A 72089-nucleotide genomic window follows, 5' to 3' on the forward strand; every position below is an offset into this window, starting at 1 on the left:
CATCTTTTTAAATCAGTTTCCATGCTAATGGCCTTGTCTTCTTCCTTGCTACAGATACACTCGGAATTTATCAATTGCTGTTTCTTCTACTAACTCAGTTTGCCTTACAAGCCAGCTGTCAAGCCCCTCCATACTTTTACAAGGGCATGTAGTAACAGGACAAGGTGGAACAGCTTCAAATTCAAAAAGGGCAGGTTTTTATTAGATGTTAGGAAGAAATTCTTCACTCTGAGACACTGGCACAAGTTTCCCAGAGAAGCTGCGGATGCCTCATCCCTGGAAGGTCAGGCTGGATGGGGCTTTTAGCATCCTGATCTAATGGAAAGTGCCCCTGTCCTTGGCAGGTTGGCTGGATCTAGATGACCTTTAAGGTCCCTCAGGATTTCTATCTACATGGTTGAGAAATTAAGGATTCTTGTTATATATACTCACTTTTCAAAAAAATATCCTGCCTTATGATATCACAAGAGAGATCCACTCCTTAAGCAATTGGCAATTTAAATTGTTCTCAAGAGTTTCTAGCTAGTGCTTGAAACAAAGAAGAAGGAATCCTCACAAAAAGGCTACAAGAGAAAACACAATATAAGAATGGAATATAAGAAATCCATAAAATTCAAATTTGAATAACAAAATGAACAACAGTGTAAAACGTCTTCAGGTTCAGCAATAGTTTTAACAACTAGGTATTTACTCTAAAGCTTTTAACAGTAGCACAATTTAAAAGAAGGAGAAAAAAATGAAGCAAAGATCATGTTTTCTGTGGGACTCCAACTTTTTATTTCCCAAGACAATTCTAAGATTGAGGTTACTATCAGTAGAATATAATATATATAATATATATATAATAATTATAAGGTGGCATCCATCATGCTCTATAAACAACTGTAATGGCCTTTCTTGTGTTTTTTTCAAGTAAATGAACTCAAGAGCAGGAGTTAAACTCTCTGTTGAGGTGACAATGATTTTCCACAGTTTTGTTAACAACAGCCCTTTACCTTACCCCTTTTGCCCTATTTGGAAATGCAATGTGAAGTCTTATTTCTTAGCTGTCAGCTTTCAGACAAACTTGAGCTTTGAAAAACTTCTAGAAGCATCTGAGTACCTAAAAAGGTGGGCAATCTAAAGGAAATAAACCCATCCTGTGACAAAACACTGAATTAGTAAATATGCACATTAAAGCAGAGGAAGAAGTCACATGGAACATAATTGATAAATAGTGGAATATTGACCATATTAGGAAAGGAAGGAAGTGTGTTCTGCTGGCTTGCTACAGTACATCGATATGGAAAGGAGATCAGAAGGCTTCTGCTTATCTCAGAATTATTAAGTACTTAATTGCTTTACAAGTGAAATTGGAATAGTTTTAGATAAAGGCACAATACATTCAGACGCAGAAAATTGTTATAATGTGAAGATAAATAGCAAGGCCTAATGAAGGAAAGTTAATCAGACTGCATAAATTAGGTTGGACAGATTATTTCTAGAAAATTATATTGTCACAAATGTGGCCTACCAATACATCAAAGAAGTGCTGAAGCTTTGTCTAAGCAAAAGCAGTTTGGACCAGGTGTCCCTCATTATTGGTTTCTAGCTTAGCTGAGGGTTAGACCTCAAGATCTCTGCTGACAGATGTTTGAGTAATTCTTTATTTGGTTGCTTTGCAAGAAAGGGCTTAAATGATTGCCTTTGCTGACAGGAATCTTAACATTAACTTGAATTTGCAGTGGTACCTGTTTCTCACAAGTCATCTGATGCAATTTTAGCTATGTAAGGAGCTTTGAATCTTCCTCAATTTCATCAGACGTTTCTGTGTGGCCCTAAGGTCTCAGGCAGACAAATTGTTAAAGCCTAGTACAAATTGTTAAAGCCTAGAAAGGGCCTCAGAAACCCAAAGAAAGAGGAAAAAAATCATGAAGTCTTTCATATTAAACAGACATCATGGTTTAGTGAGCTGAGTGGCCAGTTTAAGGTGTATATCTTTTTAATGGGACTCTAAATGTAAAATCATTACCTCCAAGTTAAAGTTGTTATTAAGTACCAAGTAATAAGTTATTTTACACTACTGACAGTATGAAATTCAATTCTCTTTGAAGGATACTGCACTCAGCTTAAAGTTGTGCTGCAATTATGTGATAGCTATGCTCGTTCCCTAGAATCCATCAATTTTTTCTGTGACTAATTTTCTTCAAGTCATATAAACATTAGGTATACAATAACCTTAAAGGACTCAAAAGGAGAAGCAGAAACCTTCTTCAACATCTTCATTTGAATGGGATTTTTAGGTGTGAAGTTCTTTTTAATATTATTCTTCCAATATTCTCCATTACAGATTACATTTCATATAGACCTTACATGCCAAAAAGAAACCAAGATTTGACCTACGAAAGGTAAAAAAGAAAGGGAAAAGGTAAAACTGTTTTGTTTGGATAAATCAGGAGGAACAAGTAAAGAAAGAGTAATATATGGATATAGAAGTCTAAAGTAATTTGAAAGAGGTTCTGATGATCATAGACATTCCTAAATTTGGATAATGTTCTTTCAGACATTTTTCTGAAATTTCTAGAACGACATTTTGTTAAGGGTCAGACAACAAAAAGTTGAAGAAAACTTAAAAGAGGCTGTTAGGACAATAATTTATACGTGTATTGCTCCTACTGTTATAAAGTAGAAATATCAAATCTGAACCTACTCATAAATGTTCTGGAAGGGGTGGTTATCTTGTGATATGATCATTTTGGCTGATAATATTCAGGCTGTTAACATCAGAATAGCTGAAAAAATACTTATTGAAAATACTGAGTGAAAAAATTTGCTGAAATAGTTCAATGCTGACAAACATTAAACAAGATATATAACAAGACAAATCTAACTTGGCAATGAGTTCTAAGTTGATCCTCCCTATGCAAAAGTGAGATACTGGATGTACAATATCTCACTGCACAGAGGCAAAACAGCCCCTTTGGAAAACATCAGAGACATTACATTTTGCTTTAAAGAGTCTAGGTTTGAAACAGAAAACAGAAGAATGTATTTGTATGATTTATACAGAATCTCAAGCTAACGTCTACCTATCCAAGTAACATTGGAAATACTCAGGTTCCTTTCCTACTGACCTGTTTCTGTTCTGCAAACATTGTTTTCATACTTGAAGTTTACTGCTTATGTATTTTGTCTCTACTGTCTCCCTCCAGTCAAGCAAATTGTACAAATGTAGTCACAATTTTACTAGTATGCTTATCTACAGCTTCCATGGAATATTTCCCAAATTTACCTTTTCTAGACCATGACCTCTCTCATGGTTCACATTCTGCAAGAGCCTGCACAATGTCCCCTGTGGTCATTTTTGAAAAATTATCCTAACTGATACAGAATCTCTACCAACAGAACAGAATGAGGTAACAAGAACAGCACTTTTGCCATGGTACTTGACTGAACCTGTTTATTCCCCCCTTTTTCCTAGATTCACTGGAACATAAAACTCAGCACAACAATAGCTGCCTCTTTCTGAAATCCAAGGCATAAAAGAAAGTATTACCAAGTACTCACAAATACTCACAGATTGACCTGAGACAGTAATAAACACAATTAACAATTTCTTCTGTACTGAAGGAGAGAAAAACTGCTTAAGGGCAGTGCTATTGAAAAAAAGATAATGCAAGGTCTTGGAGTAACAGCCATGTTAAAAGCCATACTACAATAATACAGCCAAAACGGTATTTCTGACATTTCTTAAAGCTCCTACTTTGGGAATTTTTTTTTTTAAATTTCACATAATCACAAAATTAATGCTATTTATACTAGAGTATGGGCAGTGATGATCCTTTTATTTTTCAACAAAAAAAAATATATGAAGATAAAGCCATAAAGGAGAATCAGCCTTAGTACTGGTAGTAGAAGCAATGAGCTCACTCTTCTCTCTTTTCCCTGATATGTAATCCACACATTAAATTGAAGAAGCAGTTTCTGAAACAGAAAAGCATAGCTTCAATTTGTAAAGAAGGAAAACATTAGTAGGCCAGATATAAGGAAGGGAAGCAAAAGGGGAGTAAAACACCCTTTCAGCTACAAAACCAGTTTCTAACTGAGCATGTAGTAAGGCCTAAATAACAGATATGCTAATAAAAATAGCAACAGAGCTGGAATCATGTGCAATAATGCATTCCTCATTGACACCAAGAAAATCCTGCCCAGCAAGGGAGTAGATGCACATTTAAAGATGAAAGAAATGTAACCCAGCAATTTCCATAGAGATTTTAAGACCATATTCTTGGGTACCTTTTCTTAGACACTGGAAAATACTAAATTAAAGGGATTATATCTGCAACATAGACTCAATGTTACAAATAAATGCCTACATGACCAATAAAAATAATTGCTCATGAATATTAATTGAATTTCTCTTATATAAAACACATCATTTTGAAAGTCTCTCGATTGGAGGCAGCTTTATAATTTTAAAGATTAAAAGCTTCAAGTTTTTAAATAAAGCTTTACAATTTAACATCTTTATTTGAAGTTCATATTTCTAAGTAATTGAGAAATTTTACGTGGGAAAAAGAGGCTGATTGTCAGCTTATTGGGAAGTTTAGTGTTTAATCTTTTCCCAAACACAAGGACCTTGTTGCACCATTGCATCATTATTCAAAGTTGTTCTTATCTTCTCCATGACTTACAGAACTGCAGCTAATCCATTTCCTGGTAAGACAACATTGGCTACTGTTATCTAGAAAAAGCAGCAAATGTCAATCTTCTATGAAAATAATGTAGCTTAAAGACTAAACTGTTTATATTATAGTAGACAATTCTGTCTATGTTTTCTAGTAAAATACTGCAAAATAGAAAACATATATTCTACTTTATATTCTTTATTTAGAGTGTCTTTGGTAAGAGTCAACTTTCAATTTTGTGCAATGACTAGCACTGGAGCAATAAAAAAGAATGACCTTTTACCAAATTGTCTGGCTTAATGTTCAGATTTAAAAATATTTGACCCTTGGGAATGGTCCTTTCATGGGCCAAGATGATGATCTTTGTGGGTCCCTTCCAACCCAGTATATTCTGTGATTACTTTTGCCTGAATTACAGGCTTACTTTACATGAAAACAGGATATTATTTCTTAAACCAATTCAAATATTACTTCCATTTTTAACAAGAAAGCATTGAGCACATTTAAAAATAGAAATCTTGAGTTCAGGTTATCCTTACTTGATTTTACCATTTCTGTTAAAAACTAGCATTAATTATGTTTTGAACATTTTCTTGATAATTATAAACATATTTGTCCCTTCAGTTCCCATAGGTAGACAGAAAAACACACATACAACAGCATGAGACAATTCAACTGCATAACATGAACACCATTTAACTTCAGATCCCACATCCAGTTAATGATGTATGTGCTGCTGTCCAAGATGTTAAGACTGGAGTCACCAAACTAGCCCGGTTATCAGCAAGGGCGCAGTTACTGCAACAGAGATGGGCATGTTCTGACTCACAGACTTCCTGGGTCCTGCAGCCTGTGCTGACCTCAACATTAGCCCCAACAACAAGTCAGGACCTGAGCTCCTCAAGTTACTGATAACTTAGGAATGCTCGCAGTGGCTACGGTTAACAATTTTATTTACATGGACTTAGAGTGATGACCTGAGCTACCTTATGCTTCTGAGTACAGCTGTGGTTTAAGTGCTCACATTAAACCTCACTCAGGTAAGCAGAAAAAAACCCCACCAATCATTCTCCATTCCCCTCCCCCTCAAACATTAAATGCATAAGCATAACAGAAATAAATACTGTTAGAATGCCTGATGGAATCGAATGATGATTAAAGTGCAAGACACTGTAAATGAGGAGCCAAATGTGTAATCAAGACAGCTTAACTTAGGTGGACATTTTAAAGTTAGCTGTGTGCTAAAGTGTGAGGTCAGTCACCACAGGTCTGGAAGATCTATTACCTAAAGCTCAAAAACCCTCTCTGACACCTGTGCCATTTCAGATAACTCGTCAAATTAAGTTTTCACCTCTTATTTTACAGGTCTGTGATTTGTACAAGGTTCAAGATTTTGTCACGTTCCATCTCCTTTAATTGATTAAAGGTTTGTGAAACCATTTGCTGAAGCAATATTGCTGTCTATCCTGGTTCCAGCCAGGACAGGGTTAATTTTTTGCAGTAGCAGGGAGAGGGTGTGATTAGGACATGGAAGCCAGTCTGTATCAGCAGGGACACTTGTCCAGCGAGAAGGGGCTCCTTCTGAGCCCACTGAGCATTTTGCATGGAATCACTCTCTCTGTTGACACCTTTGGCTGTTAATCCTGTTGCTATTACTGTATTTCTTATCCTTGTTTATAGTAATTTTTTCTTGTCTCAATCCATGATCCTTGTCTTTTTTGCCTCCAATTCTCAACTCCATCCCACCCAGCAGGAGAGGGGAGGGCAAAATGGGGAAGAGCGAGCAGTAGTATGGTTTTGGAGAGTCTCAATGGGGGCACTTAATTGAGGAATACCATTCCTAAACCAGGACAGCCTTAATTGGTGCCCAATGTAGAGCATAAAGAGTTGAGATAACAAAAGATCTGCCCAGAGGAGGTTGGAAACAATTTTGATGTAAGCATTTGTGTATTAGGAATGGAGCCACTGGTCACAAGGTTGCTTGGTCTGTTCATATGGGTACAGTACCTAACCCTGTCTTATGCATATGACCACCATACTACAGTGTATCTTTTCTACTCAGTTGAGCTTTTTAAATTTCAAATGGTTCTCAAGCTTCCCTTGTAGCTCCATTTTAATGCCCTTCAGAGGAATTTCCTGTGGCCCTTACTTTAATAACCAGGGAAGTCCTCAATTTTCTGGGTTTTGGTATTTCAAGGCCTCACCTCTATGAGGACTTCAGTGTGCTCTTTACTCAAGACCACTTCTCCCCTTAAGCAAGAAGGGATTCACGATAATCTATCTTTATTTATTGCTAAGGTGAAAATATACCTGTACAGCAAAGCCCACAAACCTTACCAGAACACTTACAGATCATCGCTGCTGCTATTAGATCAGTATTAGCACATATTTATGTCAATCTTTAAAATGAGAACAAAACCACCAGAAAACTCACTTAAAATCCAAACACTTATCAAAGACATTCCTGTAACAAAAACACTTTCAAGGCTGAAGTCTTTAAAACAACAGTGAAATAACATTAATCTCAGTGCCTTCTCAATCACTAGAATAACTGCCTTTTGTTATTTCCAAGCTAAAGTAACATAACAATTGTATCTCTTCCCTCTGTATATTTTATATTTAACAATTTATGATCAGTGAATCAATACAGTATTATGCAAGTCCAAGTCAGTTTCAAACAGAGATTTACATTTTGAGTATGACATTCAACCACAAAATACTTAGAGCAATAGATTGTTTGCTGGTATATATTCATGAAAAGGACTATATATAATATAGAGAATATAGAAATGTTCCAACAGTGATACTAGAAAAAACCTACAGAAAATTTGAGTTACTGATCTTGGATTGTTTTTACGTCTGAGCTTAAAACAGAACTTGATAAAATATTCAGGCTAGTAATCTTCCACCATATCAGCACCTATTTTTCTGTAGTTCACACAAAAGCACAACTACTTTAACTGAAATTATCACAGCTGTCAACCACTTTTATAACTACAAGAAGCTGGACCCTAAGTTACCACTAATACATAAGCCCAAATAAGTTCATGAACTTATCCTTGGTTCAATAGGTTCCAATGGGATGGTTTCAATTACAAGAAAAAAACAGACTACATTTTTTTCCATTAGCTTTTCTCCTAAGTAATTCTTAAAGCAGGCATAAACAATGAACCAAATCATATCACACTCAATAGAAAAACAAGGGGAATCTCTTAATTTTGCAGTTGGAGCAAGCAGACAAATTACTATCAGTGTCTTATGCAACAATACAGGGACAAAGACTATGCAATGCCAGACCATCAGTCAGTCAGGAAAAGTGCAGTGCATCCTACTTGATCACCTATGGAGCAAATGAACACACACTGCTAAAAATAATGAAGAGTCCTCCTGCATATTGAAAACTTGCTTATATGGATAGCAAAAAAATGCTTCAAAGTCCATGAACTATATTGCCTAGTTGATCACTACAGTTAAACTACAGTTGTAAGGAGAGTATGTTTCATATTTTCATAATACAGTGATTGCCTATGTGAAATATTTCATTTGTGTTACACATTCATACAGATTTATTCCACAATACAACAAATTATAAAGAATATTCCCCAAAGGACTGGGTTTGCATTTGCCTGTCTATCTTATGGTCATTTTACACAGCAAAGAGTTGAGCTTTTCAGGCATTTTTGAATATATGAAAATATACGCAAATCCAAAAAAACTGGCCAAGGGAAAGAAAAAATAGAAAAAATAAAAGCACATGTAATAAAGAGAGGTGTTTCATCTCCTGAAAACTGACCCAATTCCAAATTATGGATTTAGATTTCCTTTAATCCTATTTTCCATGTTTTTGGCAGACACACATTTGCCCTTTCATTCAATCAATTAAAAAATAAACAAGTTTTCATGAATATGTACATTGACATGACTTTGCACAGGACCTTCTTCACTTCTACCTCTCTGCAGACTCAGAGAAAGATTCTTTCAGCAGTAAAACACCAACTTGACCAATTCTCTCTCCTGTTTGTGTGCACAGTTACTTGTTGACAGCATAGCAGGCTGCTCCAACTGAAAGTTCAGGCACAAACATTTGGATGCAATGTCATAAACTGATCACAGAGCTGATGTGAATGAGAAAATATAATTAAAAAAAAAAACAACCAAGACCACCCAAAAAATACAACCAGTACCCCTTGTTATTTATTTTGAAAAGAGTATATTTAAGTCACATCATTACAAAACATAGTTGATAACACAGACAGATGGGAATGATCAGCGCTGGGAGGAAATCCCTTAAGCTGCCAAAAACTTCAGCTTTGTGAAACTATTCTCAGCATTCATGGAAAGTATTCAAGGCTCTCTAACTCTTAATCCCAGTTCATATTTCAACATGCACTCAATGCAGCGCAGCAACATCAGGTAAGAGAACAGACATGCAAGTGTGAAAGTTTATGAAGACCTTGCAGTATGTTGTAGAAACAGGATTGCACCTTTGATTAAAATACCCTGAGGCATAGTATTTTTTGACATTGCTTACACTAAAAATTTATCATTATAAACCTAACATTGGCAAAATTATGTTTCTGTTGATTTTGAGTCTATCATCAAGTGATTTTGCTTTACAGCATAAGTTTTTTTTTACAATAATTGCAAAGGAAAAGGGGAGAGAAAAACCAAGACACAATGCTGTATTAGAACATCAATGCTCCACACTACGGCTAATTGCTGTGAACCTGTTAACTACAGCAGTTTGCTCCTAGAGAGTAAAAAGCCTCACCCACTTCCAAATCATGCATCTGCTCTAGACTGTCTAAAGAGAATTAATTTTGCAACGACTGATACAGCATTTTTCTCTCAGACAAGGTCACATTGCCTAAACAGAGATATTAACTTTACTACTCCTAAGTAAATAAGCCATAGGGCGCTTAGGGGAAGGAATATCATAATTTTGGTACTTCTTTTCCCCATTTGGGACAGTCAAGTGAAAAGTGTTTTAACCACTATCCCTGTATTGACTGCTCATCGGGCATAGGTGACAGAGTGCATTGTCCCCAGTATCCTACAAAGACCACAACACAGATCTCTATCACACAGAAATCTGCCTACAGACCACAGAACCAAAATACTACCATTAAACCATTTTAGCAGATATAATACATTTCCTGAGGAAGCATAATTTGCTGTCTGAGGATTATAAGTTAATTAAGGTATTTTCACCACACAGAGTTAAAAAAGATCCTAAAAAAATCTGAACAGAAACTGTATGTGGCATAAAGTGTTTGAAAAGGTAACTGTAAATAATTAGTAAATAAATAATTTTAAGGCAGAATATATTAAAATTGCAACTGTTTGAAATGATGCCTAACTTCCAATGTCAAAACAAGTAGCTGATAGAAAAAAGCTGTTTCAGGCCTTGTTCACTAGTGACTAGTAAAGAATTTTAAGCATCTGCAATAGAGAGTAACAAAATTCCAAAATTTTTAGCTTCTAACATATTTAATTAACCTTTAGAAGACAATAATGCACTTCTCAAACTTCAGTTTGTCCATATCCTTGATTTTAGCTTTTCATTACTATATAAACTGCTGGAAGAAGGAAATTATTGAACTTGGGATTTTCAATTTTATAGCAGTAGAGATTATATTGAATTGCACACACAGAGAAAGAGCTTTTTCTTACACTCGCTGCAATCCCCAGATGCATTCAATGATAAAGTTTCTGTAACTTGAATCAAGTATACTGACTACCACTTCTCATTTTTGCCATGATATCAACAAAAAAGTCATTCCTCTTTCCTGCCATAAACATTTTCAAATATCACAAAGAATAAATATCTTACTGAACATAAAAGCCTCTCTGACTCCAAGGCAAAGCGGAAAAATAAGAGAGATAATTCAAAATACTTGACCATAGCAACTTAAAGCAGACAGAAATATTAATTTTTACTTCTTTGATGACTTTATAGATTTCCACAAGATGGTGCTGTAGTCCTATTTTAAGACATTGCTCTAACATTTAGGAAAAAAACCTCATTTCATTTCATTGTTAGAACAATGAACAGTGATTTGCAAGGCCTATTTTCAGTTAAGGGGCAAAACACATCCCTACTGTGTAATTTTCCAACCTTGTAGGTTCTTTTATTTTTAAATAACTGAAAAAGTAAGTCCAATCACAAAAGTAAAAAGAAAATAGAACTAGTTTATATAACATAAAAGATCGCCATAAGGTCTTCTGTTTCTGTGTAAAATAAAGCCCATTTATATTCCATATGGTTATAGAAAAAAAAACCCATAATTATTGTTAAAACACAGAAATCACTTTTTACAGTATGTCAAAACAGCTGCTTTTGCCTTCAGCTGTAAACTCTCCACCAAAAATTCCAACTGGTTTGTAATATCAAACCCCAAAATCTTTTAGAGTGAAGTATTAAAACACAAAGGAACCTTGATATAATAGGCTACCAATTTACAAAGAGTAATAAACAAATAAATAAATCTAATCGAGTCTCACACATCTTTGGTTTGATCATATGTTTATGGAAATCTTACATCCACTTATGTCTCCAAACAGAAATCTTAATATGGCTTCAAATAATGAAAATGTTGTGTTTCTTTGTATACTGACTGGTCTCCATCTGTGCTGCTGGTCTTAAAATGTGTTGGGTAAGAGCACTAAAACACTCAACACATCTCTTGCAGTCAAAGTCTGTGGACTTACTTGCACATTTTAGTGTTTAGGATCAAACTGACCCTCACTTTGTCAGTGTTAATGGAAGCCATAAAGTGTTGGTGCTCTCTAGCTCAGCATGAAAACTTATATTTAAAACTGAAAAAAAAACCCAAAAAAACCAGCAAAAAGGTATTTTTGAAACTGCATATGTAAGTTTTTTATTAAGACTTATTCAACAGTACAGATGGTAAGATGGTATGTAAGAATGCCTCTTGGGTGTAATATGCAAGTTCCAGCTGGAATGTTTCCAACAGGATGTAAGCCATGGTCCTCAAGCCCGCACTTTAGAAAACATATTACTTAGCACACTGCTAACAAATGTCAACACAAGAATACACTCCTGTAATGACTTCAATTTACAAAAGCACAAGGAGGAGGGAAAAAGCTATTTGAACAGTCTTTAAACGTGGGCATGGGGAGGGAAATCAATACACAGATGCATGAATAAAATATTTATTCAAAGCAATAGATGCACTGGTGATCATTACAAATTCGATATATTAAAAATTTAATGCTGTACAAACATACAGATTATTTCTGGTATCCATAAGTCTGCAGAGACCAGGTCTGAAGATCTGTGCTTTCAGGTATTCCCAGTGATGGGTTTGGTGTTTTGAACAAGTTGAAGGTTTCTTCAATTCTGAAAATAAATGTTGTTTACATACACTTAACAAAATAAGGTACAAAATAACTGACTTGCTTTTAACTTCCTAATTGTCCAAAATACTAATAAGCAGCATGCCCCTTTAAGTTTTCCCTTATCCTGCCCTTTTCCTCTGCAATTGGTTTCTATTTTAAATGCCTACCATATATCAATAAACCTTAAGTACACAAAGAAAGAAGTAACCCACATAATAAAATTAAAATCACATAAAAGGTTAGAGCTTTTTATAGGCCACGCACTTAGAAAAGAGAAATCTCTTTCCAGAGAAACACTGTAAAGCAACATATTTCTCCTCAAGTACAATAAAAATATAATAAAAAATTGTATTATAGATCTCAGAATTAATATCAAATATATCTTAATATAGTTATTATAATGCTTAGGCTGAAATTGGTTTTACTTTTCCTTAAATAATAAAAAACAGTTAAGATAACATAGGTATTTTTCAGGAAGAAAAGTTGCAAGTACCAAGTAATTTCAATCAGGAAATAAGTAATATTCCGATTTCTTATCAACCAAATTCTAAACATGCTTTAATCTCTAGTTAATACTATTAAGAGTGCTTTCTATTGCTTTTTAGAAACAAAAGCAGTGACTCATCCCACAAATCCAAAACTGTAAGTGGATTTACTATCCAGTAGAGCCATAAGGAAATGCCACACCTGATGTAGAGACCTTTGAGGTTTGGAACACATATGTACATTCTCTGTGTGCCTTAGTCCAGTACGACTCCCTCCTGGGAAATAAATTCCTGCTGCCCCTTCCTATTACTTACATTTTACTTATCTTTTCCATTCTTTGTCTTATTGTCTCCTACAATTTAAAAGCAATAAAGTTAGTGAACTCTTCAAAGATGACATTCTTCAGATAGACTTTCAACTTAAAATTCAGAGAAAATGCAACTTTAAGCACTGTTTACATATGAAAAGTATTTTTATGAGACAGACCTAGATGTAGTTTTGCATAGTTTCAGTGTTTTTCTATCAGTATATACAACTAATACCTATGCTTACTTGTTCTCTTGACCTCAAAGGAAATCAACTGAGCATTCACCAGTTATACTTACCTTTGAAATGTCTGTCAGATCATGAGAATTAATGGTCATGTCTTTGGGAGACTGGTCTGTGGATAACAGTGAACTGCATCCAGACGACTGAGGATGACTCTCTGGCATCTCCTCATTCCTCTCTGTATCTATAGAGAAATGCTCAGTTTTATGTCACCTTTGCCTTTTTGCTCTCTTTTGCAAGGTCAGCTATCAAATAACTTGATTTACAGTAGGTAATAACAGAAGAGAATGCATTGTTTAGAGAGGGAAAAGCAAAAGCTACAGGAGTCCAAAATAGGTTTCTCATTTTTTTGAAACAAGTGCAGTATTACACTATGTATAATGTATATAATATACAAAAAGCAAATTCCAAAGATTACTATGAAGATTTTTCTCCTGAGTAGAGGAAAACCAAAGCTTGTGAACATCTGATTACAGTGCCAAACATTTAACAGTAATTTCATACAGTTTACATTACTTTTATTGTAAACTGCCTGTTCAAACATGTCATTAATTTGTGCTAAGTAAACTGTCTTATAACTAGCAGAATTTTTTTTTCCACATTTGGAAGGCTGTGATATTCTTTGCAATTTTAGATTGCTATTGTCAGGGAAAAGAACATAGTATCTTGAAAAAAAAAAAGTGTTCCCATATCCATTTTTTAGTGATGTCACCATCAATACATCATGCCTTTGGAATGCACTTAGCTATGCTATTTTGTATCTAAAACTCATTTTAAACTGTTTTTAAATACCTAAATTAAAAATTGTTTATTTGGTACTGCTGTGATTTCTGAAGAGTGCTACAACTGAAAAGAGCCTGAAAGGATTCCAAGTAGTATACTCTCAGATAAAAGAGTAAAGACTGTCCCCATAACTTTTAAGCCTAAAATTTCCTGCATTTTAGAACAGCAGGAATAACAAATTCAGAAGAATTTGGGGAGTCTGAAAACATGAAAATTCTCTTTCAAAAACCATCTGCCTGTTTACTTACTATAAAGTCCTCAAGTGTCAGTAACATAGCACTAAACTTACCAAAGGAAGTAAACATGTTGCAAGCTTTCTTTGTCCTGTAAAATGAAGGTCCCATTTCTGAGACTCAATAAAAACAAGCTCTGACATAACCAAGAACTGCCTTCCTAATTTCCATGGAAACTGGATTACTGAGACTCCCTTTTAATTACAATTCAAGAGCCCAACACTGGACAAAAAAGCCTAATGTGTGAGAATGGAAAATAGAATATCCTCCTTACCACTGGTGGTAGGAGTAACAGCTGCCACAAGGGAAAGAGGCCAAATCAAGGAAGAGAACAGAGGGAGCTAAGGGAGCTAACAGAGCTGCAGAGCTGAGGGCTAAAGAGCTACCACTGAGGAAGGCAGAAGAATTACTCATGGCCTGGGGAGTGCTTTTAACTTCTTTCCCACTCAAGTCTGCTTCGTTTACTTCTTGTATGTTATCAAAATTAAACAGAAGTTGGAAATGGAAGAAAAAGATTTTGTCTTTCTCTTCAGAACAAGAAAGTTTATCAAAAATTCCAGTTGGATAGCTGCTAACTGCTGCAGAGATGAAATACAGGAAACATTTAGTAGTGAGCTGAAGACCAACAAAGACTATTATTTGTCTGTGCCCCATTAAAAACAAGAAAACAGCAACCTAAAGATATTGGTGGCAGCAAAAATAACTCCACTTCAAGAACAGTGCATTTTAAAAATTGCTTTAAAGTCCAGATGACAGCATTGTTTTTCACAGCTTAAGTAACAGAATCTTAATTAAATTTGCATATTTGATATTTTTAGTAGCTGTTTCTAACCATTACTTACTATGCTATAGCAACCGAATCATCTAAAGAATAAATTAGAAACATGAAATGATGAGGAGGTTAACTTCTAATCTGCAGTATGGTTTAAAATTCAGAGATCACAATTACAGTTACCTACTTAAAGTATTACAGTCAAGACCAGCAAGAAGTGTTTAGCTTATTTACGCTAATTAAAAGAAAAATCATTAATACTCACCAAGAGGTACTGGAATGGTACTAGATGTACTTTCTTGATTTATATTGCTGGACTCTTTTGATAAGTCTTCCTGAAATACAAGTTTACTGCATTTTAGCCATACATCCTGTTTAAATCATCTGACTGAACAAAAGGATATTTAAGTACTAGGTATCTATGTATGTATTTGCTCACTACACGATTCAGATATGCTGGCACTGCACAAATATCTTCACAGGACTAAAAAAAAATCAACATCTCCATACATGCACTTCATTAAAAAACTAGTCTATTTAATGGGTCTTTTTTTTTTTAACATCAATATTGCTGCTCATAAAGAGGTCAAAATCAGGCCAAAATACAGTGCATATAACTTAATTATGAGTAGAATGGACAATCAGAATGGTCTTAGCCTGTACTAATCATTTCATCTCAACAACGGTTGCCATTAGCTTAAAGTAAGTGTGGCTTCTACTGCTGGTTGATATTCAAAAATACAGTCCTCAGTCCTAAAAAAAATAGCCTATAGGCTAATTGAAATTCATTCCACCTAGTGCTTAGAACTCAGAAGGCTATTTTAAGCTATTTCCCAGGCTCCTAAAAGAGAGAGGGCTCTTTTAAGAAACATTCTCAGTTTAACTCAATCTAACTTTTAAAAAGTTAGAAGGAAACAATAGTAAACTTTCTAATTTCAAAGTAAAAAATGCAACTCTCAAACAATATCTAGACTTTTTTTCTACCAATGAATTATTATGATTTGACATCTCCGCCTTTATATACCGGAGTAACAGCATCAGCTAACAGGGGAATACTAAACCCAAATAAATGAATGAAGGAGGAATTGTATGGGAAAACGCTGAAAAAAACTGTAATAATGTCTTAAAAAATACAAAAATAGATTCTGCACAGACTATGTCTGTTCAATTCCTTTCATTGAAATGGATTTGGTAGTTTTCAGACTTTCCCAGAGCTAAATGCACAGCTGCTGCTACTTTGGCAACAGCAGAAGACAGAACTTAAGAGTGCTCCTGCTGTGTTGGTTAGATGCCAAAAGGTCCCTGAAAAGTACAAGAGTAAGAGAGGAGTAATTCTGAATTGCTTCTGAATGTGTGAAGCACGACTTGGATGTAATTTTATTAAACAAAAAAGCTGCAATTCTGTCCCAAAGGATTATTTCCTAGCAGTTTTCAAATGTCTATTGGAAAACAGTTTTGAAGACTATGTATAAATATATATATATATATATATCTCCTTATATATTTGTATATACAATGCCACACAGAAACTATAACTGAACTTGTATCTACAGGTGAATTCTTTCAGTAACATACAGTACAGAAATATAATTATCTCACTGGAAATTTATGAGTGATATTTTTGAGAGTATTTTCCAAATACTATTCTAACCACACAAACAACTGCAATAAACATGTTACTGAAGCAGTAACAAACCAAATTTACAAAAACAAAAGAACAGGTCTACTCTGAAACATGAGCTTTCCCACGTGCTACAGTAATTTCTTGAAAAGAATACATTTGAAACAGGAGAAAAATGTCTATGGCTGTTCACCTGAAGGCCTCTTGAGACTACTGCCAGAAAAAAAAACATTGTCTTTGGTGGTATTATTTGGACATATGTCTACTGATCCATAAGAATCTGATTTCAGATGGTAAATCACTTGAGCTCCTACTGATCAAAAACTTTTTAAGTGATTGAGAATATCCATCCTCACTAATTGAGCTACAGCCTTTAGAAATAACCTAGTGAGCAGTCTGAACACCTGTCCATTTCAAGACTTTGCATAACCACCACACTTCCAAGGCACAGAGTAAAACATGTATAATATAAAAGTATTAGCAACATTTTCAAATTTGTGGGGTCAGCAACATCCGCAGAATTTCTGGTCATGAATAAATTCAACAGTTTTACACTGCAAAAAAAATGCAAACCCACAAGGGTTTTCAACTTCTGGAAAGCATCTGAAAGTTTCTGAAGGATACACAAGATATATGAGAGAATAAAATTTTTGGATCATATGATTAATTTCAAAGTGATGCTATGGTTCACTGCAACTCAAAATATTTACATGTGTACATGTATCAAATTACATAATGTGCACAAGGACCTTTCAACAGCATGAAAAATAACCCAGTCGTAATGCAACAAGAGGCTTTATTGGGTATGCCAAATGGAGCCACATCACAACTGCAGTGCTTTTACACATTCAAAAATGCAATGAACATCACTGACAAGAAATAAGAAGTGGGGCAGAGAGTGGGAAAAAAAACCCCATTGATAGGCTAGAAATGTCAAGGACCAATAAATTAAACACAGAACTAAAATAAGAATTAACTTTCTGATTAACCCTGTATTTTCTATTGTGCATGCCATCCATTTTTGTCACTATCATTTGCAGAGAATGAAGAGTCCATGTTCAAAAACTTCCTTCTAAACCTTCAGTAGTAAATAAAATGACACTGAATCATTACTAGTGAGAAAAGATGGAGAGCTTTGGTTCATGAAGTATCAGAGAATAGAACTGAACAGTTAAGAAAAAATACCATCAACTTCATAAACAGCACTTGCATTCAGATTGTGCCTTTAAAACCTTTAAAGTGAAAAAAACAGATCAGGAGGCAGGGAGGGCAGAAACAGACCAACAAGACTGTGTTTGGATGATTTTTATTATAGAATTAAAAGAGAAATTAACACACCTTTTGGGATTGTAACAACAGTTCTGTTTCGAGAAGCAAAACTCGATTCAGTAAGTTATTCCAGTCCTTCTCATCTATGATCACCTTTCCCTGCAGTTTCTCTTCTAAAACTTGTAGCTTATCTTCTATCCAATCTAGCTTCTGAAGCTTTTCCTGGAAATCTGCAAGCTGATTCTTTAAACACTCAATTTGTGAATTTTCTTCTATGACCTGAAAATATCGATAAGAATATGTCCTCTAATTGCAAAACAAAAACAATTCATCATTTGATCAAACGAATTAAGTGCAATGTTCAAGTTTGGTAATCACATCCTGCTACATCAGAAAATTCTTTTTCTTCCAGAATCACCAAAATATGCCTACTCGGGGAACTCAGCTTTTAAAATAAGCTGTTGACAGAACTGTCTTGGAAGAGACAGTGCAATTTAAGTGACTTTTCCTTTTTCCAGATTTTTTAATATATTTATAAAGTATCAGCTGCATGCACCTGAAGTACAACTATAATGTAAAAACCTTTATCCGTTTAGAAAAATTCTGTAAAAAAAAGAGAGCATCTTAAAATAGAAGTTCTTACTTGTTCACATTTAACTTCCACAGTATCATGATCTAGGCATAATTCTTCTTCGTTCCCTCCCTGTGCTGGAAGGGGTAGTGGACGAAGGTCACCACTGACTTCATTTCCTGAGTGCCGTTCCACTAGAGGCTTCTTTTAAGTGTGTTTAAAAACAAACAAACAAACAAAACCAACAGTTACAAGAATATTTCAATTCATTAGCTAAGTAATAACATATAAGACCTATTACTTCAATATTTATTTAAATCTAACTCTCTTATCCCAACTGGTTACAAAATACAGAAAGTAATAGCAGGCAGTTTAATTTCCAAAAAATCATAAAGACTTGAAGGAACTCAAAACAAACAAAAAATGCATAAACAAACATGCACACACTTTACCATATATACTGTGCACCTTGTTTCCTTTCCATAAACACTAATGAAGACATGAATGTCTTCCCTTAATGTAAAGGCTGTTAGATTTCTAAGTTTGGACTGGAAAATATACTATTATATACAGCGAAATTCGTGTGTAGAGACAATTCCAACATCAAAACCACAATTAAAACTTTAAGAAGAAAAAAGGCTTAACTAGGAAGATTAGAATTCTTCCTTTTTCTTGAAAACTGTCAGCAAATAGCCCTATGAGCTATATATTACTTTCCTTTGAAGGCTTCCCTTAGAGAAAACAAAGAGAAATCAATTATTTCTAGGTGGATTAAATCCTATGATACTATCACAAAATAAAATACTTAATGATTAAGAATGCACAATTACTAGTTCTGTGTAGCATCTTAATATGTACAGATTCCTCAGTATTTTAGTTAAACTGAAACTCTCCTCTACTAGGGAATTCTTAAAACACACGTACCTATCCCCATTCAGTGCTACTTTAAACAACCAGAAGAGACAGAGGAACCATTCCAAATACTTCTTTGTGAAAGAAAGCATTTCCTTGATAAAAGCAGGACTTTCCTTCTAAGTAGAAATCACCAACTATTAACAGGCAGTCATGGTGCTCCTGGTGATAAAAGTTTTCTACAATTTTATTCTGCACCCTTTTAGCAGAAAATAGCAGGAAAGCTGCCTTCTTCACATGGCATAATGTATAATCATTTTTGCTCAATGCAAAATAATTTTACCTTTGTAAAAGCAAAGCCAAGAGGAATGCTACATTATGAAAACTTGCTCAACAGATTCAGACCACCAGTATTTGAAAAGCTGTGTTGAAAACGTGTTAGGCCAAGCAGATTTCACTTTCAAACATGATATAGCTTCTTTGCCCTACTGTATCTTTTTCCATTGCTCTCCCTTACACTTGATACAATTCAAATACAGCACAAAAACAGCACTAGGTCATTACGACCAAAACTTTGAGATCAACTACTCAGTAAAAGAGAGAGGCAGCATCCTCTGTATTTCAGCTATTATTTCAGCCAACCATACTTCGGGGAAAAACAAACACCAGCCCATCTCAAAACTGGTTTGATTAAGTATTAAAACCAAAATGAAAGCAAAAAATTTCAGCAAGAGCCTGACTTGCTACAAATGAGATTAACCTTTAGATATAAAACAAAAAAATTATTTTCATACCTGTTTGGAATTCAGAGCACTGCCACTTGGATCAGCAAGACCTTTACCACAATTTGACCATACTTCAAATTTAAAAGGTCTGATTTTTTTCCTCGTTTGGGATTTAACCTCCAAAGTGAACAGAAGAAAATAACATATGAAAATTTTCAGGATTCCACACCCCACTTTCTAACACCATCACTGAAAGTCAGGAATATTTAATGGCGCGCACACACAAACACATTTAATACAATAGTACAATTTTGTACTGTAGCACAATAATGTCTAAAAAAAAAATAAATATGACCCAAATTTACAGAGAATGCAGATCCAGAAGTGAATGCCATACTTTTAAACTCACAAATGCCTATGCTAGGTTGCATCAATAGATGGTTAGAAATAGAAAAGACAACTTGCACCAGAGTTGAAAGTAAAACAAATACAAAAAAATGTAGTTACTGTGGTTAAATGTAGTCTTCAAAACTGTCAAATTATGTATACAGAAGACTTGCTAAAAACTCAAAAGAAACAAAATCCTGTAAAATATAAAGACTGGAAATACCTTTCATTAAAGCAGAGACAAATACACAACACACACTGATAAAAAATAATGCCATTACAAGTATCGTTGATGAAAATAATCAGACTTGAGAAACAAACACAAGAGTCATGTTTAAATTGTTACAGAAATTCAACATATGAGATGATTTTGCTTTGCCCTTAAATTTATCTGAAAAGTTTACTGATTCACATGTTGACTATATCAAGAAGTATAAAAGCAAAGCTATCACCTATTGTAAAGACAACAATCAGATTTATCTTCATTCGAATTTTTTTTATACTACAAAGTATTGGCAGCTTCATGTCTTGAATGAAAGTATTCAAGCATCTTAAAATGGAACGTCATACTGACTTTCCATTATTTGATCCATGAGCAATGCTGCTTCTTCAAACAGAAGCTGAAGACCAGTTTATCTGCAGCATCAAACAGGTCAAAAGAAACTTATAATAAAAGTAACCATTTGATCAGTACCTTACTAGAGTTACTCAACTCCTTATGTTTCTTCACCACACAGTTGATAATGTCACAAACAATTTGCATTTTTCTTTCTGCAAAGCCAAACTGAAGAAACTGCTCTTTTGTTAAAATTGGTTTATACTGAAATTGATCTCGAAGAAACTGCAACAAAATAAGAGTTTACTTCACTTTCAAAATCACCTCACAATTTGCTGTAGAAATGGCATGCTCAAATTCTTATTTTACTACCATCTTTTCTTTCATTCGGCACTTCAGCAGTTAAGCCTTTTCTCATTTGATTATTTATATATATATACAAAAACATATATAGCTGTTTCTTTTAACTAGGCTTTAAACATATCTCCTCTTCCAGAAAGGAAGGCCTTAAGCATATCTCCTCTTTCATTCACACCACTCCTGTAAATTTCAACTCATAGTCTTAAGATTCAAGAAATAAAGTACTATAGAAATTAATACTCAAACTAAGAGCTTTTAAAGTGAATGCACAATAAAAAGATGTATTAATCTCAGCAAATGCATCAGAGGGCCACGTAAGGCTCCCACAGAACCCTGTAAAGCAGTCTCTCAGATGGAAAACTAGTCTGAATAAGCCACTATTTCTTAATTCAGCAATCCACCTTTCAAAAAACGTAAGTATAGTTCAAAGTTAATTTCAATCAGTTACAAATTTAATTCCAATTTATAAAAGGTTAAGTATTCAACTTTATACATTAAAATGGCAGAGAGTTTCAAAATAGCTGCATTTTTTAATTGTGCTTACAATTTTTTTAGTTTCTTATGATTTTTTTGGTGGTTAAGATTTTTGCCAAGGTCACTTATACAAATCCTATTGCTGAATAAACATTTCTGTGTTCTTCCAAACTAACATCTAACAATATTACTGTTTCTGCAAAGGTCTCAAAATTGAGATTTGGCTACCACCACCCATCCTTATTTTCATTAAAATCTAAAAATTTGTACACAGTGACTTACTACCCATCTTAAATCCCAACAGAACTAAAATTCATGTATATTGCAAAAAACTTTCACTTTCTAGTAAAGCTCATAGTAAATGTTTAATTTTTGTGAGGTTGTACTCAAACCCACGTTTCTTTTGCAAAGAACATGAAGAGATACCTTATAAACAGCTTCGATAAAACGCAAGTCACTCTTGGCTGTCAGTTCCACATCACACTTTACCAAAAGCTCGGCTATGCAAGTTGAAAAAGATGTAAAACAATAGCTGATGATAGGCAAAAATGCAGCTGGATCACCCTTTACTAACCTATTAAGAAACAAAAGTATTTTACACAGCAGAAGGTAACAAAAGCCTTTCATTATATGAATTCAAATATTCAACTTGAAAGGAATAAACAAAGTCAGCACATTATATCCAAATATCTTTCATTTTAAGGGTTTTTTGTCCAGGCATCTCTCATTCAGCAGTCTTTCCTGTTATCTGCAAAATGCTGAAAAAAAAGTTTTTGTGATCTTTATATAATTTAAACATTGTCAAGCCTAAAGCCCACCAGCATTTCTAGCTCAACAATCAGACCTCTTTTTTTTTGTTTCTAGTCTTCACAGGACAAAATTTCCTGAAGGAAGTTTCGCAAGCACTTCCAAAGAAACCAGAAAGGTGAGATTAACCAAAACAAAGACAAGAACGGCAGAAGAGGAGCAAGACAGTAATACAGCTCAGGATTGTTCTCAGGATTGCTCAGAAGAGCAGAAGTGCATACTTTTATATTCCAGTTCACATAGACCACATCCCAACTTCCCAGAGTTATGTTCTGCTTACTTATCACCAGATGCAATGCTAATACTGATTAAACTATCTTGTTTACACACCTTGCTCTCATCATGTATTAGCATAAGTTTTCACACTGCCACTTACACTGTATAATCCACATCTCTTGGATAACTTAACAAGCGAAGTCCTTGTTCGATTTTTCTTAAACTTCCATTTAGGTCTCCTGTTGCCATTATTCCAAATGCTATTCTTCTTTCAGATTATGAAATAAAAGGAAAAAAATACGTCTGTTCAAAAAAATTACGTACACAAAAATTACAAAATGCAATAATCACTTAAATTCAACTTTCTGCTAGAACGTGGGAGATATTTACCTGCCACTATCTTCACTAAATTTCTCTTCTTGCTACAAAACAAGCATTTTGAAGCCTACCAATCCAAGCAGTGAAGAGGCACAGTCACACAGACTATAAATGAAGCAATGCTCTCAAGAGACAGGTAAAGCTTGCATTTACAGTGAGCTGAGTTTGTTGTGGTGGTGCTTCTTGTGCTTCTATGGTGTTTAATCAGCAGTCCTCAAGACTAAGCTCTTCCCATGTGTTCTGCCCTTGTTAAAATAATTTTCTTCCTATTTAATCATCAGGTTCCTTTAATTTAATTACTAGGTTCTGGGTTACCAGTTGCACTAAACAGAAGTACACAACACTTGCTGTTAAAAGCTTGGAAGAATTTAAACAATTATTTGGCAACTGAGGTAGCTATTCTTCCTGCATTATGTTACAATGCAATCCATTCTCTGGTTTTTCCAATTTAACTTGCTATTAAGACAAATCTCAAAGAATCTGACATAAAACTGAAGTGCAAAATACTCACAGAAGACACTCTCACAGGATTTTGTCTAATCATACAGGCTGTTTCTTTTTACACCAGGCCTCTAGATGTAAAAACTGGTAACTACTGTTACTACAAAATAGCTTAAGAGATCATAGAAGTAGATAAAAGAGATCAGTCAAGTTGGTAGCAAATCTTGGGAAGGCAAACCCAGTAAAATGAGGTACACAGCTTTTGTCTGTAGAAATTTGTAATAAAACTTCAGAGCGTTGGCTGTAAAAATCGAGTATACTGAAGTTTCAAGACATGATAATATAGAACTTTGAGCAAGTGGCTCAAAGAACAACTCTCAAAACTAATGTAAAAAACTAAAAACAATGTAAAAAACTAAAAAAAAAAAACCAAACCACACCAACAAAACAAGAACCAAAACTAAAAAAACTACCTCATGCAAGTTACCAAGTATGTTAAAACTGTAAACGTTGTCTTTGAAATGCCCAGCAACTACACTTCTGATTTCTTCTGAATCTAGACTCTCCTGTTGCACAGGGCAGGGAGCTGGGGGAAATGGCACCATTACGCAGAGATTCAAAAGCGTCACCGACAAGTTCGGGACCTGGCCGGCGTGCCAGCTGCGACACCCTTCACGCAGAGGCCACCTGCACACGAGCGAACTGCACAAGGGACTGCGCGTCCTAAGCTGGTTGCCCTGGGCACCAGCGGAAAAAAAGCCTGTCCCAGCCAGAACACGGCAAGGGGGGCTGCGGTCCCGGAACCAGCGCGCTGCGGGAAACTCGCAAGAGTGGGACCGGGGCCGGCCCCCACCCGCCTTTCCTCGCCCCTACCACAGGCGGAGACCGCGCCCTCCCCAGGGCTCGCCGTCTCCGAGGGGAGGGAGAGCCCTGGGCTGGGAGCGGCCCGGCGAGGACAGACCCCGCGCCGAGAGCGATGCTGACGCTCACCCGCGCGGCGGGAGAGCCGCCGTTCCTTCGGGAGCGCTCCCGGAGGCGGCGGGCGCACACGGAATCTGCGGCCGCACACCGAATCTGCCGCCGCCAGAGCCGACGGGCACTTCCGCTTCCCGCGCGTCCCTCCCGCGCACGTCACTTCCAGCAACAACAGCAGACGTCAGAGCTGCCCGGGCCGGAGTCGGGGCGGCGGCGGCGGGCTCGGCCTCCCTGCCGAGGCTCCTTCCCTGGGCCTGTCCGCCCGTCCCCGCCGCCAGGCCCGCGCAGCCCCTCCCGCCCGGCGCGGCTCTCGCACGGAGGCGGGCCGGGCTCGTCGCGGCGGCGGTTGGAGCGGAGCTGGAACAGGTAGGGCCCGCGGGTGCCGCGACGCCGACGGACGGACGGGCGGTACGGCCAATCGGCCACCGGGGCTCCGGGGGGCGGCACCCGCCGGGCCGCGATCGCCGGTGCCCCGAGAGCGGGGCGGCCGTTCCCGGGCCGGGTCCCGGTGCCGCTCTGCGCGGGGAGGAGCGGCTCGGGGGGCGGCACGGCTGCCGAGCTTCTCGGGACCCGGTGCGGCCTTAGGCAGCTTCGGCCCTCGGCTCGCTGGGGCGGCTCCGGGCCTGCGGGACGGGCTGTGCTTCCGCCCGCCGGCCTGGTTGCCCGAAGTCGGGATTGAAGGGCTTTCACGTTGCAGTGCAGCTGCTGTGAACGAAGCTTCGGCTTCAATAGCCTTGTTTCGAAGGAATCAACGTTTTCCTGTTGGGATAATCGTGACTGCAAAGTTGCAGCTGTAGGACTCAGTTACCATGAAGTGGAGAGTGTTTACATCTAGAGTGCATGTTGGTTTTTATTTAATGAAGTAGAATCTAGTACAAATGCAGCATTAATCTCGATTACTTTTAGCGTCCTATCACGCTTGTCAACAGTGCAAAATAATTTATTATGCAGTAGCAAAGTAACATGAGGAAGACACGATTAGAATTTAAATCAGGCTTTGATAGATAGCAGACAGAGCTAGAGAAGATCAGCGATTTATAAACAAGCTTCGTGTTATTTTTACTGTGGTAGTTAATACAGGCAAGCTATCAAGAGGTTTCAATTACGAGATAAAATTATGTTATTAGAAGTTTGAAAACGTGCCTTTGAGTGGCATACTGAATCTAAAAATTGAAAGTATATGTTCAAAATAACTTTAAAGTATAGTTTTTGACGCCATTACTTAAAAGGCTTTATAACAATGGGTTTGCTCATCTTTTATTATGATGGGCTCTGAGAGCATTCATCCTGGATTACTGCAAAGCTGAAAGTAATTACGTGATTGGGAAAATTATGTGTTCTAACAAATGGCATATAAGCTGCTGAATATACATATAGAAGAGCTTGTGGATTTTCAGCAGCTGGTTCTAGACCGGTTTAAATTCTGTATCATTTTGTTTCTTCTGTGAAATTAATTCAGTTTACCTTAAAATAGCAAATATATTTTTAATTTTTTTTTACATTACCAAAAGGCTTTTTATACTATTTATGCAATGATATCCTCTGTATGAGTATGTGAGTACCTTACTATCAAGGCTTTGTTATGCTACTTGGTAAGAAAGCTTGAAAAGATATTTATTCTCTTATTTCCGAGCACTCAAAATTCTTACTGCGTTATCACTGAAGTCATTGAACTTTGTTTCAGTGTCAGTCACTGTGCTACCCAATACATTTTTGTTTCTCCCTATGTTTTATAGTACTTCACTGACTCTAAATAAGGGTTTTTAATTAAATTTTGAAGAAAGTGTGAAGATTCTAAATGTTCTGAAACCTAAGGTTTCTTAACTTGCATGGGATGTAGATAATATTTGGTACTCTTTGAAGAAGCTTATTGTTAATTTTGTATCTCTTCAAGCATGGGTACTTTTGAAAAAAATCTTCTAGCTTTTTTTAATGGGTTTTGTTCTCAGTATTTTTTCAGTTTCCTCATGAAGACTGGTTACCTGGTCAACATAACTTTGACAGAACTCACTTTCTACCTATTCAGATTAGTCCTGCAATTTTACTTATGTGCTGAGTCTGTCTTATAAATGTTTACAAATAGCTGTTAACATCTAATTTGCATTTTATGTCCAGCAGACTTGCAGATGGGTCAGGGACTTTGGAGAATTGCTAGAAACCAGCAATTGCAGCAGCAAGGATACAGTGGACAAGGTTATCTTACCAGAGAGCATGGTAGAAGGATACCTGCTAACAATGTTTCCAATACAAGCCATCGCAAGCAAGCCCAAGGAGGCATTGATATTTACCACCTGCTGAAGACAAGGAAATCTAAAGAACAAGAAGGATTCATTAACCTGGAAATGTTGCCACCAGAGCTTAGTTTTACCATTTTGTCATACCTGAATGCAACTGATCTCTGTCTAGCATCATGTGTCTGGCAGGATCTTGCTAATGATGAGCTTCTCTGGCAAGGGTAAGCACAAAAAAAGAAGTGTCACCTGGACATAGTAAAAAGTATTAGATTTTAAATTTGTCTCAGCAAGTGCTTTTTGTCTTTCTAACCTTAGCAAAGGTTTCCTAATTTAAATGAGATTGATATAAAGGAAACATATAGTTCAAAAATGTGTTATTCTGGATTTCTAATTAGTATGAGAGTACTACATACACAAGTGTGCTTGGCACAAGTATACAAGTGTATTATTATACACTTGGTGTTTGAGATAGCATGGGGTAAAAAGAGGGACTTGCCTTCATTTTATTAGCTCAAAGCACATTTCAGGTGTTTCTTTCATTACTCCTCTGAACTTCAAACACTTGTCTGGTTTAAACAAGCAAACTTATTCAGCCAAACTTCAGAATGAAGAGGAGTGAGAACTCATCTACTACACTTGTAGCAGCTTAGCTGTATATTCATTGGAAGATGGTCATGGAGGGAGGAAAGAAAAGGTCGTTTTTTCTCAAGTAAAATTTCTTCAGCCTAACACTTGAAACAGATATATGTATAACATCTGCAGAACTTGTATGTTTGAGAAATAAATAAAGGAACATTCTTTCAGATAAAATAGTTTAATATCAAAATATAATTAACATATTCTTTGGTATTTTATATTTTACAGCACTAGGATACACTCTTGAAATCATACTTATCTTTAGTGTAGATGGTTACAAGCAGAACTTGCAACTCTTTTCATAACATTTTCTTCTCCCTTAACAGACAGTACTACTACTGTAGCAGTTAGGTTGTTGTTCAGGTTGTTTATTTTCCTTATATTATGCTCTACATCTCCTCCTCCCCTTATCTATATCCTTGTACTGCTGCGTTTGAATTAAGCAGCTTCCCTTCCTATCATTCTTTTGAACCTAGCAAAAGGTTAATGCAGGATAACTTCTTAGTCACAGTTGTCCTGCTATTGGGGACTGTTACACTGGCAGGAAACACGAATGCTGGTGAAGGATACCAGTAAGCTTCTAAGTTTATCAATATACATTGTGCTGTGCTCAGTTCTCGGTATTCAACCCAACCTAAATACAAATTCTAGACTTCCCTAGAAATTCAGAATTACCTAGACCAAATCTTGAAGATACTAGAGTTTCTTAATTGCATGCAGTATATATTCTTAACATGTGGGGTGGAAATATGTATTTTCCTTGAAGTTCATTCTGGGAAACAAGTCACTCATTTTTCGTGAAATCTTTCCAAATAATACATTTCATACCACATTTTTTGGTAATGAAAACATGTCCTGGTTTAGCAATAAATAAAAATCTTAATTTGCATAATCTCTGTAAAAATCTTTACTATTCCACATGTATAAGGGCGTGTTTAAGCTTTGGCAAGTACTGTCGTTGCAGTTCCAAACTCAGTCCAAATAAGACCCAGGTTCCAGAACTGAAAGCAAAAATCTTTGCCATGTCTCCAATGACTGCCTGCTGGGTCCTAACATTGTTCCTAATTAGTTACAGGGCAAGTGTGGTTGAAGCAGAACTACCAGCTCCATAAGGAATCTAGATTGTGCAGAAAGGCAATAGCAGATGGTATCATACAAGAAACTGAGATGAGGGACAGAAACTGATGAAACTGAGATGTGGAGTCAGGGTGGAATAAAAGGGAAAGAAGCTGAAAAGTTACTGAAGATAGAGAAGGATGGGGCTGGATCTAGTCATTAGGACTGGCCAATTAGGACAAAAGGAAGAAGAGCTGGGTGAAGGAGGACAGATGGAGAAAGTGCTGAATTAATGGCATAATTTTATGCAGATATGGTGTCCAATTCACTGCACAACTGGGGCACAAGAAAAGAAACAAAATGCTTTAATCTGTCATAGTACTGCAGGAGAACAACTTGTCACTGTTCTCCTGTGGTCAGGTTCTAGGAGTGCCAGAGGTCTCTGCTCTGTGATTGTCATGATGCCATCTACTGGGTTATATTTTGAAGTTGCACTCAAGTACACCAAAACTTCTTAATCATATAATTGAAGATTGCAGAAAAACATGCAAAAGACTTAATAACTGTTACAGCAACCTACTTCTAACTTTTCCTATGGTTTGAGTATTTAACTTTGCAGTGTTGATTACATTTTGCTTCTGTAAAATCCATGAAATTCAGAAAGGAATTTTTATAATAGATTAATTCTATTTTCATAGGTTGTGCAAATCCACTTGGGGTCACTGTTCTATATACAATAAGAATCCACCTCTAGGATTTTCTTTTAGAAAATTGTATATGCAGCTAGATGAGGGCAGTCTCACCTTTAATGCCAACCCTGATGAGGTAAGTGAACTATTGCTGACAGTAATAAGCAGTTACAATAATTGCGATTGTTTTTATATGGCTATAATTATAAAAAACCAAAGTTTTACTAGGTGATTTTTTTACTGTAGGGATGGTTAATACTGGGCTACAGCTGTATTCTGGTCTTTTTTTGAATATTGTACCTGTGTACACCATTTACGTGACTTACCTGTTAAGTGCTCTGTACACTTCTGTGGATGCCAGAAATTCATAAACACGTATTAACTTAGGAACAAGGCAGATATCCTAACTGAAAAGACAGTGGTGAATTGTCAGAGCATAGCAATGAGCTTACATAAATAAGCACGTTAAAATGCAGAGTATGAGTTTAGTTCCACTTTAGGCAAAGCAGGATGAGATATAAAGTCTGGTTACTTCTATGACAATCACATTTTCTTGTAGGGGATTTTTACCTATTTCCACTATCAAGGAGCAAATCTTGAAATACGAAAAAGATCTACTGCTGTACTATCCTGAAGATCAGATTTATTTAATTTCTGTGGGTGTTGTGCATAATCTTTCCTTATAGAACAACATAAATTTATCTTAAAAAAAATATCACTTGTCAAACTGAAAGGTTTCCATTTATAAGTTCATGTAACTAACTGAAAAAGTCAGTTTCTGCTTTCAGTCGGTCACCTTTCAAAAAGGAAAACAATTTGAGTAGACAGCTCTTGCCTGGGAGATAGACAGTTAATGCCCAAGTGACAGTCTTTTGTGTATAAAACGAGACTCCTGCTTCATGTTTCCTAGGAAAAGAGTGTACACAGTACTGAACAAAAATGCTGTTAACTTCCTGCATGTAGTTACACATACACATGGAAGTGGTAATTGAATAAATCCTAAGTAGAAAAAGGAATGAGATATGAAAAGAAACACTTCTAGAAGCAAATGTAACTCAGCTAATATGATATAGAAAGTTTGAACTTGTGACCATGGGGTAAAATAAATAAAGCAGTTCTATGAATCATTGCAATAATGTGATTTCATATAAGTTCTTGCTTTATCTCATATTCTGTTTGATTAAGAGACCATTACTTTTATCAGTCACAAATAGAGTATTTTGTAATTTCTCTGGTAGAACTCTGCCTTGAACTCTGATACACAGCATCGAGACATCAGCACCTGGCCACTTGAGTGATTAGTATTGTTTTTCTGGAGAATTTTCACAAATATAGTAATAAATGTAAAAGTTTTCAAACTAGATGCAATATTTAGGTAACTTACATGTTTTCAGTAATATATCAAGTATATTGCTAGCAGCATTGTCCGTCTAAATTTTTCTTTGTATTTCAATTTTTTTTAACATAATTTTTCACTTAACTATCTCAGTTTATAATGTGCACTTATGTTTCAATCTTATTTAAAGTAATCTTGGTATGTTTAAAGCGTTTGGAGCCTTCAGAACAGGCAATTAATAGAAGATTCATTATTTTTTTAAAGGAAATAAGGATCTGCAAATTAGAGCTAACTTACGGCATACCTAAGTTAGATATTAACTTTATTAAGTGACTCTTGCTTCTTCATTATGGTTATATTTTACAATAGAAGTACAAACACTCTGCTTCAATGAGAGATGAGAACCTCAGGGTATCTCCTAAGGGCTCTGTTCCTCTCTCCCTGTGGAGCACCATAGCCTGGTAGGAATCATTCAGGGCCTGAGTTTCAGGAGAATTCACAAATACTATTGCTTTTACTGTTTACAACTGTGATATTGGCAGAATCATTATTATTATTATAAGGACACTGTGACTGGAACATATGATATGACATTCCACTATTAAAAATTGTGTCTCAGAATTTCCTGCCAAAGTTTGCTTTACATTTGATAACAGACTTGATCAAATTACTATAAAAATAAGAATACTTACAGCCACAGGAGCAAGATTCTCCAAAGGACACCGCCCATGTCATGAAAATGGGTAACCAGGCTCCACAGCAACAGCTCCAGAGCTAGCGGTGGCTCACGGGGTAGGGAAGAGCATCTACACACTTTGTGGTAGGATTCTCTGGTTAGCCATTGTTGTGTGCATGGTGTTGTGATATCTGCTGTAATTTAATGTGTTGATTGTGTGCATGAGCTTGCATAATTCATAGCAGGTGCTCACATTCTGCTGAATGGATGTGCCTAAACACATAACATTTAATCTGAAAAAAAAAAAATCCCCAGTGCATGTTTGGGTTGGGTTTTTTGGGGTTTTGTTTGTTTGTTTGTTTTTGGGTTTGTTTTTTGGGGTTTTGGTTTTTTGTTGTTTTTTTTTTTCATATGGCACCACCATTGTAGCCAAGATTTTGGAAACTGGTTTTTGTTATTTCTTTGGAAAGAGGTTTAGTGTTAGTATTAGCACTCGAATATAAATATGATGTTGTTTAATCTGCCTGCCTGGTTTCTGCCATATTTTATTTTAAAGGGTGTATGGTGTATGTGAAATGTTTCTCATGCAGTGCTCATTTCATCTTGCTTATGACTCAGAATTTGTCAGCAACCAGAAGTTACTTCCCATTGTTTTGTATCCAGTTTCTAACTCCCTACAAAATATTTTGTCAAGTTTATTACATGGATCAATGCTATTTAGCTAAAATTGAAACTGAAAGTACAAACAAGAATCTTTTGGTCAGGAAAGATTATCTGGTTTTTTTTGTTTCATCCTTAATGATTCTAACTGATCTATTTAATAGCATTTATTTTTATGGACCTTCTGGAATCTGTACTGTGCCAAAACTCTGTCTTCAGTGAGGTCAGGATTTCCTTTATGTAGCGTAATAATAAAGTACATTAAGACAGTACTTATACTAAGCCTGTCTTTCCACTCTTCTGATTGTCTCATTCTGCAAGCTGCCCTTAGTTTTTGACAGGGAGGCCAGATTTTTCTGACCTTTTCCTGGTTATAAATTGTTAGTCACTTGTATAAAGCTACATTACCTGACTTTTTAATTATAGATAGTCTGTAGATGATGGAATGTTTACTGTATTTCTAAGCAAAGTTTTTTGACACTTACCCTATTTCATAGTGATCTACTAAGCAAGCCAGTTTTGAGATGCATTGATTTTTTGGTTTGAAGAATATTATGTGTATGTTGTAAAGAAACTCTTATGTGATTTATCAAAATAGCTGGAAAGGAACACTGAGCTGAAACCTCTTGATAATTCTGAATTAAAATTAGAATGGTTTAATCTTGTAAATTATTAGTTATGGATTCTGTGTAACATGAAAAATATTTCCGCGCTCTCTTTGCAATTTCTGCCATCATAAGTTTGTATTGCTGAGACTGTACTTTAAAGACAATGATACACTGCTTGAAATGTATGTTACATACTGTGTCCACGTTTGTCACCAAATGACTTGATTCGTAACTTAGTAAAACAATCATAAAAATTTGCATTACACAAGATCTCATCAGTACTCTGCATTGTTCCGGAAGATGCACCATTAGATATACTGTGTACTTCCTAAGAAAAATGGAAACAATAATATCTGTCTACTTATTATTTACTAAGAATGTTAGTGGTACCTAGAATCACCAGCAGAAATTGAGACTCTACTATACTAGATACTGATTCTAAAATTTCTGTGCCATTAGTTTAGTGTATGTCTGGTTTGTTTTGTACCCATATCTAAACAAAGATGTCAAAGGTCACTGCTAGTTTTGACGCTGACTGCTGTACTGAAGTGGTCTCTTAGCAAAGAAGATAGTCAATGCAGAAATAGAATCAATGCTGAAAAGGAGAAGTTTTCCGTTTTAGAGATCCTGTATGGATGTAAACAAACCCAAAGACTATTGGAGACAGGTAGAAAACAAGCAAGGAGTGTCAGTGCTGTAATAGAATAGACTAGCAAAACAAGCATTGCGTGCCAGGAAAAAAAAACAACTGTAAAAAATAACATACTGAAATGCAACAAATGGCTTTTATTGTTACTATTAGTCTATATTTAAAATTGTTGTTTGCATGTATAATTTATTCAGCACTTCCATACATTAATATTTTATCCAGAGCTGTCTGAAATTCAGAGATAACATGCTGTCCACAGAGGCAGGGTTTAAGGCATCTTTCTAATTCTCCAGTGCTAAGAACATTATAGTGCTCTGAACCAGAATTTTAAAACTACTGTATGTGCTCGTTCAGCAATGTTTCCCAAGTGTTAAAAAGGCCTCTTCAGAGCTGGTGGATCATGGCACAGAGCAGCTTACCTGACTGCAGTCAATTGTTTCCTAAGAGAATCACCAGCTGACTGATAAATAATCTTAGCTTAGGTTTTAATAGTGTGTAGGGCTACTTATTTCAGCTAGTATATATGCCACAAGTGGCCATTTTAGCTACCAAAAGTGATTTATTTAAAGCAAGGGTTCTGAGAGGTTTTCAAGGTAGTATTTATAGTGTTATGAAAAACAGATTCAGTGACGTGCTGTAAATCTTGTAAATAAATTTCATTTGCTGTGAGACAAAATTTAAGAACTTAAAAGAGAACTCAGGCTTCTACTGTTGCACAGTATTTTTGATAGCTTAGGGTGAGATAAAAAGCAACTAAAAACAATGGCATGTGGTGAAGTATCCTTTATTTATACCCTGTTTACTAGTGAAGGAGTTGAGGAAAATGCATTCACAGGCAAAGATATTGTCAAGCATTATGTGTGGTGGGGGAAAAAGGAATTAGAGGATAATAATGCGAAGACTTTGTAGCTTATCAGATGGAGATCCTACGTTGAGTTGCAAGCTAGGGCATGAGAAAGAAACTGCAGCATTTACTGTCACAGAGAAACAAACCCACTGTCTATCTTAAAAAAGGTATTGTTTTCCTCCTGCCTCCTCTATGTCATGCTAGGAATTTTCTGGATATGTTGTAGAAGTGTTTGTTAATTGCAGCAAAAAAGCTACTCAAGACTTCCTCACCAGGCTTCAGTTTGTATTACCTTAAGCTAATACTTCTTACTGGAGCAAACATAAATCTCATTAACTTGGGATATATGTAAAGGAGATATTCTGCTGCTTATCTTACATAAATTGCCAAAAGCCTTGTTGTTATCTCCCATTTTTAATTTCTTATTTAGCTCTGGTTCAAGAAAGTACTTAGCATTATGTTGTCCATCCATATTATAGACAAATATGATCTAATTTGGACTAAAATGCAAGCTGATAGAGCAATACATGTTTCATTGCATCCTAAATACAGATTTTTCTTAAAATTGGGGTGTAACACTGCTAGATTTTTTGTTTTACCTATCTGACAACCTTTATATTTTAATTTATTTTTATAAATCATTATTTTAACAAAACAAATGTATCTTGATTAACTGCTATGTTCTATAAATAAATAAGCAAAACTATGGGCTGGTAAAATTAGCTAGTTAATACTACATGTGTTTCTTGGCTTTCAGCTTGTGCTCTTACATTCTAACTATTTTCCTGCTTGATGCAACTAAGACTTTGTTTTGCTAAGCCGCTTTACAAAATGTTCCAAACCTGCACTCAGTTCTTAATTTCTTTTTCACACAGAATTCAAGAGCACTGGGAAGTTTAGTTTATACACTGAATGACAGGTTGCCCCTACATCTTCTTAGCTGTAATGTAAACACAAAGGGTAGACTTACAAAATATTGTGAAGTTTGATATCAGAAGATTTATGAAAATATATTTCAGGAGTATTTTAAAGGTGGTTTAGGTTGTGGCCTTGGTACATTATTCTATGCAGAAATGCACTGTCCTACTCATTTTACATTTCAACCTTATGCTATAGTCAAGATCTATTGTACTTAACTATTGCAACACTTTGCAACAAATGCTGAGAACTGCTCCCAGCCCCTGCCAAATTGAATCAGAAGAACTTGCTTAGTTATTCTCAGGTTTAGATTTTTGCTAAACTTAGTTGAAAATTGTGAACATTTTTAAAATCCATTAGTTGGGTTTTGGTTTCTGAGATTGTAAGGAAAATACTTTTATGCTTTGGGATTTTTCAATGACCAGAGAGAATCCAGAATATCACTGAAATACTTTAAATTTGTCATGTTTATTCTATAAAAAATGTGTGCTTGGTCAAAGTGTAAAGTTCTAGAAATCATAATATGAGTATAAACTATATGCAATTCTGTATTTTTAAACTATTTTTTTGTAAGGCTTAGTGTTCTTTTTTATGTGTATGCATATTTATATATGTTGATACTTACCTATGCTTTGAAATCAGCGTGCTTGTGTTTATTTGCATTATTACACATTTAAACAAATGCATTTAATGCATCTATTTGAATGTGATACATTGTATACATGTGAGAACATTACTGTTTTAGTGAAAGATATTGAAGACTAAACACATTATGGCTAAGATTTTCTTATTTGCAAAAGTTATGAAATTACCAGTCATGGTCCTTGCAACATTTTAAATACTATTACAAAACTATAAAAAGCAAAATACTGATATACACTGTAAAGAAATTATTAAAGAACTGCCATGCTCATTATGAGGTTTATAATTTAAAATTTTCTACTATGACTGTATGAAAAAATCTCAACCATAACACTAAATTGTTTCTTTGCATTTGATTTATAATTTTAGAGTGTATTCTGCATGTTGAAATGTGATTTAGAGGAGAAGGAATCATTCTGAAAAACAAACCAGTTAATTTGTAGGATTGCATTCCTACATTGTAAAGTCCAATACTTCTTCCTAAATAAATTATGAAGATTAAACATATTTATACATATGTGTATTTTACCTCAGGGAGTCAACTACTTTATGTCCAAAGGCATACTAGATGATTCACCAAAAGAAATAGCTAAGTTTATCTTTTGCACAAGAACACTGAATTGGAAGAAGCTGAGAATCTACCTTGATGAAAGGTAATTAAAATTTCTCTTAATTTTCTATTAATTTTCAGTGTACAGCCTCATTTAACAATATTTTGAATGTAGAGATGCCACTTCAAGGATGGAAAAAGGCAAGAAAATGCAGCTGGGTAATGAATGGTTCTGCTGAATCTGAACAGTTACTCAGTTTGAGTATTTATGTGACTGTAGCACTTGATAAGAATCCTCAAAAATACCACCTATAAATAATAAATCTCACATCCTCACAAAATCTTACCTAGATACCTTGCTGCTTTTTCTTGACTTGACGAGTTTTTTTCCCATTCTTATGGATGTTATTCAGAAAAAGTAGTTACTACTTTACTAAGAGATGATAGCTTCTTAACTGATGTTGAATCATCTAACCATTACTTGTTTGTCTGATATTTCTTGATTGGAAGTTGCACACAACTCCTGAGAAAAAAGAGACCATCCTCTTGGAGACATGAGGAGCTGCAGAAGGGAGCACTCTCCCTGCTGTGGCATGCTCTTTTGTCTCCACAGTGCTTGCTCTTGCTGTCAGGTTGGGGTAGGGCAGTATCATCAAGGAGAATAGTAACTGCACCTGAATGGGAAGAACAGAGCGACAACTGCACTTCTAGCAGGAATCCTCTCCTGCTTCTCATCCTCTTCAGCCCATGCTACTAAAGGAATAAAAGGAGTCTGTAGTGTTATCACCACTGGCAGTCCTGTGCTGTAAAACTTCAGATTTATCGATTTTTTTGACAATAATAAAAATACAAAGCCATTTAGTGGATGACATTGCAAGTTAATGTTAGCGACTCCTACTGCCATTTATCCTCCCTTCATAAAGAGTATATTCAGATAGTAAAAATAAAAACTAGTTTTCTAAAAGTCGAAACTCACAAGGTAAACATGAGGTTAAACATAGGAAAATGTTCTTAGGTTCACTTCAAATTTGCTTCCAAATTTTTTTCAACTGTCTTTTGCACAACTGGTAATGTAGGTGTGGCCTGAATCTTTTATATGTGTCTGTGTTCAGTGCAAAACACTTGAGAACATCACACCCTGATGGACTTCCATGAGCAAATTTTGCCTAGCTGAAGCCAGGTTTTAACAAGACACTCCTTTAACAGTTTCTACTTAGACATCAAAACGTGTGACACACATGAATCTATTCCTTTTACTGTCTTTTTTAATGATTTTGTCACAGTTTAAAGGAAGCAAAGCCTCTATATAGACCTTGATTGAATATAAATATAAACTTTGAGTTCTGATTCATGTATGTTTTTATAGTATTTGGTGACAAATAGGCAAAGAACATGTGTTTATGTTATCTTTGTGCTGTTAGTGATAATTTTGCTTTTAGCAAAAGCAAGAGCTCATGCTATTCTAAAGCTTTAATTTTTATTTTTAAAATATGCACATTTTCATATTTAAACAGTTAAAAGAAACTTTTCTAATAATGTGGGTTTTTATTCTGCCAGGAGAGATGTTTTGGATGACCTTGTGACGCTGCACAACTTCAGAAATCAGTTCTTGCCAAATGCACTGAGAGAGTTCTTCAGACACATTCATGCTCCTGAGGAGCGTGGGGAGTACCTTGAAACTCTCATAACAAAGTTCTCTCACAGATTCTGTGCTTGTAATCCTGATTTGATGAGAGAGCTTGGCCTTAGCCCTGGTAAGCAAAAAATGAGCAGTGGATCAGTGTTCATACTTACGGATGATGCTACTGTTTCCAATAGCTTTAAAATCAGCACCTAAATAAGTATTTCTGAAAGTACAAAATGGTTCAGTATAGAGTCTTCATTCCACTTGGGTTGGAAAAAAAAGAAACAAAACCCAAATGTACAGATTCTTTTTTAGCTGATTAGTTGGGTTTATTTCCATGTTACCTTTCCTTCATTTTTGTCTGTACTTTGAGCTTTGTTCTTTTCTGAAGTTTGCCTTGCAGAGTCTTACACAGTTAACATTTTGCCTTGTGGATAGTCTCACAGAAATGAAAGGGAATGTTGGGCCGCATTCAAATTAGCAAGCATTTCTAAATGGTTGAGGGAGGCAGTTTTCAGCACTGGAACTGCTTACATATTTAAAAGATAAGATGTTGGCTTTAGTTTACACAAACTTCAAGAATCTGTTAAATGAAAATGTATAAAGCCCTTAGTGGCTTTTGGATTGTGTAGGAATATTAAGAGATTTGTAAATTCTCATTTGGCACTGTGCTGACATTATTACTTTGAAAGTTGCTATATTAAATTTTATTTCACTGGGATACTCTTCTGAGTAGTTGTATGTATATATATAAAATTATGAATTTATATATATACATACATATAGATGTTAAGATGATAAAGACCATAAGGTTCTTAGACAGGGAAAAATACTTTTAATGATGACAGTTTCTTTTTTATTTATTCTCTCTTGTCTAGATGCAGTGTATGTACTGTGTTACTCTTTGATTCTACTTTCGATTGATCTAACAAGCCCTCACGTGAAGAACAAAATGTCAAAGAGGGAATTCATCCGAAATACGCGACGAGCTGCACAGAACATTAGTGAAGATTTTGTAGGGCACCTTTATGACAACATCTACCTTATTGGCCACGTGGCTGCCTAAAAGCACAATTTGCTAGCACTTAAAATTTGTAATTTTCAAAAACTACATCAATTCAAGATATTAATTATTTTGTAGAGATGGGGGTTATTTTAGTGCTGGTCATTCTAACCTCTGTATGCAATCAAAGTTTGTGTGTGTAAGTGTGTGTATGTGTAAACTACCTTTTCTATCTATTTACTGTGGGAACAGAAGGATTTTTTTCTTTTTTTTTTTAGTTTTGCACAAAACAATGCCATTAGTCTGACAGCCATTTATGAATGTTAAACTGACATTACAGTCTAAGCTGAAAAAGTGGTGAATTTGTGCATTAGATCTGCTTGAAACTTTAATAAGTTCATTCTTTTTAGAATACCATGTAATGTGTATATATTTAACTAAAGAGATTTATAATCATAATTATTTTATTGTAAAGTATTTTAACTAAAATTTCTCCTTTTATCTCTTAAATTAGTGTTTGACTTTCGTTTGCATTTTTTTACAATGTTGACTACCTCAGATACTTAAGTTAGAGGAACATTGGTCTGAATACTACAATAAAGTTTATTCTAGGATATGATAGAACACTTGTAAAATATCTAAGCCGGTATTTTATACTATATTTATTAACTTGAATTAGCATGTTGCCAATCTGCTATTCACTCAATTTTAAATATTACAGGCTCTATTTTAGATGAACTCTGATGCCATACAGGGGTAGCCAGGGGAATCATGCAGTGTACAGAGAAGTTTATGTTATTTACATATATAACCTATTTTGCAGATACTGGTTTTTGGGAAACAGGGCAACTACAATCATCTGTTCAGTGCAGTAAGCAAGAAAAACATCTGAACAGGGAAAGTGGTAGGAGTGAGTAAAGTGTTGCTGCTTTCAACTGGTTCCCTCAGTCTAGAAGTGTCAATGATGGAAATGCCTTGGCAAATGTATACCAGATGACTCGTTGCTAAAGCTGTTAAAAACTGACACTGCAAGATTAGAGCAGTGACTGTGCAGGATTGGAGAGCTTTTCAGAGTTAGATACTGAATTACGTTCTAAGTCAGTCATGTAGCGAGATTTTAAACAGCGCTAAATTTATGGAAATACTTCAAAAATTACTTGTTTAGGTTGTGTCTTGACGTTTTCTGAAGTGTGGAGAATATTAGCAGTGGAACTGCTGTGCATGTGCAGGAGTTGAATAAGGATTTGTCTAGTTTTTGTTCAGACAAAAACTCACAGAGCAGTGCTTTTCTTAAGTTGACATAACATGTAGTTGAAGTAAGAGCTGTTCCTGATTGTTTGTTTACATAATATTCAGCTATCAGTAGCATCTAGATACATCATGGTAACAAGTATATTTATTATTTTTCCCTGCCACACCATGAGGTGAGGTTGGAAGGTATTCATAATCTGTAAAACAGAACTAATCTGAGTTTTTATGTAGAAAGCCTATTGCAGAGCCAAGAATTTAATTCAGGAATGACCCCTCACAGCCGTGCACTTTGCCTATGCTGCTACTTTCTGTTTGGCTCCTAGGGAGTGTTACGTTTGTTTTAGATGTGAGAAGGACAGTCCATACAAGGGCAACATAAATCATGGGAAGATAAAGATGTAGCTATTACTTCTATTTCAAGTGTTCATAACTCTGCTCCACAAACCAAAATGCATGCAGAAAAGGTACTTTTTTATTACATTACCTTTAATCACGTGTAAATACCATTGCATTTATGTAGCATACACAGCCAAAGCCAGGAGCCAACAGTATTGCAGCCAGGTTTACAGTATCACCTGCCTTGCTCAGGATAACTACTCTTCACCCAGTGTTGTTTCATGTATTGCAGAAAGTCCAAGGATGCGTTCTGCAGTGGTCAATTAATCTCAAACACAAATTAAGAGTTTATGGTACAGTGGGGAGCTTTGTTTAAGGCACATGTATTTGCTCCTGTATTACAGACAAAAAAAAATGGAAAACTTCTAGCATAATTTGTAAAACTAACAATAAAGGAACAAGTGTCTCTGGGCTCTTTTAAGGGGTCTGAAGTGGAGATATAGAATATAGTTTTCTAAGAAACACTCCTCAAAGGTTACACACTTTAAAAGAAGAATTCAGTGAATTTTGAAATTAGAACTCTTCTTGTTAGAAAATATTTTCTCAAACCACAAATGCAGAGCAAGGCTTAATTTTCTTCTGACTTTTGCATAGGTTGACATTAGTGATACTGGTGTTGATTTTGCACTAGTAAGAGAGTATGAATTGTCAGTCTTAATTTCTCTTCATTTCCAGTTACCCTGATACAGAACAAAGCCTTCAGGCAGCCAGAACATGTTTTTTCTGGATTAGATGAGTACATCTATTAGCAAGATTTAGAAAACTTGGGCCAGTGTAGCAGCCAAGAAGATAAATTAGAACCAGGATGATACAATTCAAGTTTCCATAAGACAAGGCCAGGGGAAAAGAAACCAAAACCTTAATGACAAGCAGATAGATAACAGCATCTGATCTTCACAACAGGATTTTGAACAGAGGATGAGTACCCAACTCATGCTGTACATTATGTTACTAACACAGAGTGGAACAGAAAACAGCAAACACAGCATGCAAAGTGTGAATTCCTTCAGAGGCAAAACATGAAACAACTAATTAATACAGACATTGCTTCTGTCCTTTTTCCAGTTTGAGTTTAGCTCTAAAGTGGCTGAGAGGTAATTTTTTGCATTTCAGCAATCTAGACTTTACATGAAGTTAAAAAATTTTCTGTCTTAGAAAAATAGTCTTAATCAGGTGTAATAGTACTTATAAAAAATGACAAAAATTGTCTTGGTTGTCCTCCAAAACTCTTTACAAAACAAAGTTTAGGGCGGTGTTTTCTTCAATGCACTTGGTGTCTCCACGCACATTTTAAAATGATCATGCTTCATTGATCCAGGTGTCACTAAATGATGTGGAAATAGCTACTTGATCAAGCACTTCAGAAGACTTAGGTAGAGGATCTCAAGCTGAATTACATGAGCATTACCATACTTATAACTGCAAAGTGATTCCCAAGCTATTGTGATTCTACCACTGCATGTCCTTTGAACTTTGGCCGTGTGGTGTTGCCTTAACTCTTAACTGTATGCACTGTACACAGCACTGAAGGAAGAAGTGAGCCTGCAGCCCATCCCCCTGCAAACACTCACTGTTCTGTCCTAAAAGACACTGGAATTGTTCTGAATGGCCATTTCTGAAAGTTTGGTAACTTCAGTATACAGTGATGATGACAAGAAAACTTTTCTGTTCGTGTCAGGAAAATTAGTGTACCTGTGTCCATGTAAAGTGTCACACAAATGCAGCTCATGTTTGCTTTTATTCAAGTCTGAGGCTCTGATTGCATTTATTGAAGAAATAGGGCATATATTGGATATTCACATGGCTCAGCTATAGACAGCATCTGATATTACTTGTTTTCTCAAATTATTTCTATCTAGAATACTTTCCATTCAAACTCTAAATAACATATTTATAAGGTTTTGACTTTTTAAAATAAATCAAAGCTGCTGCAACATACAGAAGCCCAAACAAATACAAGTTTGAGATACGTTTGTTGATTTTGAAGCAAGTGAGAAATTTGCATTCAGGAAAAAAAATCCAATTTTTCTCTTTAACCTTTCCCTTCCACCCCCCACATTGGAAAAAGAAAAAATGTAAAGTTTCAAAATACAGCTTTAAGAAAATAAAATTACTAGCTGGACAAATAAATGTTTCTATTTCTTCTGTATTCTGCAGTTTTTTAATGTTCTTGACATAAACAAGTTTAACAACAGTAATTGCTCTTTTTTGAAGTGGTAATATTTTTGTTCTCTTTGTAAGGATATCATTGTGCAATCTGATATTGTTGATAGCTCTATTTTTAGAAAACAAGTATTATTTTAAGCACTTAAACAAAATTGAGGTATACCTACTTGATCATGTTAAACTGTCAAAATTATAATAAGTATTTGGGAAAGTCAGATGTACTTGCCCTCTATTGAATTAGGAATTTTTTTCCTTTTCAAATATTTCATGGACATACTAAAACTAATAAATGTTAAGGCTGATGACTTTTTCTCTGCCACTGTAAAATCTCCCACTCTAAGCTCAAAAGCTCCATTAAAATGGGCAACAAACAGATATAAAGTATTTCCTGTGTCTCACATTGGCACATTATGGTTTCATTTTGCCTTAAAGAGAAATACAAACTTTAATAATCTGCATGTAATAGTGATTTTAGTAAGAAAAAATTTTATGTGATAATCTAAAATTATTTATGAGATGTTTAAAGTTCAGACTTGCCATGTATAATTAAATCATAGTCAAATAGCTAGAAGTAGTTACAGAAGCGTCTGTAGAAAACCTAAAAGAGATCACATTGCTTCTTCGTCACCTCGGTGTTTTTGGTGATAATGTTAGTAAATTTGCAGTTTTCCTTTCTTATTTATATAAATATGCTTAGAGAAAATGTTTAAATGGAATACTTCCACTTCCTATGTGAAATTTACTTGCATTAAAAACAAACTTTCTGCACTTAAAATATTAGAAAAGCAAAAGATCTTCAATTCATTGAAAGAAAAAAAGAGGCTGCTAATTTTAAGTTGTGTGGTTCACTCATAGACCCTAGTAGAGAAAACAAACAAAAAGCACTTTTCAGATTCCTAGCAATCAAAAAAATGCATTTTTTAAGCTTATAAACAGTGTAAGTGTACCTAACAGAAATCAAACACGTTTTTGTGAAAGCAATACAGTCAGGATACCAGTTATTTTCAGAGAGAGTATTCATTTGTAAAAGTTAGCTTTCTTCTTGGCAGTGTTGGAGTGGAATGTTGGATTTAATTTAAAATGATTAATGGGATTTTGTCAGACTCCCTGCCTTTACCACCACTGCAGTTTGTCAGCACAACAACCTGGGAAACTCGGACGCCACTCTGTCGCCCAAAACTGCTTTCCAGGAAAAAATAAACCCGAGTAACTAGTGCCAGGTACATGTCGATGGTATTGTCTTTCAGCTGTTGAAAGTTTAACTCTGAGCTGGGACATTTACACATTCTGAGGAAGTGAACCTCATTTGTTATTTCAGTACTATGTTTTTGACAGTGGATACCAGTGTAAACTTTAATTTTTAGAGCAAGGATAGCCATTTTTTTAACCTTATGGAAAATCCTATAATCCATGCAGAACAGAAATACTCTAAAAGGGAAAAAAATATGTACCAAAGCTCATTTGGCTAAGTATTTCTGGAGAAAGACCATCTATTCAATCTGTATACTGCAGTCTGTTAGGAGGAACTCATCCTTTGAGCACTATGCATGCCAGTAGCTTGCTGAGTGGCAAAGAATGTTTTGTTGCACTTGAGGCAGATGCATCAATGTATATCCCAAGAGCCAAAATCTGACAAGCTTGCAATACTTCTCATATATGACCATAACATAAGCAAATGAGTAATTCTTGTGAAATGTAAGATTGATACTGAAAATTATTTACGATTTTTCTTCTTTGCTTTCCTTATGGAAGTTTATCCTGTTGGTCTACAGTTTGAGCATTGTATTTTCTCACATATGAAATACTCAAAAAGATAATTTCAGTTTCAAAAACAGCCTTCCCCTTCTGAGAAAACATGTCTGCCTGTGCTACTCAAGTCCTCCCGCAGCCACATAATGCTGTATCAAAAAAACTGACCTTGCATTAACTCCTATAGACCCCTTTATACACCAGTTATATCCATTAACTCGGCAGGCAAAAACATCCTGCAGGCTTCGCAGAGATTTAGGTGATGAAAAAAGTTTGTACTGCTCTGCTGCACCAGGCAGAACATACTCTTTTACGGGGCATGATGGCACATGTATTCTTTGAATTACTTTTTTCTTAGGTATTTTATATGTGTTAAAAAAAGTATTTTCACAACTGCAGTTTCCCTGTCTTCATATCCAGAATTCAGGCTAATTTTCATAATTACATGTAACACAACTGAACTGAAGTATATTTTTATAACTGGAGAACTTCTTGAGTTTACTTGCCTTTTGCAGCGTTAATCACCTGCATGACAAAACAAACGAGGAAATCACAGAACTTCTTTACAAGTGCTAAAGGAGTGCATCTCTCAGCGTGCTTCTTAGTAACAATCAAGATGCTGTATTTTTTCACGTTAAATGTAACTTCTTGTTTCTATATTCCACTTAGCAATTTATATCAATAAAGGTATTTATTACTGTTCCACACTGTCTGAAGTCTGACAGTACAATTTCTGATTTGTACTAGCAAAAGCTGACTTTTTTGGGTTTTTTCCCATGGAATAGTAGAAAAAATTAACACAAGTACTCAACATTCATCTATCACTGCAAAAATGCAATAAGAAATGCTTGAATCTTTTTTGCCTATAAATAAGGTTTAGATATGCAAATAAAATACAGGAGTCACATGATTAGTAATCAGCTTTTGTTAAAGTCTTTTTCTACTTTTTAAAATTAAAATATGATTTCCCTTTCTTTGTGTTAAGTCTTCACAATGTGCATGCATAGTGCTGTATAATGTATACTAAAAGTAACAGCACTTAAAAGGGCTGATTTGAAGGTCTAAATGGAACATAGACATTCTGCCTTCCTATGTAAGATAGATTTTATTTAAAATTATAAAGACTCTGAAATGTATCAAAAATTCTTTTAAATTAGTGATACTTAATAATATTAAGTTAAATTATAATTCATAAATCGATATTTATAGCCTGAGTCTAAAGACTCAGATTAGTAAAACAGAAAAAAGCAAAGGAAATTTTCTGTGATAAGATTTCATTAAAGCTAAAATTTTGTTGGTTTTAGTGCAGACCAAGATAGAATTTTTGAAGAGGTGAGATTGGTGGTCTCTATAAGAGAATACCTGGTCCCAGACAATCTCATCCTCCCTCTTCTCTGCAGTAACATAAAAAGCTTTTCTGCCCTGCCAACACATCTATGCCTCTCCACATCTGACCACAGGGAAGCAGAGCAGTCTTTCTTTGCAAACTACACCTCTTCCCCTCAAATTAGTAAATAGTGTGTAATCTTGTTATTTTCAAAATATCAGTTGTTCTCTGTAGTTTCTTCACAATGGTTAAATAACAGAAACGAGAAATTAGCAGTTAAGATGTACTCTTAGTGAGTATCAATATTGTTTAAGTACAGAGAGCTCTGTTATACAAAAGCAACAGAAAAAGAAACCCATGTTGCAAAATGTAGTTTTATGTCAATAACTTCAGTCCATTCCAAAATCATCTGCCAATTAATTTCATGAATGCTAATTAATGATCTTTAGTCTGTTTTAGAAGTTGTTCAGCACAAATTTGAACTAAGAAGAATTTTATACAGAATATGAGGTAATACTTGGAGAAGCTTATCTGCGTTTTCCTTGCCACACACCTAACAAGTTATACCCTAGTGAGGTTGTTGCCCTACCTCTGTCAAAAGCAAATTGGTAACTCAGGGGAGGAGATTCAGGATGTCATTGTATTGGAAGTGGAAGAAATAAAGGCTTAGAAATATCTTTAATGACTCACCTCCTACCGGAGCCACGTAAACTGTCAACACACAGTTTAAAGTGATAGATGTCACTGTGTTATCAACTGAAAGAAAGACAGTATTCTCACATCTTCTTGGATAATGTATTCTCAGTAGACAAGAGGAGCCAAAAGTAGGCTAAGACTTTGGAGGCCTTATGTTTATTACAAGTAATGCTAGTAATACTGTTACTTCATGTAAGTAGTGCCAAAAAGCATTTAACCTCAGAGAAAAGAGAAATAGTAAAATTCAATGACCATGATGCAAAGGAGATCTGTAAAATAAATTGCAGAGTCCGACTGTACAGGTGCAGCAGTATACTGGTGTAAAGGAAAAGGTGTCTCAGTTTTAGTATGTAACTATATATATTAGATTCTAACTATAACTTTCTCAAGCAGTGATTAAAGTACCGATTTGGCTTCACCCCCTTCGTATCCAGTTCTCAGTATACAGGTGTACCACATAATGGAGCACAGGAGAATTTGCATGTTAATAGGCTGATGAGGTAAGCTGTCTGCTGTGGCAGGTATTTCTCACAAACAGCCTTTGGTGAATCAGTAGCACTGCAAGACCTTCTGGAAAGATATTTGTCACTTGCCGTATTACAAAGTTTAGAAGGAATACTCAAAGCCAGGTTATGGGGTGGACGGGGTGGAGTTGGTGATACTTTCAGGAATATATATTGTATATTTTTATCTCCCTTTTTTCATTTCCAGAAAAGCTTGTTTGTATTAGTCTTAATAGTCATTTAGCCCGCCATACAAAAAAGCCCCCAATAAAACAAACTGAATCTTTGAGGGTAAAAAAAGTGTGTGAGCTTTCACAGTTTTTCTATAACATTAAAACAACATCAAAATTATTAAGTATTTGCAGAGTCTTCAGATACTACTATAATTGTTGTTATTTCATGTGCTTTTTTAACTGGGAATTGTCAGTTAATACATTTATCACTCATTGAGTCAGTCTTACACACCACAAATCAAGGCAAGTTTCTTTCAAAGGACTCCATAATGTATTGCTAGGAAAAATAATACATTGGGTCCACAAGAATAAAGCTGTGATTGATGAAGCATTCACTTGTATGGTGATAAGCATAAATTGTTATATTAAAATGGAACTGCTTTTAAACAAGTAAGTGATCCAATCCATTTCAAATACAAGTCCTTAAAAAGGGAAGGTCTTATATGTTAGCCCAATCCCTATTCTGCTGACCATATACATCTTTAAACACATTTCTGAGAAGGCAGTAACACAATTTTCCAACTACTTATGTCTCTAAGACCCAATCAGCTTGGAAGGTCATCAACAAAACCCACTCTCTTGACATGAGTAGGTTTTGGCTCAGGCTCCTTACAGGGTTTATTTTGACAGATAACAACCACGAGTGAAATTACCAAGTATCGTGTTTATTCTTGATACAAAAACTTAGCACAACAAATGCAGTAATTTCAAAAAAATAATTCCCGACAGTAGCTGCATAAAGGCAATGCAGTCACAATGTCTTTCCTGACACCAACATTCTGGTCCTCAGTTTTACAAGCTTATTTGGCAGGTTTTACCGGTTGGGAAAAGCTCCTCTTGATGCATTCTCCTAGAGCACAGCTTCTGCTCTCTGAGCATCATTGCCCAGGCTTTCCTCAATGCTCACTATGCAGATGAAGGAGCCACAGTTTTGGATCACAGGAGCATAAGAAAAACACTCAGTTCCTGCAGTACCAACAAATCCTCTATTTCAGTGAAACTTTTTATTTACACCAACGTAGAATATGTCCTCTTCTTTTAAGTCCAGAAACTTGATTATCTTTCTCCTATCTGGATATGCAACTATTCTTTCTGTATTACTGGGATGTGCAAACCTGTTGCACCCTTCATTTTATGAAAATGAAAAAAGGGTTCTTTGTTCACACATGTCCTTTTACAAGAAAAAGACTCAGTGTCAGAAAGAGAGAGCACAAACTCCATGCTGTGCAGAGCTCCTATTATCGAAAGGTCATTAAAAAAACAGAACAAAATAACACAGTGCATTTGCAAGGACCTATCCCTAGATACAAGTATGTTTCAAATTAAAGACTAGAAATGACTGCAGCATAAAGAATACTTTGCTGACTAGAAAATCTGGCAAACTCATGTCTTTTACAGATATATCTATTGCATTGTATTTTAAAGTGGCCAGGTTTCATGTTTTCAGCCACATATTCTTGAAATTGTCTGTCTGACTGTAAGCTTGCTTTTTTTTTTTTTTTTTTTTTTTTGAATCTTCGACTTTCTTAGACACTTTTTTCATTCTCTTTTCCAATATTTCCCTTGCTGGTATTAAAGCATACAATTTAACGTAAGTTCCTAACAATACCTTCTATTTTTCCACTGTGATTTCCTGACTTGTCAGAATCTTTCTAGATACAGTTTCCCTTAGGCTTATAGAAAATAAATTGTAACTACTCCAAAATTGACAGGGTTTATATGTATGTATTTATGCCTTGTATATATCCTAGGCTCCTGGTCTGCTTGCTTGCCAGTATGATTGATCGACTGTGTCCTGAAAGTTGTTTATAAAAGCCGGCAGACCCCGTGTTTGTACAGATCTGCAAACGCCCAAAGAAAAGCCAGCGCCCGGTGATCTCGCTGTTGGCTCTATTCCTGCAGCCTCGGATAGGAGTGCTATTACGGCGGTGCTTATAACTAATGCCGCCGGCGAGCTGCCCTTCCTCCCCCTCCTCCTCCTCCTCGTCCCTGCTGCAGCGGAGCTCCCGCAGCCGCAGGGATTTGCACGGCCGCGGATGGCGGCACAGCGGAGCGGCCCTCGGAGATTGCCAGGGAAAATTAATCAGCTTGTCCTTGCCCAGGCTCCGAGGAGACGGTGGGGGGGCAGTGAGATGGGTTTTGGTTTTTCTTCTCCTGTTTCAGGAGGGTCCCTTGTTCCCCCGGAGTGGCAACTGGGCCACTTCGCAGCCGCGTCACCTGGAGTAAAAATAGAATGTTGAAAAGTAAATTATCCGCGGATTGAGAAGGTTTAGTCCAATGCTTTATTTAGGTTAAAGCCCTGAGCCCCGCCCCGCCCGTCTCCACCTGCCAAGGCGCAGGGTCGGGAGGATCCCTTCCCTACCCCCCCCCCCATCCGGGGGTCTTTTCCATGTGGATCCCATTATCATCATTTGCTCCTAGTATAAGGGGGATTAAGGCGATTAGAATGAAAATAATTAAATGATTTTTCAAATCACCCCTTCGTGCAAGGGGAAAGAGAAGGAGAGAGAGAGAGAGCGAGAGAAAGGAATACCTGGAGAAACAGAGATGGGGGCTGTGATTCCCTTTTGAAAGGGGTAACTTTTCAGGGAACGGAAGGAAAGGAGGGAGCCCTCGCAGCTGTCAAGTGTTTTCCAAACACTAGAATAATGCTGGCCAGACCTTTGTTGTAACGTGTCTCTACCGTTTTCAAATGGGTTTTCCAACCTGTAGTTGTTAAGTCCCAGCATTGAATAATGAAATCAAAATCAAAAAATTCTCGGACGCTTTGGGGTTTTGCTCTTATTTTGGAGGTAGGAAGATGAAAAACTCTTTTGGGGGTGGAGTCGTTTATTTCTTTGTTGATGGTATGGTGGTTTTTGTTTGGGTTTTTTTCCCTGTTACAAGCAAAACCTCTCTATTTCATCATTTGGAATACAGCTATGTTCCTGATGAAAGGATTTAAACATATAAAAATAACAGGCGGCTTTTAATCTGATAAAGGGACAATCATTTCGTTAGCTTCTCTTCTTTTTCAATGAAAGTGCTCTAACCAAACTGCTTATATCCATAGCCACATATCCATCCACAGTCACACTTCGGGTTCATGTATAAATTCGTACCTCACTTGTTACTGTTTTCTTTTGCAAGGATAAAATTTAGAGATCAAATCCATGTAGGAGAAAAGGCAAAAATTCAAATATTAATTAGTTACAAGTGCCTTTGCTTTCTTTTTTATTTCCCCCCCCCCCCCCCCCAAGGTAACCTTAACATTCCAGAGCATATTGAAATACAGTGGTCCACCTGGGGAAATTCGCGTGAGACATTTTCAAAGATAAAAGGAGACGGTCTTCCCAAGGACCGTGGAAAGTTGCTGGAATGGTCACGCCATCTGATTTTCCCAGCTGTGCCTCGATGCGTGCCAGCCCTGCCGCGGGCTGGGCCGGGGGCAGGACAGGGACTGCCGGCAGCGCTGCCCCGCCGCAAAACCCGCCTCCGCCTTCGCCCGGGGAGACAAAGTCACTGCAACCAGTCTGTTAACTTCAAATGGGCAGAGACAGCGACATAACACATCCCTTCACAGTTTACAAGTAACTAAATTAAATTTTAAACCCCCTTGGAAGAACTGCTGCTGATGGAGGAGGAAAGCGAGCCGGAGATATGCAGAAAATGCGAAGTTTACAGCCCTAATGCCTCTGCTACCTGAAGGCACAGCGCCAGAGCGGGTAATTCCTTTTACTAATTACTTGACAACAAGGAGATCAAAAAGAAAACCTTGTAGGAAGGACTTCAGGATCTGCAGGAGAGAATAACATGCCTGTGCTCCCTGCATACCCGAAAATCCTAACGTAAATATTGTGGATGCTCTGCTCTCATCGGCCCTAAACACGTCTGCCCACAGGCAACACTGCGGTTTGGTTTTAAAGGTTCTTCTACAGCTGGAAAATTGCCCTGCGGGGTGCTGTTATTTTTAAAAAAGCAGATCTTTCAGGGTGACATTTAAGTATAGACGTTTCTTTGAATCAACGAGGAGGGGAAATCCCGGTTGTTGTCAAAAGTTAATTTTCAGCTATTAGAGAAGTTTTTAATTTCAAATATTTTTCTTTCCTCTATAAACGTTATTGGCCTGCTTTCATAGTTACTAAAAATTTATCCGGCATTCGAAGGCTGAAACCCGGCATTCATTTGGCACTAACTCCTTTAGTAAATACTTGTTATTACCGCGCAGCGCCCTTTGCTCGCCGGGTCTCGCCGCCAGCCCGGCAGTGTAATTCCTACCCACCGAGGCGATCCTTAACGCCAAACCTGCGGCTGCGAGGCGCTTCTCAATTACCAATAAAACCTTTACTGGGACTCGCCTCGAAGCGTCTTTCGAGAGCGCGCTTGTAGGCGCCCGAGCGCTGTTCTGCCTAATGCCTCCCTTCCTGATCGCATTACCGCCCGCTTTCCCGGTACTATTTATGGGCAATAAAAGTTCCCACAGGCCCCGGCCGGGCCGGGATCTCCTCCGGTCAGGACGCAGAGCAGGTGACCGAACTCTCGGGTTTTATTTTTCCCCGCTTCAGTGCCAAACAGAAAATTTCTCGATTTTCCTCCCCTTCATTTCTTCGTGAAGTCACGCATGGAGCTTCGGAGGGGCCGCGGAGTGCCCGCGGTGGCCGGCAGCAGAGGGACCGCGGGGCCGGGCAGGGCGAGGGGCCGCGCTCCGCATCCCTGCGCTGCTCCCCGGCCCCGCCTGCACACACAGCTCCAGGGAACAGGGCGGCCGCGCTCCCCGGGATGCCATAGCCGCCTCGCCAGGGCAGGTCCGTGCCGTCCAGAAAACGACGAGAGGAGGAAAAAAGAGAGAGAATGAAAAAAAAATACGTGTTTTTTAAAATAATACACACACAGAGAGAAATACTCCCACAACAAAACCAACCACCAGTCCAAACAAAAAGTTCAAAACAAAAAGTTCAAAACAAAAACAACACAACCCCAGCAGAGACCGAATCTCATTTACCTTTCGTGGCCGGGAAGGTTGCTATGGTCCTCCCGTCTGGCGGGATGGGGTCTCCTCGGAGATGCCCGTCTCGTCGGCTCCCTGTGTCCCCCAGAAGGACACAAAGCGCCGCACACGCTGCCCGGGCTGGGGCTCCTCGCAGCCCCCCCGCCCCCGCCATATAAGGCACTCCGGGAAAGCCCCGCAGGACCCGCCGGTGCCAAGCGCTGTCCCCCACACTTCGGGTCACCCAACCCCGCCTCAGCTCCTTAAACACGGGGAAACCCTCCTTCTCCAGCAACGCCCTGGTGGGTTTGGTGTTTTCTGTTGCTGGGGGTTTTTTTTGTTGGTGGTTTTGTCTCCCTAAGGGCATGCACTGAGGCTGAGCTCAGCCAGCCCCTCCCAGCCAGCTGGGGCTCCTCGGTCACCCCCAGAGCCGCGGGAGCCCCAGCGCTGCCGGGGCGAGGCTCAGGCTCGGCCGGAGCGGCGGGGTGGCCGAGACGAGTCTGTCTGCTGGGCGTAGGAGCCGTGCTGGATGGAGTCCTCCCTTACACCGACATTTGATTTAAATCTGCCTCCGGGGAAATGCAAAAAAATTATAACTTAATGGGGGGGGGGGGGGGGGTGGAAAACCAAAAGAACACCCAATCCAAAGCTGACAGGAGCTATAGACACTAAATGCGTGTAAGGATGGGAGAAAGAGTAAAAGTAAATAAATCTCGGTTACCTAATTGAAAGGCAGAAGCGAGCCCTTTGTGTACACAGGGTTTCAGGGAGAGGAAAGCCAGAGCACGAGGAAAGCGGGGGGGGGGGGGAGTTCAGGGGCTTCCCTTGGTCCTGCCGGCGGGAGATTTACCTTCGGCCGGCCGTCTCCCCCATCCAAAGAGAGACAGAAAGAAAGAGAAAAAAAGTGTTAGGAGAAGCCCAGTAACTGGGGCGAAAGACTGAGCGGCGCGGAGAGCAGTCCCGCTGCGGGAAGGGAGTCAGGATTCCCGCGGGGGAATGGGAGCGGGAATGGGATGCTCCTGCAGCACCAGGGGCAAACGGGCAACGAAACTGGAAAGGTGCAATCTTACCTGTGAAAAGAAATAGCACTTTTGGAGTTTCCTTTTTAAAAGTATTTGCACACGTTTCTCTGCAAAAATGCAACAGGATCAAACGGTGCCTCCAAAACCAGCATTATTTATTTGTGCACAAAGCTGAAACTTTGTCATTCCAGCCTAATATGATAATTGACTGAAAGAAGAATCTCAAGTCTTTTGGTGTCTCACATACAACCACAAGTTTTTCTCCCTGCATTTATAGTGAATGCCCAATAATTTCCCAAATGTAGAGGATAATGAATATGATCAAACCCTCTCCTTGGAACTGTGAGTTTATTCACAGAGCACTTGTTTGAAGAATTTAGCTCTTTACCTTGAGGGAGTGCGTAATACCAAAGGATGCTCTGGACACATGCTTTCGTGTAAACACATGCAAATCAATCTTATTCCTTCTGTTAATCCCTCTCACCCACAGGAATAACAACTGTGATCAACAGCTCCAATTTTATATCTCTTAGTGTCCTCCACATGCAAATATACTGATGATCTGCACTTTTCAGTTTTCAGTGTTACTACTAAAGGCAGAGCAACCCAAACATTTCTTTTCTCAAATCTTTCAGGTATCTGTCTCCCTGGCATAAAGGAGAGCCTTTCCTCATCAGTCCCAAACTTGTTTGCAACAATCAGCCTCTTCCTGGACACTGATTCCAGGATCATTTCCATGAAAACACCAGGCTGGTAACTCTAAAGACAGTACAACCTGTTCCATTCATCTGTTTCAGTTAAGATGAAAAAAGCAGTCTGATAACAGATCCGTCCTGAAACTCAATGTGCACATATACACATTTCTAAGAAATATCAGTACTTTTTCTGATACCTCCCTTGTACATTGTGGATGCAGTCAGAAGTGCCTTTTACAACTGGTGTGGAATACCCTTGATGTGCAGAATGTGGGTTGTAAAGGACTTGTTTAGTGTCATCAACACTATCTAGAGTCGTGTATACATTGCTAATCAGATGGTGCAACTGCAGAAAAGCAATGGCCTCTCAGCTTACTTTAGGCCATTACAACTGTGAAAGACTGTAGAAAGTCTTCATAAAAATAATGATCACATTCATCTACTGTCATAATTTCCTATCACCATAATTTTCCAGCTACCAGAAATAGTCTTTTGAAAATGAAGGTTTCATGTAGAAATATGAAGCTGGTAAGATAATAGTTAAAAGAGGTAATTTAGTTTTAAAAAAATATGTCCCCCCTCTCATGAGATGTGGGGCTGAAAATATTTAAGACAACTGATTAAATTTTTTTTTAAAAATTCTTCCTACTCAATTTCTCATATTCCCACTTTTACAATTAAAGTGTGGATTTAATTTTCTGTTCATTTATAAGGTTTAGTTATGCAAATGTTATCAGCCTATTACACGCACAGACAGCTATAACCTACAAGAGATCCCATTGGTGACTTCCAGCCCTCCTCAGGGAGCACAGCAGCAGAGTCAGCAACATTAATCAGTAGTTTACATCCCACAGTTTGAAGCAGTGAATAGGTAAGGTAAACACATATAAATCCTCATGTCTTAGAGAGAAACCTTGCATTAGTCTGTCATATGAAAGGGCAAGAAAAAGAAGGTGAAGAAAACCTTTTGAGGCTCTATTGTCAATATGGAAACTTTCCACACTGGTCCTAGCACTAAGTGAAAGAGTGGCTGAAGCTCTGGCTGCTGTGAGTGAGAATTAGCTTTTTGGGCAACTGAAAAAGGCAAGGTCAACAGAACACTCACAGCAGAAATTTTGTACCTCAGGAAGAAGTCAGGAGAGAAGTGGCTACTTGTAGTAATTGTAGTGTCAATCTGGGTATCCAAAATACTTACCTCCTCCTACTTTGCCTCCTATTTTTCTGGGAGGCCAGTCATATTGGCCTTGAGTCCCAGTCAATGGCCTCAAGTGGTCCCTTACTGCTCCGTGTGGTGCAATGACAAATCTGGGCACAGGACACTGCAGGAGGTTTCCTGAAAAGTCAGGGGTGAGTTTTACTGCTTAGTTCTTAAAGTAATCTCATCTGCTGCCTCACCTTCTAAGTTGGTGCCATTGTGATTTCTCTTCTTGTGTCTGCACTACTGAAATATACAGGAAAGGAGGGATGAAAATTCTATAATTAGCATGAAAGTCATTTTGATGGCTGGATACTCATTGTTCTCATCTTCCTGAAGTCAGAGTACCTCTTGATTTGATACAACACTTACTACCTAGATACTGGATGGCTGATTCCTAAAATGGTTACATAGGAATTTGCAAAACAAAAATACACAGCCCTGCATGTTTACACTGGCCAGAGGGTTGTGTTTTATCATAACTTCATCTCCACTCTGGGCACTTGCTGTCTGCTCTAAGGGGCAGGCACTGAAAATTTTCAGCCAAACTGAGACCCAAGCTCATTGCCTGATGTTATGTTGCTGAGAAACCCAGGGGCAGCTACTTCATGTTGTAGCATGTAAACTGGAGAGAGCAGAGCAAAAGTCAGAGCCAGAGAAGGACTAAGGTGCTCTGTGGCTGTGGAGCTGTGTGGAAGCTTGGGCAGCACCAACAGCAGCACGAAACTGTGGCCCTACTTTTGGAAAGAAAAAGCAGAGTGTCAGATAAAAGTCAATCAGAAGAGCTGAGATCTAAACAAAAATCTTAAACGAAACAACAAAAAACCCAACTGTACATAGGCAAGAAACTTTTTGGAGTAACACAGATTTCATTGAGAGGTATTTAAAAAAAAGAGTTGCCTGTGGTGACTCTTGCTTTTCCAAAGGGCACGTTTTACCAGATACCTGCAACAAAAATACCATAAAACATTACCTAGATTATTCAGAAAGCCACTAAGGGGGAAATAAAAAAAGGTTTCTTCAAGGGGAGTTTGATGTGCTGTTTAGCCTGCTCTGTCATTTTTCTTGTCTCTCTTCATAATCTCTATGCAACCCAGAAACCGCCAGTAAAAAAGAGAGACCCTCTGCTTGTTTAATTACTTCCTGAAAATTTGACAACTACTACTTCGGTCTCATTGGATAATCTACTTTTAAATTACCTAGTCTTTCAAAGACAGCATAATTTGAGTACATTTACTTCCCTAGCTATACATCATGCCTATCAAAATTAAATGCTTCCAACATACCAATGCAATGTTTTAACATTTCAGTTCTATGTACATTTAACAGTAAATTTAACTTTTTAACAGATTTTCATACCTTTAGCAGTAAAACGCAGTTAGAATTGGATTATCTTTTTTTCTGATGACAAAGTAAAATTATGTAAAAAAATTATAGCAGTTTATAAAATGCAAAGCTTGGTGTCAAATTTTGTGGTAATTAAAAGGTTTTTCTTTATTCCTGCTAAGACAAAACTTTTTTATTAGTACAATTAATTTCTGAACAAAATATGAACTCAGGCATAACTCATTGAGTTTGCATTTTTGCTCTACATGTAATTAAAGTTATAAATATTATCTCAAAAGAATTAATATGATTTTCTTCTGATTTTCTTTCAAAATAATAAAATTATTTACAGAAATTTAGAATAGACTGTTCAATGTTCTTTAGCAGACTATTCAACAGCCATTTTAACTGGTGAGTATATAGTTTTTTAGAAATTCTGTTTTTCTGTGATCTGTATGATTATTTGTACTCCTAATCAGAAAACCGAAAATTATCTTAACAACACGCATTGATTATCACCAAAATATGCAATAGGCACGTATTCCGGGTGAGGTCTCTGCAGGGTGTGTGTGTTTTTCAAAGCTGAAAGACTACCCCACACAGCACTGGGATTCCTCCTGTAGAGAAACGGGAAGTGAAAAGCAGTCACAAAAACAGACCTCTCTCCCAGATATTAGCATGGCTTTTGAGCATTCCTCTCTCAGGAAACGCTGAATTTGAGGTCGTTTTTTTTTTTTTTTCTTTTGTTTGTCTGTAGTGACACATGTCAATAAGCCCTATTTTTAAACAAGAGCAGTTTTAATTGCAGGAATGCATGCAGATCTCATGGTGGATCCTGTTGGTATAGGCACCACATGTGTGTGCATGCATGCAAGCCAGAAGACTGTCTACAGCACATGTGCAGGTCAATCCAACATGAGCAAAACCAAAAGCAAAGGAGGTAAAGAAACAGCACGTAAAAAAAAGGAAAAAGAAAGAACCCCCCCCTTGCTTCTAAATCATCACAAAGACTGCAATATCCTGTTATCTGTTGTAGTAAATTCATATACAAAAATAAAGAAACAAATGTTGCCCTTCTGTGAAGGGAGATAATAAAAGATTGATCCTTCAAAAAGGGGAAAAAACCCAATCCAAACAAAGGAGAGAAGAAATATGTCGTTTTAAGCTACACTCATGAAAAGCTGACTGACATAATATTTAAGCAGCCCAAACCTCTTGATATTGTCTGTTGAAATTGTCTTATGGAGCAAACACTATAGACACGAGATGAAAGGCAAGTAAAAGCCACTGCAAATCTGGTTGCCACAAACCTGTTTCTAAACCATGCCATTGACCTGGTGAAAATAAGATTTCTATGCTGATCTGAATTTATTTTTTCCTACTACAGAGCTAAAAGGGACTAAAAACAACCAACTGAATATACTTTTTTGTGGAGTCCAGAACAAATGCATTTTATCTTAAAAAAAGAGTACTACTGACCAAGGATTAGTCTTGATTTAAAATATCTATCTTGAATGCCTCCTTAATTCTATTATTATAGTTACCTAATGGTAATTAGGTCGATATAAGAAAGGCAAAACTGTCAAATTATAACATTAAATGATGATAAAACAGCGACACCACTTCAGACACCAATACTTTTTAGTTTAATGCCAAGGAATTAAAATCAGGTACCTACCTGTTTCTAAAATTCTGGTTTCTGATTTCATTGATTTACCAGCTCAAGTTTCCTCTTCTTTCATACCCAAAACACATTTACATGTTCAGGAAATATGAAAAAACTACAAATCTTATTAAAACTTTTGAAACTTTCACTGAAATACCATATAAAATAAGAAATAGTATGCACAAAGAAATCTCCCTTCTTTCTCTACTGCAGGATCACAGCAAAATGTGCAAAGTGAAAACTGATAAACAAGAAAATTTTTAGGCACTGTTTACAGAACTCACAAGAATAATCTTTGGAAACAGGATTATTTGGAAAGAATGACAGCAATCAACTATGAATAGATTAAGAAATTTTGAAAGTTAAGGCTGCTGAACAAAATCATTAGAGGTATATGCCTGTGGTTGGACTCTCAGGAACTTAGCCCCCTCCCTAATGAAGTCTGGCCAACAGTTCCTAGCAATGCTAGTGGATAGTGCCCTGCCCGTTTGAAAGCTGCAATATTTATTGAATTGCCTAAAAAAGGTGTTTGGGTAGGCAGAGGGCACACTGAAGGCAGGGAGTCCGTGTCCCAGCGTTTGCACACTTCCTTGCAGTGTAGCTGGTCTGCTCCCATGCATAGATGATGCACAGTAGCACAGTTTTTACTCTTTTATGTTATTCAGTATCACACACAGATTGGCACTGCTTCCAAACATTTTACCATTTTTGTTTTATTTTAACGTGTTGGTCAACCTAAGTTGATACATTAAAAACGCAAGCCAAAACATGATGGTTTGTTTGAATGTGGTGGATTTTGATTGTAGTTAGTTGATTTTGAATAATCACAGTCAAACTTAGAAAATAAACTTCAGATTTCTGTGCTATTTATTTAATTATTTAGAAAAGTATTTTACTTACTATCCCATGTTTGCATAATATTTAAGGTCAGAACAGTCACAATAGAATTAAATCACTCTTCTGAATGAAGCCATGCTCATCCAATGATTTATAAAAACGGATTAGATCTTAAAAATCAATCATTATAAATGAAAGAATTCCAGGCAACATCCCACCTGGAATTAATATCTAATTAAGTCCTACAATCTCTAAAGGAAAAAATAAAACTTCTTAGTGACTTATGCACTGTACCTGGCATTTTCAACCTTTCTTATATAGAAGCTCTTATATAGTAGCTGTCAGTCAAGATCTATACTTTTCCTTCAGTATCAGCTTTCAAATTCATGTTACACTGGGTATCCCTTTAAAATAATAACTAGCCATTCCTAAATTACTGATCCACCTTAAAAAGCTAAAGCTTGTACTAAAATTGATTTTCCTATAGAAGTTTGTTCCAGAAATTCTTAAAAATACCTGAAAAAATAAGTTGTTCTGGTAGTGGCTAACAGTATAAATAAATAAGTATAAAAAGTGGACATTACCTTTCTTGTTTTTTGTGTGATCTTGATTTTTTTTTCTTGAAATGTTAGAAGGCTATTTGTTATCCTCTCCTTAAACCACATTTCTCTAATGGGACATTGCAGGGCTGCTACACAACAGCCTCATTCCTGACATAAAACCAGTTTTCTCCATTTGAAATCTGTCCCTGTTACATGCACACTCCTTGGGGCAAGGCCCAGGTGTGAAGCCTCGCTTTAGTGAAGCACATTTCCCAATGATCATGACAGAGACAGCATTTTGTAGGGAAAGTGTATTTGTAAGAGACATGAAGTTCCTCTAGAGGTAGAGTGCCATGAAAGTAAAAACAACTCAGTTGCTTTAATCAGACAAACATTTCTTTATCCTTAGAAAAATAAAATAAAATTAAATAACTTTATAGGTAAATGTAATAAGGTCTGTCTAATACTGGGTGATTTTTTTGACAATCTGCAATAAAAAGCCCATCGGGTGAGGTTCCTCTTCCCCTTAAGGAATTTCTTTTTACTTATTTCTTTTTGCCTTTGAAAAAAGGTAAGAATTATTTTTTTAAACAACTGGCTGCAGATTAAAATTAACACTGTACATTTCAATTATTATCAATTCATCAGGGAGCCAAAAGAATCGGTATCTTTTTAATTAAAATATTTTTATCAGATAACCTAAGCCTCTAAGGCCATATATTTGATTTTAATTAAAAAAAAATTCTGCTTGTGATCATTGTTCAGAATTAATATACCAAATAAAATATGGGAAGAAAGGAGGTAAAGGGAGGTTATATAGTGTTACCTGATAAAAGGAGACAGTAATATTTAAAATGAGGTAAGTGTTACACCGATTTATGATGTATTTTATCTTCTAGAGAAACCCTAGTTTATCGTAGTGTCGTTCAGTTCGAAACGTCAGCTGTATATCTTTCTGCTTTTGAATGTAACTCTAGGTTGAAAGGAAAAGGTTTGCAGTGACGTGATGTATAAGCAGATCAAAAGCTTGGCATTTTTTTCTCGGATAATTCGCTTTGATATTGAAACATTTTTGTTGTCATAAATGCATAAATATTATAAATATCTTATAAATATCTTGAAAGAATAATAATTAATAACACTTAACATGTCTCTCATCTTCATGGTGCTGTACAAACATCTATTAATCAGAAAGGATGAAATCGCTCCTTTTGTTTTAGTTCTCCACTCAAATTATCCTGTAAACATCCTCATCCCTAACCCAGTAAGCACCAGAATTTGTATTTTTTTCTTTGTTTCAAAACCAAAACAGAATATCTTCATTCATACTCTGCTTTTCTTTGTATCCATAACATATCTGTATCAGGAGACTTGCCAGTAAAAAAAAAAAGCCTAGTTTGTAAGATAACAGGGCCAAGCAAATCAGTCTCTAAATCCCACACATAATCTAATCACTGAAAAGCAAGGCAGCAGCCCAGCACCAGGCTAAGCTGAGTTTTACAGCTGGGGAATACAGTGGGGAAAGCAGAGGTGGCACTTGGCATCAGCTCCACGCTGTGCACAAAATGAAAATTACTTGGCTTTTAAGGCTCTAGTGAATCTTGCACTAATAATTTTTCTTAACTAAAATTATATGCTAATTAGGATTTAAGAGCTGCTGTGACTGAAGGAGGAAAGATGCCACCAACCTGCAGATGAGCAGGATTTAGCTTCTTTCAAGGTAGCAGTTCCTGCCTTCCATTGGCTTCCAAATACCGAAGAAGCAAAGAGGTGTCGCTTCTTGGTAAATGCTCACTAAATACACCGTTGGTTCTCATCCCCTGGGATTATACCAGTTGATAATTTACCGTTCAAAATCACACAATGGTGGATTTCTGGTCCTAATGCTTGAAGGCATTTATCCATGCCATGTCTCTGGGCATACCCATATATCTAATGGAGACTACATTTCAATTTTTTTAATAGATTTAGTAGTGTACACACATTTCGAAGCAATTAACTGAAGGGAAAAAAAATTATCTTCACTTGTACTGTCAGTGAGTTATTTTACTCTTTGTAAGCTAAGCCAGTCCCCCTGAGCACCATTGTTTATTTCCATTTACAGAAATTTGTAGAATAATGTATAGTGTAGTCTAAGGATTATAGCAGCCTGACACAATTGTCAGCACAATTTATTAAAAAGTGCCAGCCTGAAGTCTCATGATCTTTCACTTTTCATCATGAGAAAACAACTTTTGATCTAACTTAGAGTATATTTTTTCATTATACTGTTAATTTTTTAGCTCTCATAGCCTATTCCCAGAGTAAATGAGATAATAGCTATTTTAATCTATAAACTATTAACATATTTGCCTCATGAGACTTCAGGGTCTGGGCTGTACACTTTAGAGTTAACATCTCAGATGTAACTACAAGAAAAGAAGTCATTGTTAAACCAGAAGGATTTGGTTTATTTTCACTCTTAAAAAAAATTTAAAAACAGACCCCCGAAAAAAACTAAAACAAAACCAACCAAACAAAAAGTCTAACACAAAAAAAAAAAATCCACAAAACCCCCAACAACAGTGACAATCCCCACAGCAAATTTTTCCATCTAAGGAAAAGAAGAAACTTGCATAAATCTGACAGAGACTCAGCTCACAATTTAAGCTCATCCTGGTGGAAAAGGAATTAATAAATAACTGTTGAGCACTCATATACATTCTGGGGATTTAAATTAACATAATTTAGACAGCAGGGTTTTATTTATGCATATTCAATCCCTTAGCTTCTCATTACATCAACTTGTTGAGTCCATTGGGCTCATTCCAAACCAGTCAAATGCTAAAGGAGGGTCTCCTATCAGCTTAGGGTGTTTTGGGTTTGAAGAAAACAGGTCTTGAAGACATTTTCAGACTTTCTCTTGGACAGGCTCGGATACCTTGGGAGTTTGGAACAAATTTATAGATGCCACTTTAGTCTTTACTTTTTGTCTGTTAGTCTTCCACTGAATGGCTTTCAGGTTGTGATCTGGATCGTTTATGCACACACTCAGGCACATGCACATACATGGATACACAGATGTGTAGAGCGTGAAGGCTTATGTAGAAAAACAAGCATTTGCTTTTCTGATTCCATTTCATGATTCTGAAAAGGAAAAAAATATTTACTTTCTTTCAGAGCTTCCCAGGACAAAAGAGATTCTTGAAAGATCCAAATCAGAGCGGTGACCAACTTCATTATTGATCTGACAATGAAAGAGAAGGCATCCCTTGAGTCTCCCTTCAGTGGGTCCGTGTTAGAGAAGCATCTCTTTGTCTTCTGTTCACTAAGTATCAATCAAACTAAAAATATAGATATAACTTTGCAATACTCAATGTTTCACTGGCAACAATTTACAGTTTATTAAAAATATTTAAAGAAAAAGAAACAATTAAACGTGTGTTTGTATAGGACCAAAATAACTGTATCTTTCTCTTTCTTTTCCTCTTTCAGAGAGAAAAATTGTGCTTTTCTGAAACACTGTGCTGCCCTGGTGAAAAAAAGAGAACAAATGCATTAACAGGATCTCACTTTTCCCTTTTCACTGTCTTAAACTGACCATGGAGTTTTGGCAGTGAGGTATATGGAAAGGAAGTTTGCAGACAAACCCCTCTTTTGCCAACAGGAATTGGGTGGAAGACAAATTTGCAGACCAAATTGGTCCTTCACAATTGACTGGGGTGTACAAATTAGTAGGGACTCCAACATGCACATCAAAAGACACCATGAACCACCAGGGATAAGGATAATTTACCCCTGCACAATTCTGAAAGGATAGTTTTGACTGACTTTTACATTCTACCATAACACACCCTTTCTCTTGTGTTTTTTGCTATTCATTTATTCATAGCGTCCTCCAAACCAGAAAACCCACAAGCCTCGGGCATTTAGCACTACGGTAGCTGCTGTCAGCCTCAACACTTTATCACCTGTGCTTTACAGAAGGTGAACCTGGAGCACAGAGTCTGCCATTTACCACAATCAAACGAGCAAGTAAGAGACCTAAAAATAAAGCTTCCTCTCAAGCCTCCTGCAACAGCCTCCCAGCTGCCAGGGCTCTAGGTGCAGATCTCCATTTTTCCAGACACATAGTGTGCCCTTAGAATCAGAGGGCAGCAAAGAACCTTTCCCATTTAAATCCATTGCAATTCCAAGAAAGAGAATCTTTGACTTGTTTGCTATGCCTCCTTTGACATACTGCCTCCAGGGCAATGTTCAAAATGACCTTACATAACAGTTTACATTCATAATCCATCACTGCAGAGGGAAATCAAAACAACAGACTTTTTCCTGCTTCATTATGAAGGGCTGCTCTTGTTCTATGTTGTGTCCTTGGGAAAGAACTAGTGATGAAGTCAGATTAGAACTACGAAAAACACAGAACACCCTCGCCCCCCAAAAATAACCCTTGTACAATGTGCATTCGCAAATTAACTACACCTTGACAATGGGCATTTATAAAGTAGTTGCAAAAATCAAGTGGCTGAAAAATTAATAAAACTCTTCTTCAAAACTCAAAGTCCTCTTAATGAGTGACAAATCTCACTGAAATACCTCAAGTATCACTTTTAGAAGATTCTAAACATTAATGTATGCACACATTATACTGTTTTTATATGTAAAAATAACATTTTTTTAGCAAAGACTACATTGAATATAGATTTCTTTTCCCTTCCAAATTCTTTCTTCACCTGTCAATATAATATTTCAGAATCTTGCAAAACAATGCTGTTACTTACCAGAACAGAAGAAATCTCACCATCCTTTAACTTGAGGCTGACAATGAAAGCCCCCTTCATTTTACTTGTCAGTCTAATTAAAAAAAACATTCTTACCTCAAAAAGTGAGTGAATAAACAAACATGACACAGCAGGTTTAGAGATAAGAACTCGATGAATTGATAAAAACCTTGAATTCTGTAGTATTTTTACTATCACCAGATCTAAAACAGTTTTGCTAAACAGCTCCCCTTCTTTGGTAATAGAAACAAGGATGGAAGCTGTACAATAACCTTCAGTGGTTCTTGATAAATAGCAAAATAGCTCAGTGGAAATGTTCAACTTCTCTATGATTAAAAAACAAACCTTTAATGTAGTTTTTGTTTACTGTGTCATAAGTGCAGTGTTGGAAGTTGTTGCCAAAGAATCATTGGAACAGGCATCACTAAGGCAGTGTCAGCCAGCCAGCTCTTTGAAAATGATTCAGTTCCTCTAGTCTTATGACTAAAATAATATGCAGTGGCTCCAGCTCGAAGCCTGGTTAATACATCTGTCCAGAACACATAATTACTTGGTCATAACATTCCCCCGGCCACCAGCCAACAAACCAATCAGCATTTCTTCTTAACTCACTAGAATTTTTGCTGTGTCAAACTGTTTGATCTCTAGGTAGTAAAAATGCAAAAAATGGAAGGACACTGCACTGGAAGGTTTTAATTTAACATAGTTTCTCATGGAAATTAAATCTGAAGAGAAACATGTTTTTGTTGACATTGCTAGAGTTGAGATTTTTATTCTGCTTCAGGAATGATATTGACATATTTATCTTGCAGCGTTTTTCTTATCTCTTCACCAGCTAAGATTCTGAAATGTAATCTCCCTTTCATTAATTACTTTCACAAAAAACCTCATGTTTATGAGAAAGTTAAATGATACTAGCAAATTTAACAGGCCACTATGTGTGTAACTATCAAGTTATCAACTGTGCTTGATTGTGTATGCTGTGCATGGAAATGAAACTGAAAGAGTTGAAAAAAATCTGTATTTACACAGATACTACTATCCATAGTTCTCTAAGCTTTTTTTGTAAGTGCATATGTTTAATTTTCTGAAGCTTAATTTTGTAAACTCTGATCCAGTTTCTGAGGCACTTTGTACCTATATATTTATATTTATATTTATAATATAAAATTTATGTTTACTTCACCAGGACACAGGATCAGGTGAACAGTAGTGTTATACTTGCTTCCTATACCATGTGCCAAAACCACACTCAGGACTCCATGCACATTATGGAGTAATTCAGTCTTTCTCTATGCAGATATAGTATTTCTAAAATAACAAAATAAATTGCTACTTTTTCTACAGTGAAGAACTTATGCATCATACTCAAACAAGCAACAAACTGCATAATTTCCAAGTTCATACTATATTTATTGGCTTAAATGCTGTAGTTCACACAGTACCCATCTTTTATCAGTGTCTCTAGACAAAGAAACACCTTTACCTCATGGCCAATACCGAGACTTTAAGGCACTGCAAGAATACAAATAAAGAACAAAGCACTTTCCCTGTCCACAAGGGCTATTAGTCATTCGTTCTGGTGAATAAGAAAAAAGTGATTTCCCTAGTTTCCTTCACAAGATTTCACAAGAGCCACACCAGATGATTTTCCATTTTTTTATTTTAAGAGTAGTGCATGGGAGAGAACAGTAATGTTGCTCGGTTCATCCAAAGTGGGAGACTGGAAGGAAGATGAAGCTCTCATCTGAATTTTGTTATAGATTTTCTCTCCCTAGGTCACAGAAGGAGGAAGGACTGGGACAATTCCTCTTTCTAAAGGATCTGGGATGTGGTTGGAGTTTATTTTCAGAGAAATACAGCTTCTTTCCTGTCACAGGCTTTGCTATTTATTTATTTGCTATTTAGTATGAAATCTCAGATTCAGCACCTTGTCTGTGCAAAAGTGGAATTTAAAACAGCCAAACATAATATTCTGAAGTCTTGGCATAGTACAATACAGGGATAGTTAAATATTTCAAAGGTCTATACGCATGTTACATACATGTGTGTATGTATATGTGTTACATATACATATGTTCTATGGATGTTAATAGTATCATGCATTTCAACAATTACGAAGATTGTATGCATTTAGATGAAGACAATCTGTGACAGAACTGAAAAATGATTAATTATAGCCAAAGGAGACCAAGGAGTGGTGGGGTTTTTATCATGTGTATCAGCTTCTAATTGAAATCATCCTTAATTTACTGAGTCTAAACATTCAAACTATTATAGGTAAAAACAAAGCAAACTCTTCACAACATTTTGAGCAAAATGGGAAATTTTATAAATTTGTGCTCCAGAGGACACTTAGAAAATATGAAGACTGGTGTCTTAAGTTTAGAAATGCCACAAAAATATTGCCTGAATTCATGTGATCTACCCATATCAATTACCTCTTCATACAAGTGCACTTTTAACCAGCTTTAATTCTATCCTGTGTTAGATTTTCAACAGGATTCATGTATTATTTGGTGAAATTATTTATTTTTTAATGTCTTCTGCATTTATTGTATCTTTAACCATTATACTGAGGCATGTTATCCAGCCTTGTTTTAAATACAAAGCTACGAACTTCATGTGTATATACCCACTTCCACTTTCCTCCCTCACACCCAGCTTAACTGAGTACTTTGCAGATTTATTTTCTTGCTACCTTACTATTAAGACACATGAAGTGACTGGTTTTTTAATCCTCATAGAGAAACAAAAAAATTCACCAGGAAAAGTCATAAATTTATAAGACAATCTTCAAATACATAGTAGTGTGAAAAGTTTGACTATATACATAGGTTCTCAATATCAGCACTGAGCAGTTTCAGTAGTAGTATTGAAGGCTCAATACCCCTGGAAAACTGGCCACAAGTCTTTTCTACTAGTTAAAATAAGAAATTATTAAAATAAAGTCAATATCTGAATGAGAGTACTAGCATTTGTATGCTTTGCTCTTTCCCTCATCTACAGAAGTTAAAGCACTCAAAAATTATTGTGTCCCCTAAATGTGGCTTGGCCACATTTACGTAGATAATGTCTAGATACAAATTTTTTTTGTGAAATGTTTATTGCTTTTCACAGTATCATAAAATTTCAATAAATCCCACCTTGCCAAAACACCAACTAACCACCTGCACTGAGGTGTATCCACTACCCTCTCCACTAGCAGTGAGAAGAGGCACCTGGAATACAAATGCCCCTCTGGAGATGCCTTTCTATCAGTTGTGAAGTTCAAACTGGTTCAGCTAAGGTTACTGCAAACAAAAGACTTAATTTCCATCCTTACGGGGTCGGGGGGTGCATCCAGACTGACATCTCACAGGATGCTTTGCTGAAGCAAAGCCACAGAGACCTCCCATCTCCCTCTTTCCTCTGCTGCCACTCTTTCCAAAGGCAATATTTATCCTTCTACTCAGAAATGAAAATGGAAGCTGGTGTGTGACAAAATGTACAGTATGATGCAAAGCATTTCATGTCATAGCAAAAGCAGCTTAAAGCCAGCATGCCAGTGATGATATCATTCATAGACAACAGTTAATTTGGAAAGTGGAAGGGAGAAGCCAATATCTCTAGTGTGATGTGATTTTATACTGAAAAGCCCTCATATAAATGCACACATGCACAGGAATGGAATTGAAAGCACTTAGTTTGGGGACTGAGCACTAGAAAATGTACAGTTGGGAGCCACTTTCCATTGGTTGGCAGATGATACTGGCTTTATTTAACTTGTTATTGAACATCTATTAACATTTCCTGATTTTTGCAGTTTTAAGCAGCAAGCTTGATACAAAGAGTGCTTTTTTTTTTCCTCCTGGAATATGCATCTTTTCCAAAATATTTATCATAGTTCGCTCTGGACAAAAAGAAAAATCTTAAATTACTATTAAATACACCTTTGACTGAATCCAGGCTACAATGTAATAAGTAACTATGTATTCTGGATGAACTCTAAAGGGCTTCTTACAGTTATATATTCATCCCTTCATCAAGACAATCCACTGTACTTCAGGCAGTATACATATATTGCAGTCTGTGTATATAGATGCTGTATATATTACTGCTTCCTTAAAATAACAAGCAGAGTCATGAGAAAATATAAAGAATAAAGATGAAAGACATAACTGCTTAGTTTGGAAATTAAACATAAATTAAGGTGGAAGAAATTCTCATTATTTACTTAGGGCCTGATCCAAAGCTCTTTAAAGTCAGTGGAAAGAACATCAACTGCACGAGGATTTAAAATGTGACACTACAGTTGAATGCTTGGAAAAAATGTCTGGGAAAGCAGCACCAAAAAAAGAGCCTACTTAGAAGTGGGGAGGGAAAGGGCTTCCTGGATTATCTTACACCACTTTTACCTGTGGGACAGTCTTGATCTCAGCTTACAAGGACATGCATTGCTTTATCCCATCTGTGCAAGAATGAAGCATGCTTAAATTTCGTGGCACTGGATCAAGTGTAAGAAAGGGCTGTAGCAGGAAATAAAATACCTTGGGTAATAGTCACAGGAGCAGTGCAGATAGGGGAGGACACCTCAAAGGAACAATGTCCGTGACCTCCAGGGAGGCACAGGCACAGTCTCAGCCCATTCTGCAGCTCGGGGCAGTGACCCATGCAGCACAGGTTTAGGAGCACCACTGCCACACTGCATGTGTCTGCTGAAACAGCTAGAGACCAAAGAAATTAGCAACCAAAGAAAAGTCACTGCTTCTCCGGATTTCCAGCATCCCCTCCATTGCTATCTAACATTTCCACTGATACCAAACAGTGTATCCAAAGTACAGGATGGATGAGAATTTTGAGTTTGGTTTTTCTTCCCAATGAAATTTGGTTTTCTGGCTCTTTTGCTTTTCTGTCTTTCTGCTTGTATGTTTATCCTTTGGGAATTTTCACCAAAGGGTCAGTTCTCTGCACCAACGAGCCCATCCATTATTCTGACTGGATATTAAGTTATCATTAAATCTAGCACACCACATGACTGACCTTCAGATATTATTTTTTGAGCACAGACACCATGAAGCACCTACACAGAACACTCTATAGACATTTTAATATGTTGGAAAGCATAGAGAGTTCAATTTGAGTTCCAGGACAGAGAAAATTTGCGTTGAATGTGTGTAACACACTTGAATGTAAGTCTCCAAGAATGCACAAAATTATAGGACGGGGACAAGTTTTCACATACTCTTTCCTATTCCACATATACAAGAGGGTGAAAGCCAATACTTAATTGTCCTTAAAAAAATTCCCTCAAAGCTTTCTTCTCATTCACTGTTATATTATTTGCTCCATGACTCTTTCAGTCCACAGCAATCAAGCTAATAAAACTTACAGTTCAGTGAGACTTTGCATATATAGTAAGTAGCCTTGGTCCTATAATTCCATCAACAGAAAGTATGATAAAAATAGTAGTAGAGAGACTATTGATTGAAAAAGCCTGGTTCTGTGTAATTGTCAGAGAATCACAGAATTAAATAATTAATAAATTTTACTTTATTTTACAAAATTATGATTCTAAACTTTTCCTGCTCTGTTTTAGTTGTAAGTCATCCAAGGAAAGAATAAAGAAGGAATTTAGTATTTGCTTGTAAAATCACTGGAAACAGAAATCTGAGCCAACTGAAGTTTAACAGTAAAGAAATTTACTCACCACCACATTGCTACTGTTTAATTGTTTATTACTTTGAAAATGTACTCCCAATAGTAACATTAAAATCTGGTTCTAGGCCAACCCAGGCACATAAGGTAGAGCTGGAAAAGATCCAGTTAGTTTACAGCATCACATTTTGCTGTGTCAAAGCAGCAAAAATTTCCTTTAGATTCAAGGACATAATAATACCTAGTTCAAATTAAATGCTGAAAATATAACAGACTTGGATAATTTTTTCTTTTTTTAATGTTTAGACTCATCATAGTGGAAACAGGTTCCAACATATGGATAAAACTAAACAGACAGTGATATTATTCTCTCTTACCTTCAAGGACCTGTGCCCACCCTGCTGAGTCAGTTGAGAAGTTCAGCTGATTAAACTTCAGCAACCAAATTTAAAGAAAAACTTCCAAAAAAATGTCAGCAATGCAAAACAGGTGTGGAGAAACCAACAGTCACATAAAGAGCAATTTTCACAGGAAATGTAGGCTGTTTGACTGCCAATTCTATTTATGGCATCTTCAGGTTTCTCCCTGTTTCATTCATACTAGAAGTACCAAGATTAGTGTTTGGTTGCCCAAATCAACTCCATGCCTTTTTGGAATGTTGTAAAGCAGTCTCCTAGGAGACAGCTGTGACATTTCCCTCAGCTTTTCATCTCATAATTCTGGTTACAAACAGAGACAATGTTCCTTGACTCTGCTAACAATTTCTTCCCCAAAATGCTGGTGTTAGCACCTCCACCATTTTCACTGTAGCGTATCAGAGCATGGAGGCTTGTACACTGTATGAAGAAAGCAAGCCATTCTTTGTACATCCATTTTGCTCCCAAGTTAAAAAATGTATTAAGGAGTTCTTCGTGTAATATCATGTTCTGCAGTGTATTTAATTCAATATATATTCTGGCAGACATTCCTCAATATTTCATTGAGCTATTACTTCAGTTTATTCTCAAAATCTCTATTCAGCTTCTAACTCTTCCCATCCGCCCTAGGAAAAAAATCCCAACACAATACCAAAATAAAGCCACAATCACTGTGCAGGATGGCTGCTGTCTTTCCCGAGCCATTGTCACACTCCTGAGAGGCTGGCCAGGGCACTGAGAGGGCAGTGCCATCCCTCAGAGGTGAGTCAGAGGCATTTAAAGCTGGCCCAGGGGAGCTGCCCAGACTGGCAGAGCACTGCACACAGCAGTGCAGGAGCAGTGCTGCCAACCTGCTCTGCCCTGCAGCACCACCACCACCTGCACCTCACCTTAGCCAAAGCAGTGAGACTATTTTATGGCTTAAATTTGATACTGCACTCCTTTGTTTCTAGCCTGCAGTCTGTGAGGAGAAATAAACTGCATTCTTTTGTGGAGGGCTACTTTTTAATAATAATTACTAAACTACAAGGCAATGTAATATATATTTTTCGGTCATATTCTATTTTGTGAAAGAGCTTGTGCTTTTTCTTAAAAGCATTACTAGACACGTGGCAGTACATGAATGGAATGTAAATATATGCAATTATTTTACCCATTTTTTTAAACCATAATGTTCTGAATGCTGCTTTCCAAACTGATCTATGAATAACATGACTTAGCTTCTAAAGCCACAGAAGAAAGTCCTATACTACAGAATGGACTTTCATAGCTTTCTTTTCCTGGTAAAGTGTGTTTGTTCTGTACTATCAACAACATATTGTATTTCACAATACTGCACTTTTAAGAATACATTAGCAAAGACACAATCTCTGTCTTCCAGCCAAAAAGCCCTCCAAGCCATTTAGAAGGTAGTATTGCATTTTCCCTTGGTTAATACAGTATTTAGGAAGAGTATCATTCAAAAAGTATCAAGCAGGAACAAATGTTTCTGTCTTCAAGTCCCAGGAGATTGTGATGGCGTTAAGAGAAATTTAACATTTCAAACTGCTCCATTAAAATCAATTCCTATAAACATGTACGTAGGATTATAAGTATGGAGAAACCATTCAGAACAAAGCATGGAAAAGCACCTACTGACTTCACAGAAAACCAAGCTGAAGGTACAGGAATAAAGGGCAAAAGAATCACAAGATATGGTGGAACATCAAACATTGCAAAACTTGCTGGGTGCTGGGTGTTGTCACTTTAAAGCAAAAATAATTTAATTTTAATTTGACTGGATAAAGCAACGATCTTTGCAGAGATGCACCCTCATTTTTTATCCATACTTCAAACACACAGATTAAAAATCACAGTCTTACTGTTTGTGCACAGTTTGGTAAAACTACCCTAGAAGGTTAGCAAATATATCCCACAGCTGCCTTTGTCTGTCCCAAATGGGTCTGTCCTGCTGCAAATGAAGATGTTTAAATCTGTGCTAGAGGGGGCCAAGGAGTCGCCCAGTGCTGATGTAGAGTCCAAAAATTCTTGTTTTCTTTCCTACCTTCGGAGGCTGAATTGGCCTGCAACATAGGGGTTTAGGGCTTTCTATTA

General features: G+C 36.7%; 2 protein-coding genes and 1 long non-coding RNA gene across 10 annotated transcripts; 2 read left to right on the forward strand and 1 right to left on the reverse strand.

Moving 5' to 3' along the window:
• Positions 1-11829: 11829 nt before the first annotated feature.
• CEP44 (centrosomal protein 44) lies at positions 11830-24620 on the reverse strand. Of its 7 annotated transcripts, none has more exons than XM_014883999.2 (11): positions 24500-24620; positions 22851-22993; positions 22094-22241; positions 20972-21118; positions 19960-20067; positions 18386-18514; positions 17812-18021; positions 15118-15187; positions 13121-13248; positions 12830-12867; positions 11830-12030 (listed from the first exon to the last, which is right to left on the reverse strand). In XM_014883999.2, the coding sequence occupies exons 2-11, from the start codon at positions 22937-22939 to the stop codon at positions 11922-11924; spliced, it is 1176 nt and encodes a 391-aa protein (XP_014739485.2). In that variant the 5' UTR covers positions 22940-22993; positions 24500-24620; the 3' UTR covers positions 11830-11921. The 7 variants fall into 7 exon arrangements, with proteins under 7 accessions (XP_014739485.2, XP_014739482.2, XP_088019710.1 ...); XM_014883996.2 differs by having other exon boundaries at positions 18386-18517; XM_088163584.1 differs by having other exon boundaries at positions 22851-22958; positions 24500-24615.
• Positions 24621-24671: 51 nt separating this feature from the next.
• Positions 24672-44879, forward strand: FBXO8 (F-box protein 8). Of its 2 annotated transcripts, none has more exons than XM_088163586.1 (6): positions 24672-24850; positions 26600-26939; positions 29109-29235; positions 35970-36088; positions 37543-37739; positions 38488-44879. In XM_088163586.1, the coding sequence occupies exons 2-6, from the start codon at positions 26611-26613 to the stop codon at positions 38673-38675; spliced, it is 960 nt and encodes a 319-aa protein (XP_088019712.1). In that variant the 5' UTR covers positions 24672-24850; positions 26600-26610; the 3' UTR covers positions 38676-44879. The 2 variants fall into 2 exon arrangements, with proteins under 2 accessions (XP_088019712.1, XP_014739475.1); XM_014883989.2 differs by having other exon boundaries at positions 24674-24850; positions 26603-26939.
• Positions 44880-50164: 5285 nt separating this feature from the next.
• On the forward strand, positions 50165-66390 carry LOC148223943 (uncharacterized). Its single transcript, XR_015803149.1, has 3 exons — positions 50165-50637; positions 62342-62452; positions 62657-66390. It is a non-coding gene; the product is annotated as an uncharacterized LOC148223943 (long non-coding RNA).
• The last annotated feature ends 5699 nt before the right edge of the window (positions 66391-72089 follow it).

This window comes from Sturnus vulgaris, chromosome 4 (assembly GCF_052056855.1).
Source record: "Sturnus vulgaris isolate bStuVul1 chromosome 4, bStuVul1.hap1, whole genome shotgun sequence".
NCBI lineage: Eukaryota > Metazoa > Chordata > Aves > Passeriformes > Sturnidae > Sturnus > Sturnus vulgaris.

Bases quoted from the DNA above. Each gene is read 5' to 3' on its own strand.
- CEP44 (XM_014883996.2), bottom strand. From the start codon at position 22,939: ATGGCAACAGGAGACCTAAATGGAAGTTTAAGAAAAATCGAACAAGGA. The intron at 18,022-18,385 runs GTAAGAACTTCT...CGATATTTTCAG, and splicing joins TGGAAGTTAAATGTGAACAA to GTCATAGAAGAAAATTCACA. The intron at 13,249-15,117 runs GTGAGTATTAAT...ATTTCTCTATAG, and splicing joins TACCATTCCAGTACCTCTTG to ATACAGAGAGGAATGAGGAG.
- FBXO8 (XM_088163586.1), top strand. From the start codon at position 26,611: ATGGGTCAGGGACTTTGGAGAATTGCTAGAAACCAGCAATTGCAGCAG. The intron at 26,940-29,108 runs GTAAGCACAAAA...CTATTTTCATAG, and splicing joins GATGAGCTTCTCTGGCAAGG to GTTGTGCAAATCCACTTGGG. The intron at 37,740-38,487 runs GTAAGCAAAAAA...TCTCTTGTCTAG, and splicing joins AGAGCTTGGCCTTAGCCCTG to ATGCAGTGTATGTACTGTGT.